The 72,089-nt window shown below is 37.6% G+C and overlaps 3 protein-coding genes and 1 long non-coding RNA gene across 8 annotated transcripts in view; 2 read left to right on the forward strand and 2 right to left on the reverse strand.

The window, feature by feature from the left end:
• Nucleotides 1-3,048: 3,048 nt before the first annotated feature.
• Nucleotides 3,049-9,933, forward strand: LOC109051615 (V-type proton ATPase subunit d 1-like). 3 transcript variants are annotated; one of them, XM_042727851.1, is made up of 9 exons: nt 3,049-3,270; nt 4,756-4,927; nt 6,986-7,164; nt 7,356-7,435; nt 7,955-8,032; nt 8,177-8,353; nt 8,507-8,584; nt 8,708-8,871; nt 9,006-9,933. In XM_042727851.1, the coding sequence occupies exons 1-8, from the start codon at nt 3,144-3,146 to the stop codon at nt 8,867-8,869; spliced, it is 1,053 nt and encodes a 350-aa protein (XP_042583785.1). In that variant the 5' UTR covers nt 3,049-3,143; the 3' UTR covers nt 8,870-8,871; nt 9,006-9,933. The 3 variants fall into 3 exon arrangements, with proteins under 3 accessions (XP_042583785.1, XP_042583786.1, XP_042583787.1); XM_042727852.1 differs by having other exon boundaries at nt 9,037-9,933; XM_042727853.1 differs by having other exon boundaries at nt 9,174-9,933.
• An 11,281-nt stretch (nt 9,934-21,214) lies between these two features.
• On the reverse strand, nt 21,215-34,782 carry LOC109051628 (hydroxysteroid (11-beta) dehydrogenase 2). Its single transcript, XM_042727854.1, has 5 exons — nt 34,262-34,782; nt 27,292-27,504; nt 24,443-24,628; nt 23,179-23,316; nt 21,215-22,418 (listed from the first exon to the last, which is right to left on the reverse strand). Exons 1-5 carry the CDS (start codon nt 34,533-34,535, stop codon nt 21,985-21,987), a joined length of 1,245 nt encoding a protein of 414 aa, XP_042583788.1. The 5' UTR covers nt 34,536-34,782; the 3' UTR covers nt 21,215-21,984.
• Nucleotides 34,783-37,913: 3,131 nt separating this feature from the next.
• Nucleotides 37,914-43,745, reverse strand: LOC109076856. The gene is made up of 2 exons (XR_006155185.1): nt 39,197-43,745; nt 37,914-38,880 (listed from the first exon to the last, which is right to left on the reverse strand). It is a non-coding gene; the product is annotated as an uncharacterized LOC109076856 (long non-coding RNA).
• Nucleotides 43,746-70,968: 27,223 nt separating this feature from the next.
• The window catches only part of LOC109066846 (palmitoyltransferase ZDHHC1), a 19,260-nt gene continuing 18,139 nt past the window's right edge, over nt 70,969-72,089 (forward strand). For 2 of the 3 annotated variants that reach the window (XM_042727856.1, XM_042727857.1), the window contains exon 1: nt 70,969-71,541. The gene's annotated coding sequence lies outside the window, so the exon portion shown is untranslated. The remainder of the gene's footprint in view (nt 71,542-72,089) is intronic. The other variant, XM_019083860.2, reaches the window with a different exon arrangement.

Below are 72,089 nucleotides of genomic sequence, written 5' to 3' on the forward strand. Positions count from 1 at the left end.
TGATTTTATAGGTAATTTACTACACATTGTCATAGGCCTATACATACTGTGGATTATTAAGGCTAAAGTTTACTAAACACTCTTGCTAAATGGGATAAGCGATGTGTATGTTCTTCTAAGAAGTAATGATTTGTTATACACCGATTCAGACACTGACGGGCAGACCAGGGGGCAAGGAAGTCGACCGGAAGTTGAAGTCGGCCGCGTGCCGCCATCTTGTAGCAGAACTTCACTTGCGTTAGCATCCCATTGACTCCCATTCATTTTTGCGTCACTTTGACAGCGAATAACTTTACATCTGAGGCGTTTAAAGACTCCATTTGTCCATTATTTATTTCTAAAGATACACGACAATGTATAAAGGGCTCCATTACCTTCTATGTTACATTATGGCCCCGTAGAAACAGTTTTTGTAAAAATAGGCTAACGATTGCGTCATAACCACTCGACTCTCTGTCGCACAGTAGAGAAATTACCGTACAGACAGGAGGAGAAGCTCGCAGGCAATCGGGGAGACGTCAAGAGATATGGCGTGCTGGCGTTACATTTTAAAATACTATACAAAATAATTAAACAGAATACTTACTCCTGCTCACTCACGCCAAAGAACTCCCCGCTCAAACTCTCCGTCTCTGCAAGATTAACGATGGCAGTTTGCACGCACAGCTACTAGAAGGTTTACATCTGTCAGACAGGTTGCTGACGTCATCAAGCTTAGTTTGAGTCTGCGCGTCAGAAACGGAAGTTCTAAAAATCGCTAAAAAAAACGGGCTTCACTTGTCTCAATTGAGTTCCAAATTCACAACTATCAAAATTACAACAAATACATACAATGAAGACCGATTGCTTTAACCATTCATTACAATGAATCGGCTCAAAGGAGTCTTTAGGTCGCGAATCGGACTTTAGCGGATGTGTTGTGTGGGAATCCTGGCTGTTAGGACATCGGGAAAGATTTGTCAACACACACACACGCACGCACACAAAACACTTCATAACTGGATAGATTTTTTTTTTTTTTTTTTTTTTTTTTGCGTTTATTTAAAGTTATGTCAGCTGCATGTGCGGAATGCTCGTCACAAGTTGTGAGAGAAGATAAGGCAACTTTTTTTTTTGACTGCAATTCACAACCAGCGGTAATTCAGCAAAAATATTCTCCGAATGCACCACGTGAAACATGGATTCGGTCTTCCGACCTTTAGGATCAGTTGATTTTGATGCGAGGGAGCGAGCAAAGACAGAACTGAGTGAAGACTGAGAGTGCGCGCGCGGGGGAGGAGCGCTGTGCTCGTTCTCTCCGTCACTCCGTCTGTAGCCTGCTTCACTCACAAAACACAATTACACATCAAATAAGGCTTTGGCGGGACAAAAAAATCGTTTTGGCGGCCGCCAAAAATTTTTCAATGTAGGAAAAACCCTGGTATACTCCTGCTTCAGAAGCTGGTCAGAGTGCACCATACACACCGCCTTTCAAAGGCCATTGGCCTTTAATTTATGAAGAAAAAAACATAATAGTTTAATCCAGAATGCGGCAGCAAGATTAATTTTTAATGAGCCGAAAAGAATACACGTCAAACCTCTATTTATCAATTCACACTGGCTACCAATAGCTGCTCGCATAAAATTCAAGGCATTGATGTTTGCCTACAAAACCACCACTGGCTCTGCACCCCTTTACCTAAATTCATTACTTCAGACTTATGTGCCCTCTAGAAGCTTGGGTTCTGCAAGTGAACATCGCTTGATTGTGCTATCCCATAGAAGCACAAAGTCACTTCTACGGACTTTTAAATTAAATGTTCCCTCCTGGTGGAATGACCTGCCCAACTCAATCCGAGCAGCTGAGTCCTTAGCCATCTTTAAGAATCGGCTTAAAACACATCTCTTCCATCTTTATTTGACCCTCTAACTTTTTCACTCACTATTTTAATTCTATTTAAAAAAATAAAAAATAACTACCTTTTATTATTATTAGTACTCAATCCATTATCTCTAAAATCACTATACAATTATAAAAAAAGACCTCTAACACTAGCTTGCTCTATTCTTTTTCTATTCTATCTGTTTTCTTTTTATTTATTATATTATTAAAAAACGCCCTTGCTACGTATACTGTGTTTAGGCTAACTGAGACTTGTTATAGCACTTATATATCATTGCTCTTTTGTTGTTTTTGATTGCTTCCATTGTCCTCATTTGTAAGTCGCTTTGGATAAAAGCGTCTGCTAAATGACTAAATGTAAATGTAAATGTAAATGTAATAGTTGGTTTGTAAGGATGGTGTATAGGCTACTTGAAAAAAAAAAGAAAAAAAAAATTTTTTTGCCAAAGGAAAACATTCACATTTAAACATTCAATTAAACCAGCCAACAAACAATAAATGTGAAATCTTTAGTTTGAGGTTCTGCTCAGCCCAGACAAAGCTCTTGGGTTCTTCGTGATTGTGTAAGGCTGTGCTGAGATCAGTGTTTAAGGTTTGATAGTCAGATGCTCAATCACATGAGTTTGTGTGTGTGTGTGTGTGTGTGTGTGTATCCGGGTATCTGCAACTTCCCTCATTCAGCTATGGGAAGTCCGACTCATTTCTCCAAATCGATTCTTTTGAACAGTTCATTTGAAAGATTCTGTCTTCAAGATGATTCTCATCTGTTCTTTTACGTCATCGCTGCTCTTAAACGTTCCAGTAATGATTATTTCTGTTACCAAATGAAATTAATAGGCTAATTGTTTATCATTATGTGTTATTGTATTGCAGTGTACCAGTTTAGCAGCTAGGATTCAGCTCAGAATAAAGTCATCTTGAAATAAAATGTGTATTTACAATAAGCAAAACTGAAATGCATACATTTTCGGGTAAAAAATATACGTGATTTTGTTAAAACGAACATGCTTCGTATGTGTATTAATTCAACTGCCATACAATCAAGCTGTAAACAATCCAGGATTCCTTTTTGTAGCTATTCTGGCTCATTGAATCATTCAGACCAGTTCAGTGAACCTGTTTAAACAATTCACTGAAAAAATCCGACTCAGAAGAACGATTCTTCACGAATCGGACAGCACTATCACTCAAGACTGCACTGGCCTAACGTTACATCTCTCTCCCTCTTAAGCTAGTACACCAGTAGTGTTATTTTCTCACAATGCCTTTCTCTGAATTATATTTTAATGTGGATAATGGTTATCTGGAGGGGCTGGTGAGAGGTTTTAAGGCTGGTATTTTATCTCAGGCGGATTATTTGAATCTCGTTCAGTGTGAAACTCTGGAAGGTGAGTCGAGTGCGAGTTGGCTGCTAAGTTAGCTGTCCGATTTCATTTGCGATATTTCTACATACCGTTGCGTGTTGTTATTGCCATTTATCGTCGTTTAAAGATGCAAAACCGAATTTTATAATTGCTGTGGTAACTCAATCATCAAACATCCAAAACACATACCACATAACATCAAATATCATTTATCTTTATCCATCATATAAATTCCCTTTAGCAGGTGAAGAACATTAATAACACTCCCCACGCCCTTATATATTCTTCATTTTCCTCAGACCTAATATTAAGTTAACAAATGAAGCCCTGTAATCATTATATTATGTTACTTCTCACTACTACTACTAGTATTTAAATGCACATGCTAACTGTGATGCTATCCAGCAACACATTCAGTGTATCAGCTATTTTCTGACCTGTTTATTTACGCGTTGATTTTATGTGATTGTACGCGAATGTTTAGAGCGCGGCTCTATTTTAATTATGCACAGTGTACATAGTACAGTATTATTATTATAAGGCCCCTGATTAATCTAACTTACTGACTGACGAGTTACCAGTGCATCACCGGTCTCTTTCAATGTCGTTTTTAAAAATGGTCAGTCGTGTAAGAGATCGTTTTATGCAAATGTTCGAGATGAATAGTAAATGTTTACGTTTTTATAGAATTGGAATATACAGGTTTCATTTAAAAAAAAAAAAAGGTAGTTGATGGTGCTGGTCATGTGATGTATCGTGACGTCACTTCTGTAGGATGGGCAGATTCTTCTTCGACCTGCGCTCATATACTGGTGTATGGAGATTTATGACTTTGTGTAATTTTCCTCTTTTGGCAAGTTAGCTCTAATTATTTAAATCACACATTTGCTTTAATTAGAAAAAAAAAAACAATTATGCCCAAACTTTGATTGGACAGAGTTGGCCTTCTACCTTATGTGTATACTGTAAAAAAATTAGGACGAAACTTTGTTTCATTTATTATAATTTATTAGTAACCATGCTGTTTATTTTACTGTTAATTCCTCTTTGCATAGATTTGAAGTCTTGGCACTCATAAAGAATAAGAAAACAACAAATTTATTGAGGATTATGATCTTTCTTACTGATTGAGATGTCCTTTGTTTATTTGTTCAACCTGTGCTGCATTATATTCTAATATTTCACACATTGCAATGAAATTAGTCCTTTCAAAATAACCAGATTTTTTGCATTATTTTAAATGGAAACAATATATATTTTTTTTTAGAAATATATTATATTTTAGCTAATTTTGTCTCCCCCTTTAAGAATCAATGACTCACTTGGAATTTTTGTCTCTGTTTTAGGGAACTGGAAATTGTGTAAAAACAGTTCCGAGATGAACATAGAAATCAGTGCCAGAATGCAACCTTTTAACACTGAAGAATGAGGTTTTGGGTTTACAGATAAAATCAGTGATTTTTTTAGTCATTAAAGAGTTTTCTTGTGTTTTTTCTTCTTTTTCCTCAGACCTGAAGCTTCACTTGCAGAGCACTGACTATGGAAGCTTCCTGGCCAATGAAGCCTCTCCCCTCACTGTCTCCGTCATTGATGACAAGCTGAAAGAGAAGATGGTGGTGGAGTTCCGCCATATGAGGAACCAGTCTTACGAGCCTTTGGCCAGCTTCATGGATTTCATCACGTGAGTGCAGTTAAACATCAAAGTATATAAACAAACCACACTGCATGAGGCGTCACATATAATATTGAGCTCCTGTAATTTACAAATGTATTGTGTTTAGTGAATATCAATAGCCAAGAATATTTTTGTTTGCTTTTGTTGCCGTTTTTTGACTTAATTGTGATCGACTTTAAACGTGATGCATTGAAGGAACTATTAATTTCGACACCCCTTCCCTAGGGGTGTCGAAATTAATCATTTCTTCAATGCATCACGATGCAGACGAGGACGATTCAGTATCGGTTCAGTAATAGACCATAACCAATTATAAAGTACTGATGCTTTTCTGACGTCATTTGTCGTGGTAGCATAGGTGCGTGCGCTTGAAGCACCACTTCGAGCGATTAGAGAGCAGACGGATCCTTATGCTTTTGTGGTTGATGTCATACACTCATCTTGTGCAACGCTGCTTCAAATCGAACGTGCCTAATGGCAGAGGGAGGTGAGTGCGAGTAATTAAAAATGCTCCAACTACTTTAAAAGCCGACATCTGGACACATTTCGGCTTTTATGAACAACCTGGTAAGCATGAGTGGAGAAGACACACGCTATGTGTAAATCATGTCACGCACAATGAAATATGCAGGGGGGAGGGATGGGCAAATGAAGCCTAGTGAAGCACTGAGGCTTTCCACTGACTGTTTTGGGAAAAGATTCAAAGCTTTGAGTGTCTCAAATACAGCACCATCTGGTGGTTCATAAAAAATATATCAGCCAAAAGCCTGTGAAAGACACTCAGTAGAAGAGGCATCTACCACATATTCCACAGATCGATTCAAGTTACGTGCACAAATAAAAGCCTAACAGTGTTTGTGTTTGTTGAATTTCTGTCTCTGATAAATTCATTTACCCCTTAAACTGTGCAATTTAATACCAGTATGAATATCAATATGATGTAACAGAAGAATAATGTACACATATGAATTGCATATGACAGATATAGAATTTTACTGAAATAATTTGTATTCTTCATATATCTGACTGCTTGTATTTATTGACAAAATTGTATAAATGTGAAGTAAAATTGAAAATTGAGGATACAGTGCATCGTCAGTGAATAGAGATGCTTCATGATATCGAATTGAACCAAATTGATGACATGAAAATCTTTTCTGAACCGTGAGACCAGTGTAGGTTCACCCCCCTAATAAAGGTATACACATCATTTATCACTTACCCCCATGTTGTTCCAAACCCGGAAAAGCTCCGTTCGTCTTTGGAACACATTTGAAGATATTTTGGATGAAAACTGTGACTGTCCCATAGACTGCCAAGTAAAATACACTGTCAAGGTCCAGAAAAGTATAAAAAGCATCGTCAGAATAGTGCATCTCCCATCAGTGGACTGTAATGTTATGAAGAGACGAGAATATTTTTTTTTGTAGGCGAATAAAACAAAAATAACTCCAAAATGACTCTACGCTGATGTAGAGTGACACAGAGGATACAGACTGTTGAATAAAGTCGTTATTTTTTTTATTCACGTACAAAAAGTATTCTCGTCGCTTCATAAAGTTACAGTTGAACCACTGATGGCAGAAGGACTATTCCAGGGATTGCCAACCCTGCTCCTGGAGAGCTACTGTCCTGCAGACTTCAGTTCCAACCCTGCTCCAACACACCTGTCTGTAAATATCAAGTAGCCCTGAACACCTTGATTAGCTGCTTCAGGTGTGTTTGATTGGGGTTGGAGCTGAAATCTGTTGGACGGTAGCTCTCCAGGAGCAGGGTTGGAGACCACTGCACTAAGTATGAAAAGCCTCCTGGTTTTCATCCAACCTTAACAGTGTAACTTACTTGGCAGTCAATAGGACAAGCCTCCTGGTTTTCATCCAAAATATATTAAATTGTGTTCCGAAGAAGAACAAAGCTTTTACGAGTTTGGAACGACATGGGGGTAAGTGATTAATGACAAAATTTTCATTTTGGGGCGAAGTATCCCTTTAATCACTTTGTTTTAAAATACTTCACATCTCAGCACCCATCATAAAGCACTTTTCCATCTTACCGCTTTTTCAGATACAGCTATATGATTGACAATGTCATCCTGTTGATCACTGGAACTCTCCATCAGCGGGCCATTTCAGAGCTGGTGCCCAAGTGCCATCCGCTTGGCAGCTTTGAACAGATGGAGGCCGTTAACATCGCCCAAACTCCAGCAGAGCTCTACAATGCCATCCTGGTGGATACACCACTTGGTAAGACAGTCTGATATGAAAAATTCACATGAGTCACATTCACTTCATGTTTCGTAGTCAAAGGAGGTCAGTGAGTTGTGAATCTTGTCAGTATTTTTAAGGGCATTCAGAGATTTTGTGAAACATGTTCTGAATAATACCAAGGTGCTTATTTCTACAGCACAGTTAATGACTGTTTCTGTTTGTTTCAGCTGCTTTTTTTCAGGACTGCATCTCTGAGCAGGATTTGGATGAGATGAACATTGAAATCATTCGTAATACTCTTTACAAGGTCAGCCTTGTGATGGAATATACTAGGATGTAAATCTTAAACATTCATTAGGAATTTTCATATGATATGAGAAGTACGCATAAGCACAGAAACCTGCTGGTTTGTCTTTGTGCGGGTCACAATCTAATTTTAACACACTCTGCGCGCGCGCGTGTGTGTGTGTGTGTGTGGGGGGGGGGGGTGTTCAGGGGCTAGTTGTCCCACGTTTTACTCCTCTGTATATTTTTCAGTGTATGTTTATTTTTGAAAGTCAGTTTCTGTATAGGCACATACCAAGATGTTATTTGCATTAAATATGAACAGTCAATACAAATGTTGAGGTAAGATGAACATGAGAAATAATAATGATAACAACAAAATCGCAATAAGGTATGTAGGATTACAAAATGCTAGGCATGTTACCAGGGCAGTGTCAGTATTACAACAGTTATTATTATAATATTAGTTTTTATATAAACAATTATATCTAAAGACCTTTAACTAAGAAATCTGTGGTTGATCTCCTCTCTGTGTCTGCAGGCTTATCTAGAAGCTTTCTACAAGTTCTGCTCTTCACTGGGTGGCACAACCGCAGATACCATGTGCCCAATTCTGGAGGTGAATAAACACCTTTAAAATCAAGTATAGGGACCTTGAGTCGGAAATAGGATTTTTAAAATATTTTTTTTAATTGTTATTATAAATGCAGTTGACATGTTTCAGTGTTTTAAGAACTAAAGCAAAGATTTGTTTTTGTATCAGTTTGAGGCAGACAGAAGAGCTTTTATCATTACCATTAACTCCTTTGGTACGGAGCTCTCCAAAGAAGACAGAGCTAAACTCTTCCCTCACTGTGGCAAGCTCTACCCAGAGGGTCTTGCACAGCTAGCCCGTGCAGATGATTACGAGCAGGTCAAAGCTGTGGCTGAATACTACCCTGTAAGTATATGTGTAGACCAAAATTAGTTTAAACTAACATTTCATCATGGCAACGTGATTTATTAAATAACAAAAGTTCACATAGTGTGTGTCTCTGGTAGTTTTGGCCGCCAAAATGATTTGAGGATTAAAATTGAGTTCATGTTGCTTCAGGAATACAAGCTTCTCTTTGAAGGTGCTGGCAGCAACCCAGGAGACAAAACCCTTGAGGATCGCTTTTTTGAACATGAGGTGAGCAAAGGTTTTTGTTCAGTTTGAAAGAGAGTGACTGTTACTGCACTGAAAATCATAATCCAATGATGTTTTTGATGTTAGCAAATGCCTCCGTTTGAAATGTGGGTTATGTGTTTGCAGGTGAAACTCAATAAGCTGGCCTTCCTGAATCAGTTTCATTTCAGTGTGTTCTATGCCTACGTCAAGTTGAAGGAACAAGAGTGCCGGAACATTGTGTGGATTGCTGAGTGTATTGCTCAAAGGCATCGCGCTAAGATTGACAACTACATCCCCATATTCTAATGGTACATCATATTAGTCTTGAATAATGATCCACATGGCATGTTATGTTAAGGTTTGAAAATGAAGATTCTGTCTCCTCCCTGTTTCTTGCACTATGCCACTCTTACCTTTAATTGTGTTTTTTTGTCTTTATTAGAGTAAAAGGATCATTCGCTTTTGTTTGACAGACAAAACAATGCCATTGCATTCCCCTCCACCCTTGGGATTTTTTTAAAGAAAAGTTTTAGAAAAGTAATAAATGTTGTTTTTTTTGTTTTTTTTTTTCTTCATGATGTCATGACTGTGAAACCATGTCACCTGGCAGTCAGTCACAGCACATTGCAAATGAAGGATGCAGGAAATTACAGGAAAACAGGAGAGTTTAAGTGAAATACACAACCCAAGACATCTAATTGTCATACTCTTTCTGTGGTATCCTAAGAAAACATACATTCCATTATTATTATTATTATTATTATTATTATTATTAATATATTGCATACTTTTTCAATTAATGTACATTTTCAGATTAAAATCTCCCATGATCTCCCAGTATCCGCATCTGATGAGTAATAGAGAATCACTGGTAATTTAGAGTGTGAGCCTTATTTTGAAACACAAGCAGACAGAAAAGAAAAACAAGGAATTTCTGTGTAAATCATATTGCGTAAATTGTTGTATTCATTTGAACTGCGCGGTTACATAAGAATGGATTTATTATTGATTTACAGAGTAATTGTTTTGCTTGTGTTTCTCAAATAAGGAACAACGGGATTATCCTTAAAGGAGAATTGCTGGGAATTAACATGGAAAAAATGTTCTTTTGTGTGTATAGATTCTTCACTGTGTCTGTTTGTTAAAATGAGAATCATGTGCTTGCCATTTGTAAATTAGTGCTAAAATTTGTGCTGACATAATTTATGGAGAAGATCATATTTTATGATTGACAGCTGAATCAGTGAGGTCAAATGGATCTAATATTAAGAAAGACCTTGCTCTTGGCTGAATCTATTGTACTATTGTAACCATATTGTTTGTGTTTTAAGTGATCTAAATGAAATCTATAAATATATATATATAACGTATTTCTGTGTTTGTATTTTTTAATTGTCTTTCAAAGAAAAAAAGGACAAAAACAGCCACTATTTCAAGCTATAGAGCTACAATAGTATTAATAGTAGTTGCATTATTAGATTAGATTAGATTAAATTCAACTTCATTGTCATTGCACATGTAAGGTACAAGCCAGGCAACGAAATGCAGTTAGCATCTAACCAGAAGTGCAATAAGCAGTAAGTACAAGATATACAGTGTCTACAATATGTTACAAATTTACAATAAATATACAGATAGGTGTACTTTGAACATACTATACAGATGGATTATATAATAAGTGTATGTACACTATAAGCAGAAACTATGAAAATATAAACATTTATAATTTTCACTAGTGCAATGGACAGTAAAAAAGTGCATAGAAAAATATTCCAGTGTGCAAATGGATCGTTCAGTATTCTGGATGAACAGACAGTAGTGCAAGTAATAACAATCCACCACCAGATGGTGCAAATAGCCCAGTCATCTTTTATCATTGTATGCAGTTTGCCTTGAACTTGAATTTTTGGCTACATCACCAGCTTCAGAATTTTAATTTGCATTTTACTATAGAGAGACATTCAGCTGAACAAAAAGGATTTACTATACCTTCTGACAAAGACGTAAGGTATTCATTGTAATCATAATTAGTCTAGGGCATTTTGCTATTGTACTGAGATGTAAGCATGTGATGTTGTAGTTGACAGGAAGATTAGAGTCTGCCAAAACCTGCGGTAGGCCTCCGAGGCTAATGAGGCCGTGCTTGCATTAACTCAGTGTTGCTCCCTGTGCTCTGCCAAAAGCTAATCTATACCTAAACACATTAATGCCGTGCCAGCCACTTACTGACAGAGCTTTGTCAGTCTTTTGTAAATACCTGTCTTGGTTTGAACATGTAGTTGAATGGCTGGTTATCTGTATTTTAAACAGTGGATAAGAAATGGTCTTAGGGCTTAGTAATGTTCTAAACACCCACGCGGTACATTTTGTATTTCTGTTTGGATGAACAACACTTACGTTTTTTTGGGGGAAGGCTTTGGATCACTCCCTGATGAACCCATCCTCAGTTTTTTTATGTGCTAAAACATTAAGATTCAGGCCTCATTAAAAACGCTTAATTACTGCACACAATCACAGCCTTTTAGTTCCGCAGTGCTCTGGACCTTTTGCAGTTCAGAAGACAGAAAATAGCTAGGACTCTATCCACCTTTCTGAATGCCAATTATCTTAGCATCCATCTCACTGCAGCCAAAAGAAGAGCACAATGAGGTTAAACTTAGTTCATCCTCTTACTGCCGCACAGGTCATGGTAGTACTCCTGGTAAATGCATAAATCTTTCAGACGCCCCCAAACATTTCTTTTTTTTTTTTTTCAGTTTGAAGATATGCAGTGTGGTTGTTTTGACCAATGTTGGTGCTGAAATATTACTGTTGACTCCATCATATTACTATAGCACTACATGTGGTATTCCTCTTCTTCATTGCTTCACCCAACAGCAATCAAAAAACATTTGCTTTAGCCAAATCTGATGCAGTTCAATGTATATATAAAAGAAGTCCTAAAACGAGGGCCTTTTCTGGTTTCTTTTGTAAATGCGTGTGAATCCAGAGTCATTTGGATTAGGTGATACACAATGTGACTGTTGTATTGTTACACAAGTATGCATAATAGGAACACCATGTAACTTTACTCAGCCTTATGTCATTGCACACCTGTATGGCATTCTTTCTTTTGAAGAACACAAAAGACGTGCCAAAACTGTTTGGTTGCCAAACATTCTTGAAAAATCTTCTTTTGTGTTCCATAGAAGAAAGTCACACAGATTTGGAATGACACGGGTGTGAACAGGGTTCCAACGGGTCATGGAATTTCTGGAATTTCATGGAATTTTAAAAGGTCTATTCCAGACATTGAAAGTCAGGGATTATCAAAATGTATTATAGCTCATGGAAATTTCGCTTTTTAAGTCCGCGAAAGTCAGGGAATTTGACATTTGGCTTAGAGTGGAATCCCTGTGTGAATAAATACTGACAGAATTTTCATTTTGTGCTCAACTATCCCTTTAAGTTCATGCAGTGTTAAAAGTAAACAGTATAGTAAACAGTGTAAGACCTACATCTTATGTCTTCTGTCACTGAGCCTTAAAGAGCATGTTAACTATTCTCTAATTGGATTCTGAATCCCTGCAACCGAGCAGGGTGATGCCCTCTCCACCCTTCTGGGCACGTCCCCATAATTAGTGGTGAGAGGCCGATGTTAAGATGACTCAGAGAGATGCCTTTGGCTATTTTTTGCTGATAGTAGGAAATAGTTTTAGTATTTCCGTGGTAGTCGCCATGTGTTACCAATGCCCAGAAGGACAAGCATTTGGTAAGCTCTAATTAAATACAGAAATAAAGATGTTATTTAAAGAGTATGGGAGGCAACTGTGATACAGGACACTGTCAAATCTACACTGTCACCTGCTGTAACTGGCAAAACGCTCAAGTACTGCATTTATCTTTGTGAACCTGGTGGAGAAAGGAAGATTAATAGAAAAATGGGTGCAGATACACATGTAAAGTTACAAGTCTACAAACTTTTGTGTTTCTTTGCACCAGCAGGAAATGGTTGCACAGGCTGCACTGGGATTTGATAGGCCTTTTTTCAAGTGCACTGGGCAGCTTCATCTCTTTTTCTTTGACAAGAAGATCTCTGTTGGAAACCAGATGAGCAAAAATAGCCTACTAATGATGTTTTTTGTGGGCCCTTGTCAAGTAGTGAATGAGAGAAGTTGTCGAGGACTGATGTATGCGGATTTGTACCCGGTGACCTCCACTTACAAACAGAGTGAAACAAAAGCGACGTATAAGCATCCTGAAACGCCACAATCTTTGTGTCTGGATGGGCAGGAACTGCTTTACAGTCGCTGCACATGAACTGACATCACATTCCCATGCTTATACAAAGCTGCCAAAGCTTGCATCAAATAACGCCATTCTTCGAAAGTGAACCTGAAGAATAGCATCATTTAGATCTGGTTTAATTGCTCCAAAAATGTAAATCAAGGTTGTGACCTCATTTCTAGGAAGCCAGTGGGAGAATGTATAGTGAGACACCATTACAATTGGGCTATGGTTGCCAGTCCGTTATTTATTTGTATGGATGAAATTAATGGTATTGAGGCCCAGTTGCCCCATTTCATTCTATGAAAGACGGCTGTTTTGGATAGGCATCCATGTCCTGTGGTGTCATAAGCCCCTCTGTACCTCTCAACTTAGCTTCGCCATCTGACAAATGCCCTGGTGGTCCAGCCCCAATGTTCTAGTGGCAAGTGCTGGGAATAAATACGCTATACAATGTCTACAATGTGACTGTGTCCCACAGTCCAGGAAGAAAACAAACAAACAGAGGTAACACAATGGCCTTTGAAGTGCATGACGTGAACCGGAATGTGGTGACATGTTAGATAGCATTTTCATTGAGACGTTAACTCACTGAAGAAGCATTATAGATGGCCTCATTTTTGAGAAAGGAAACTCTTCATTTTGTGCATGGACACTTCAGGTTTTTTTTTTTTTTTCATTTATTTGAAATTTTCAAAAGCTAATTTTTAGAGAAAATTTTGCATTATATTATGTAATTATATTTTGAATAATTATTAATAATTGACAATTAAAATAAAATTTAATAATAACAAAATTAATGGCAATTACCTATATCAAATATTACTATTCGGTCAATATTGTCCTATTTTCTGTCAAGAATTTTAGAAAATTGTTTAAATAGTGAGCTTTACTGTGTGTGTGTGCGCGCGCATATATATATAGATTATACATTAGCTTATACTTGGATGATGGCGGCGCGTCCACACGCAGCGGCTTCTCTCTCTCTCGTCAGAATGGTGTTTTGTGTTTTTTTGTCTTGTGAGTTGCAGTGTTTTAATACGTCTTCATCGCGTCTACCTGTATTTAGGCGCGCACACAGCTGTGAGTTTCTGCTCGATGTCGGCAGAACCACTTTTTAGAGTTAAACTCTGCGCACACTTAAGAGCTGCATGATCTCGGTCTGCTCCGGAGGCCTTCACAATCATCGACCCCCGCTGCTGCATCTCGCCCACAGCGGAGGCGCCACAAGCAGCGTGAGAGGAAGCAGAAGACTTCTAACATCTCACTTAAATAGACTATACCAACATCTAACTAAAACAACCAAAAAATCCACACCATCGTATTGGCTAACGTACGCTCTTTGGACAATAAACTGGATTACATCCGATTACTACGTTCAACTCAGAGGACTATAAGAGACTGTTGTGTTTTTGTGTTCACGGAAACATAGCTTAGCAACAGCGTTCCAGACTGCGCTATTCAGCTCGATCAGCTGACATGCTATCGAGCGGACAGAATCCTCGTCGCGGGAGGTAAATCACGCGGCAGCGGGCTTTGTGTTTACATCAGTGATGCGTGGTGCTGCGATGCTGTTGTGGTTTGCAAACACTGCTCACCCCTGGTGGAGTTTATGATTATTAAGTGCCGGCCGTTCTATCTGCTGAAGGAATATGGTGCTCGTTGCTGTTTACATTCCTCCCAGCTCCAACAACAACAGGAACGATGCACTAAATGAACTGTACCAGCACATCAGTGAGCAGAAGACAGCACACCCTGATGCTTTTTTCATCATAGCTGGGGATTTCAACCATGAAGACTTAAAGAGTGTGTTCCCAAAAATACATCAAACACATTAAATTTCCAACACGAGGTAAAAACATTTTGGATTTTGTTTACACCACCCAGAAAGGCACTTACAAAGCCCTCCCCCTCCCCCTCCCCCACCTCAGTTCCTGGGTGTGCACATCACAGAGGACCTCTCCTGGACCGACAACACTGCAGCACTGGCCAAGGAAAGCACAGCAGCGTCTCTACTTCCTCTGCAAACTGAGAAGAGCCAGAGCCCCGGCCCCCATTATGTGCACCTTTTACAGAGGCACCATCGAGAACATCCTGACTAGCTGCATCACTGTGTGGTACCTGCAACGCGTCCTGCCGGAAGACTCTTCAACGCATAGTGAGAGCAGCTGAGAAGATCATTGGTGTCTCTCTCCCCTCCCTCCAGGACATTTATGGAACCCGTCTCACCCGTAAAGCCCTCTGCATCGCAGGTGATCCCACACACCCATCCAGTGTTGGTCATCTTACTTTAAAAAAGTAATTAGTTACAGTTACAAATTACTTTTCCCAAAAAGTAATTGAGTTAGTAACTCAGTTACCACATTGTAAAAGTAATTAGTTACTCAGCAAAGTAACTGTGACGTTATTTTTTTTGTTCTATAACGCTATTATGTTCTATAACATCTTTAATATCAAAGATGTTTATATTAACTGATTGAAGAATAAAAACACTATATACAGTATTTAAGAGCATTTGGTATTTATTTGAACTCAATAGATTGCAGCATGCCATATGATATGCATAGATATAAAAACAAATAAAAAATAAATATTGAAAATAAAATTCAAGTGCAAAATTAAGACACAAATGTAAACTTGGGTAAAAAGAAACAAAGGAAAACCTGGCCATTAGTGCAAATCGCTGTAAATGTATATTAGGCCTACTGCACAATAAACAGAACACTATCCAACTCTTAAATATTTAGTACAGTAACAAAATTAAATATTGAAAATAAATAATGTTCACACACTTTGCATTCAAGTGCAAAACTAAGACACACAACATTCACATTCTTGCCTTTAATTTCAATTAACGAGAAGTAGTGCCGGTACTTCCAGTTCGAGAACGCTACCTTTGAATTTCCCCGGCTCTTCGCCATTGTCGCTGACGCTGTCTTGTGTTTAGAGGTAGTCAGAGCATGCAGTGAGACAGCGTGAGCAGGGCACCACCCACCCAGCCAATCATCAACGCATTTGCAACAGTGTCATCATCCCCACCCCTGCTCTCTCCAGGCAGCTGATGTGTAGCCAAAGCATGACACCTCGCGCTTTATTCAACCAAATTGTAGTAACGCGACACTTTACATTCTCAGTAAAGATAACGGCGTTGGAACGATGGGAAAAGTAATTAATTAGATTACTCCGTTACTGAAAAATAAACTCCGTTAGTAACGCCGTTATACTTAAACGCCGTTACTCCCAACACTGCACCCATCACACAGCTTCTTCAGTCTGCTGCCATCAGGGAGGAGACTGCGGAGTCTCCAGGCCAGGACCAGCAGACTGAAGGACAGCTTCATCCATCAGGCTATCAGGAAGCTGAACATTCTTGAAAATAGCTACTTTTGTGTTCCACAGAAGAAAGTCATACAGATTTGGAATGACATGAGGGTGAATAAATACTACAGTGTATTTGTATTTAAGTTTTTTTTTCTTCTTTTTTTCTTCAGTGTTCTGGACTTTGCTTCATTTTCCTATGATTAAAGAGATAGTTCACCCAAAAATGAAAATTCTGTCATTAAATCCTCATGTCGTTCCAAACACGCAAGATATCCGTTCATCTTCGGAATATAAATGAAGATATTTTTGATGGAATCTGAGAGCTCTCCGACCCTCCATAGACAGCAAGTGTCCTTATACGATCAAGCTCCAGAAACGTAGCAAGGAGATCGGTAAAATAATCCATGTGACATCAGGGGTTCAACCTAGGGCTGTGCGATATGGACAAAAAAAACCTATCACGATTTTTTGATCAATTTTGCGATTTCGATTTTTAATCACGATTTTGACACACACAGACATGCTTTACAGTCATAAATGCATTCAGTATAAATTTGAAACATATTTCCAAAAGAAAACCAATTAGAGCTTTATCAAAAAGTTCTAACATGCCTCTAGAACAGACATATGTCAAAATAATCACTAAGTAAAGATGCCAAACAAAATGTCTAGACATATGGCAATAGAATAAAATAAAATAAAACCCGTGTCCAGGACCCCCCTTTTTTTTTATTATTTATTTTTTTATTTTTATTTTTTTTGCCATGCATTGGTCATAGAGCTCATTGTAGCTGTGCCTCAGGTGCTGAAATATATTTATTGCCCAAGGTTCACACGTACTCCGTCAGCAGTGCGTATACAGTATGTGTATGCGGTTCAGAAGCAGCAGCGAGAGCGCATTATTGTAACGCGAAAGCACATTAAAATAATGCGCGAGCGCGAATCTCTCCGCTCGCACGCATATTTCTTTTGCTTTGCCACAAAACCAGACACGCATGCTCAGATACACGCTGCTCTCGTCCGGAGAGAATGCGCGCACTTAAAACATGTCTCCTCTCACTCACTCACTCACTCACAACTCTCTCTATGCTCATGCGCTAGATATTCATTCTTTTCGCACCTCTCGATTTCTAACCTTTTCTTTTCACATCTTTTACCGCGTGCAGTGTGAAGCTCTGATCCATTAACATGGGCTCTGAAAAAATACGCATCACAAACAGAGTGTATGAACCTGACGTTAGGCATTTGCCCAGTCTCTTATGTTCTCGCGCTCCACTTAGGTGCGCTGCATTCTGATTGGATCGGATAGCATACTGCGGGAGGTCTGGACCGCGGAAAATTGTGCTATTAAGCGATTTAGAAATCGCGCACGCTCAAATCGTGATTTTATTATGATTTCGATTTCGAGCCCTAGTTCAACTGCAATTTTATGAAGCTACGAGAATAATTTTTGTGCACAAAAGAAAAAAAAAACGACTTTATTCAACAATTCATCTCCTCTGAGTCTCTAGAGCCATTTTGGAGAGTATCCACTGAATGCAAAACAGTGTATGTTCAAGTGTTTTAGCTGCACCACACGGATATGTTGTTTTCATTCAAATCAAAGCACAAACAGTGTAGAAAACGTATCCGCGTGGTGCAGAAGACACAGAACAACATACGCTGTTTACATTCGGTGGTTACTTTCCAAAATGGTGCCAGGGAGATGTGGAGGAGACAAATTGTTGAATACTTTACCGATTTCCTTGCTAAGTTTCTGGACGTTGATCATGTAAGGACAATTGCTGACTATGGGAGGATCAGAGAGTTGTCAGAATGCATCAAGAATATCTTAATTTGTGTTCCGAAGATGAACGGAGGCCTTACGGGTTTGAAACGACAATATTTTTAAAAAAAAATGACACAATTTTAAATATATTTAAAATGAACCAACTAATGTGGCAGAAAACAAACAGCTGAGAGGAGATACTATAGCAACAGACACATGAGGCTGTTCCTTGAAGTCCGTTATGGTTTTGGATCTACTTCTTTAGCCTAGTGAGTCTGGCCAGCACAAACATTACCATTTTCCATCACTCCAAGTATGCTTAGTGTTAGGAACTTAGTGTGTTGATGTTGGCAAGCGTCCTGTGCTGGATTTTAACATCTGCAGCACTGAGACTGTGTGCAGCACTCCTATCTCCTGAGGGGAATTGGCAAATGATACCATGGCCTTCAAACCTGTGGCACACCTGCAAAGGTTTTGAAATGCTAAGCTTTTAAGCAACTGAAATTTGTAACAAGCAACATTTTTTTAATTGAATTTTTAATGTATTTTTATTTTTTATTTTTTTAATCATCAGTTCTACATACAAGTACTGCTGAGAACATGAAGTGTTACAATGGAAAATCCTGTTAACAGTCCATGTACAGTATGGTGAATGAGAGCAGCTGTGAGGTAACACTGAATGGGTCTACAGTGTTTATTTATGTTAGCGGTGTGTTATTGTTCCCTTTTTGAGTGGCACAAACTCCTGCCCTGTGTCCTGAAAACCTGACCCCGCACCCAAGAGTAGACTTGTGTGTGAAACATTTGTGAATTTCTTTTCCCCTTTTTGAGTAATTTTTCTTTTCGGATTTGGCTGAACTCTTGCCTCAGGACACAGCTAGCATTATTAATCTTCACTCTTTCTCAGAATTTTCTTTGCTTTTCTTTCCTCTGGGCCAGATTTCTCAACTCTAGGACATTGGGTCCAGTATCTTGTTTAATTTAGGCCTTTTTGCTATGTTAACTAACAGTGGCAGTAAATGAAAGCAGGAAATGATGGGATAGTTTATTCAGACTTGAGCTTCTATTGCCTATATGAGCACCACATCTCAACGTGTCAGACCGTAGTCACTGCAGATGGTTTTTGTAACAAATACGTCTTGGAAGTAGTGCTTCATAATTGATAAAATAATAGAAAATGTCATTAACAGTTCACATTAACATTTCAGGATTTTTCTTTCTGATTTCATTAGAAATGGTCACTGCAGAAATTTCACATAATCACAGTAAGTAATTACCTACTTTGTGTAAAAGAAACAAAAGAAAGTGTGATTCCCCTTTAATAGAGTTGTTACCTTTTTGAGTTTTGTGTCCTAAACAACATCCCCACCCTGACCTTCAGATAGAGGTTTAGTTGTGAGTTTCTTTTCCCCTAATTTTTTTTTTAAGTAATTTTCCCATTCAGGATTGGCTGAACTTTTGCCTCAGGACACCACCAGCATTATTAATCTCAACTCTTTCTCAGTATATTCTGAAGGGAACAGGATTTGGCAAATGGTGTAAACTTGTCGCAGACTTGAACTTGCATCACCAATGTGAGCACCTAATCTCATCGTGTGAAAGCAGTAACTGACCATGGCTCGGAGACCAAGAAGACGATTTTATTTTTTTGTTGTGTTGATGTATTGCCTTGAATCAGGAAGTTGGCGTTGAACACATTGTCCCTAATAGCCTTTAGTTTCACATCACGGTCTGGTAAAATTGCTTGTATCAAGGATAAAACAATGAAGACACTTTCAAAATGAACAAATCCCAGCTGCTTACTTCACAATCATTCAATGGTTGGGAAAGAAAAAGCCGACGTATGAAAGTTTGCACAATCTATGAAACTGAAAAAAGACACAATGAACAGCAGAAATGTTTTACATATTTTTTTTTTTTTAAATGATTAATGCTTTTCCGAAATTGCTGCCGCTGGGAGCCAGACTGAGCGTACTTTTCTCTGTTTATTACACAATGGAACACTTATATTTAGTGTTTACTTGCAGGGACCATTTGCACTGTTTAGGAACAAAGTTCTCATCAGTTATGAACCAAGCGCCGCTTTGTTAATCACAGGACCCAATGTGATGCGGTGTGTGACAATGTGTCCCATTTATTCCTTATTATGTTTCAGCTATCAAAAAAAGCCTATACACTGCTCTTTCCAAAAACAATATATGCAGTTAATGAGATAAGCATGATTACCAATTAATCTCCCGGGATTCTGAGCTTGCTCCAAAGGCTAAGCTTCTCAACTGTGGGTGTTTTGAGCCAGTTCCCCTGCTCTATGAATGTCCTGATTCCATGAAATTTGAGCAGACTTAGTTCTTGGTATAACTTTTACCAGGAACTGAGCATTTTGTGCTCTGGTCAAAAAATGTTGAAATTAATTTTATTGAAATGTGTGTAGTAAATGGTCAGGAAACACAGATTATGTCTGTGCAAGGTCTCAAAGATTGAGACTGAAGCCATTGTAGATCTGCTTTCATTCAGCTGAATCCTTTGTTCAGTGTCCAGGCTCTCTCAAGTAGAGACTGTGATTCATAACTTGGTCAGTTAGAGTGGCTCTTATCCCATTTCCACCCTTCCCTCCTCTTTGTTGTTTGTTACTATTCCAGTAGATATCAAAATTATTTTATAACAGGCCTTATGCATGTTACTTAACTGTTTTGAAAATATGAACCCTGACAATGGTAAGGTCACATTCCCCCAAATGGCTGCAGCCATTACTCCAGTCTTCAGTGTTACATGATCCTTCAGAAATCATGTTGATTTTGTGATCAAGAAAAAAATTCTTATTACTATCAATGCTGAAAACAGCTTCATATTTGTGGAAACCATTATTATTATTCTTAACAAAAATAATAATCTTCTATGAATGTTTTTATTGTGGGTTTACCTTTGCTGAATAGTATTCAGCTTCTTTAAAAGTTCTAATTATGTTATTAAATATTAAAATGATTTTATCTAGTTAGTATATTAAATAAATTGAAATGTACATTTTGGAAAATTTCTACAGAAAAACTATTGCAACGGAAGATCAATTTTTTTTAAGCTCTGCTAAATCTGGCTTGTAAGACTCTGGCTTCATTACACAAACTGAAATTTGCAATTAGCATAGCTACATACAATTGCTAATTAACACAGCAGTAGTGGATGGCTGGATTTCAGTACAGCGATTAGAGAAGGTCATTTAGCTTTCACAAAGATTTTTGACCAGCTAAAGGGAGCCATTGTTCATGTTCTCTGACAGGAAATACAAAAACACACAGGTCGATTATTTAAAAAGTCAACTTTAATATACTCTAACATTTTTTTTTCTTGTTCTTTTTTCCATATTTGTATAAAATTCACAGTTTAAGTGATTTAAGAACAAAATGGCATAAATACACCAAAAAATGTGACATGGAAAAAAAAGAAATATAACAAATGCAAAACTAAGGAGTACAGTACACTTAAAAAAGGACTTCTGACTTTAGGAACCACTTCAGCCCATTGGTCACTTAGAGAACAAACCAACCAACAAACAAAAATCAACCCACAATATTTACTTGATGTTGCACTCTGACCACATTTGACCCTGGTTTGATCATAATAACATTATAATCAGCCTCTCAGTGCAGTATCGGAACACAGCTTCAGATGTTTGGCTGTTAATGATCATCCATGTCTTAACGAAATTGAAATTTCACAGCAAACTCAATTAAGGTGTCTCCATGGTGAACGCCCAGAATTTATGCCTTCTGAGAAATGCATAAGCCGTATGTTATCTGTTTGGATTTTGCCTCACCTGAGAATGTGTATTAATTATAATATGGCCTGTGGGCATGACCTCTTTTTTATTATGCTCTTGAGTGTCAACTGCCTTTTAAGCACTGGGTTTACCATAGATGATTTGGTGCAATTCAGTGATCCCCTCAAAATATTATGCAATTTATACAACAAAATGAAGACGAGAAAAATAAAGTATATGCAATGGAAACATATCTCTAGAAGTAGATCACATTAGTGGTGCTAAAGGATGTTTTTACACTCTTTACCAGAACTAATCAATAATCTTTGTGAAGGTGTTGTTGTTGTTATTACTGTTATTCATGTTCTCCTTTATGCTGTTGTTATTGTCGTTGAGGCCCAGGCCTTGTTGTTTCCTAAGGGCACGAGGCATCACTTTCTTCTGTACAAAGTGTTTCTGGAGGAACCTGTCACTGATGCTCAAAGGCAAGTAGCTACAGATGAAGTACATCAGCATTAAACCTGGCCCGGCATAGTATCGCACCTGGGGTTGAGGAGAGAGGAGTGCATCCACAATGGTGTTGATGACAGGGCTCAGATCCTCATTGGCTGTTTTTGCGTAACTCTGGAACAGTTCCTTGGTCTCCAGCAGGTATTCTTCTCCATATTCTTCTAGAAGGCTTGGAGGCAAGTTCTGGATCAGGTTCTGGTACTGTTTTTCCCAGTACTCTGTGTTACTGCTCTGCCCTGCAAGACAAGGAAATGGCAGAAAGTGTGATGCAACATGAACTGACAAAAGGAGGGGACATGGAGAAATCGGTCCAGGACAGATTGGAATGGAGACATAAACAGAGGTCTGGGGACACTTTATTCAGTTATTTATATTGTAATTCCAGACCTGCATTTGGCCGGACAATCTGTTCAGTCAGTGTGTAAAGAAGGACTCAAATGTCAGCTCAAAACCTGACTGATCCCTGAGGCTCAGATGTAAATAAACAACTTAAATGAGAACTCAACTGACGTGGCAGTATTCTCTTTAAGAATATCTGATGCTCCCGTTTACTAGGAAACAGCAGTGCTATCTTTGTTTAATTTGCTTGTATAGCTTGTGTGCTTAATTAAGCATCCGATAATAAAACTTCAAGTATATTTGTACTTGTTTTTCTTCTTTTGACAATAATAAATACCCAAATAACTACAAGAACATAAATATAATTGCAAAGAATATATAATTATGCATATTTTTTTTCATATTTTTAATAATGTAGTGTAGAAGGGAAATAATTAAACGGTTCACTTCTTGCCTGTACTTTAATTTACAATATGTTATAAACTAAAATCTATAAACCAGTTCATTGAACTAGACGTTAAAAAGGGTCAATTGCAGTTTATACACCAAATTGTCCATATAAGTGACCTTAAACAGTATGTTTTTTATGATAACGGAAACTCTAGACAATATTTTGGTATATGTAACTCGGTTTCACACTGTTAAAATGTTAATCACCTGTCTTAAAGGCAGAGGGTAAGATGGTGGAGACTTTGACACCCCATGGCTCCAGCTCATGACGAAGTGTGTTGGTAAATAGATTCAGAGCAGCTTTTGAAGCCCCATACGACACCAAACAAGGGAAGGGATGCTCACCTGCAGGAAACAGAGATATCTTAATCACGATTTACAGCACTGCACATCCTTGAACATTTTAATGAGCTTGCTGATACGATAAAGACTGTAAAAAACTATGCAAGAAGAGCTACCACATTACTGTTTCAAATCTGTCACGTGGCCTGAGAACCGGTAAAGACACAGTGATGAGCTTTATGGGACACGTACCAGAAGTATGACTGTGCTGTTTTTTGACAGAGGGAGGAGTGTCATTTGTGGTAGGGGTAATAAAGATCTGGACTGTAGCCAGGACAATCATCAGTTTAACAATGAAAACCAAGCAGCCCTGTGGAGGTTAACTTCAGATTGAGAAGATTGAGAACCACATAAATTGTGTGGTTTTGCCTCAAGGCTTTGTGGAATAAAAGGGCTTGTGTTCAAATCACTGGGAGGATGTACGGGATGTTTTAAGACAACAGGCCTCCTATAAGCCCTCTGAGAGAACGACTGTTCATTTGTAGTGTGACAGTAGCATCTGCTGCTCATGACAGCTGAAACATTTTGTTTTCTTCTACAGGGAGACTGCACTGATGGAGACATCTTTATTTAAAAGGGCAGTGCGCCATCGTTTACAGGCTGTTACTCATAGTATCATACTGTTTTGGCACAACGGCAGTAAACAAAGGGAGATAAAATCAGGGGAGCCAAGCAAAGCTAAAAGCACACTGATTTCCCCTACTGACTGTATTCCAGCATGAGCCTGAGCAGAGAGTTGCTCTCAGTCGAAATATTTAGTGGACACTTGAGAAAAAAGGAAAACAGGTGGATTACAGTTTGGACTCCCATTAGTGTTTGGATAGGTGCGATGAAGCCAGATGGAAGGCATAAAATAAACATCTGATGGACAGAGCTCCATTTATAAGCGCTGGCAGCTTTATGTGGATGGCAGAGAGAGAAAGAAAGAGACTTCTAATTAGATTTAGCACTGAAACAAGAACCTGGAAACACTCATAAAAGTGTCATTATACGTACAGTTTAACTGACTCTTTCTTTTCTTTCTCTTTTATTAGTGGTGAAATCTGAGAAGATAACATCTGTATAAGTGCACTAGCAGGATGGTTAGTGCTCACATGATTGTACATGTGTGTGTGTACGTGCACCGTACCTGAAGGACTGGAGATTGTCACAATCCGGCCTTTAGCCTGTCTGAGAAGTGGAAGGAAGGCCTTAGTGACGGTGAGTGTTCCAAAGAAGTTAATCTCCATGCATCCTCTGTAGTTGGACATCAGTGAGAGCTCAACATCCCCAATGTTCACACACCATCCAGCGTTATTAACAAGCCCCCACAAATCTAGAGGAAAGAAAACATGCACAAGTATAATACAGGTTACTTTATGTTTTATGCTGTAATTACGACAAAGATGCTTCTTTTAACAAAAACTTGGAGTATTGAAATATTAAAATAATGAATTTTGGAAGTTTCAAGAACTTGATTTTGTTCTTTTAGCATTTTAAAGTCGTTTTTTTATTTTTTATTATGGCGTCTACAGGGTCAGATTTATAGTTAGGCAAATTAATACTATAGAAAAACTTATGTAAAACTTTTGTTTATGTAGACAGACATCAAACAAACAAGGTAACATTAATTTGCAAGAGCTGTGTCGCAACACATATCAAGAGCTCCCTTATCGGTTATGCTTTCCGTACTGGAGAAAAAAAGACATATTCTTAGATTTTTTATTAGTACATGAACATTATCTTGCACATTTTATCTCTCCAACAGATTCTAATTTGAAAGAAGTTTATAATGCATGTTCGCTATTCCCAATTCAGAAGACCGCACACACTGCCTGTGTCTCTGAATGCTTCTCATACCCGCTCCTCTCTGCCGCGTCTCACGGAGGAGCCATTTAACGTTACACTTGCCGCACGCATGCAGCCTGTCTCCCAATACACTCTCACACTCCTCCGCACCACACGTCCCCAAGACCCCACCAGCGCATCTGGAAACATGGACGAGGCTTGACGCACGTGCGCAACCTGTGTCAACTCGCGCCTGGCTCCGCGTTTAAAACATCCCCTACATCCTCCTGCTTTGCTAATTTCACTTGGGTGAAATGAAACATTCAGCACATTTTCCACTTGTTCTTAAAATCCCAAATACTTAAAAATGAATAAATCAGCCTATACACCCTATGTAATACTTTAATAATTGACCCACATGCAAAAAGTAATACAGTTCTTTATTTACACAAAATAAACTAATCTTTCCTGTGAAATTCAATAATTAAGTAAATTCTGTAAAAGTAGTAATAACATTTTAATATTCACTGCTAAAAAAAAAACAAAAAAAAAAAAACAATAGAACCCCTCCCAAAACACAATAGAAAATTTAATGGATTTAAGGGTTATAATGGGAATTATAATAGCTTTAATGTAAACTATAATGATGTTTAATGTAATTTATAATGGTGCCTACTGGTATTTGATGGATTCTATTGGTGGATGTAATCTAGCAGATGGGAAACAATAGAACAACAGTAATTCCTATTGGAATAATGCCCAAAACACACTACAAAAAGGAATTTTGTAATTGTTTTAATGGAAACCATGAGAATTTCTGTGATGGTTTCTATAGTTTTTTTTCTTCAGCATAAGTTACTGTGCTGCACACTATTGACAATATTAAGCTGAAGCTTGACTTTGCAAAATTAAAATTGCAAATCAAATCGCAATCGCAATATCTGTCAAAAAAATTGCAATAAGATTTTTTTTTCCCCAAATCGCACAGCCCTATTCCAAATACAGCACATGTGCCTTTGTCGCACATTTTCAAGCCTGTCTAATGGATTGACCAAGACCATATGGAAAATCACAGAGATACAGACTGGCTTAGTACTGAGGGTTTTATCTGCTGTTATTGCACAGAACTGTTTGTGAAGACAGCACACGATTTATATCTCTCTAGTTATGCTAAAACTCTGTCTGAACTTATTACCTGGTTAAATAAGAATGATATTCTTCACCCAGGCTCTCAGCCCTTGTTTGGTCAATAGATTAGGGAAATTATTAGCAGAATAAGGAAACCAATGCCTCAACCAAGAAAGAAACGAAACAGGGAGAGGAGAGAACAACAAATGCCTGAAATAGTCTGTTAAAAACATAGCTACTGCACATAGAGATTGAGTCGGGGGGTTGGGGTTTATATTCATGGTTCCATGAAGAACCTTTAACATCCATGGAACTGTTCCATTGCACAAATGGCTTTTTGTACAGGAAAAAGGTTCTTCACAAAGAAGAAAAAAATAGAAGTGTTCTCTGAAAGGTTCTTTGGGGAACCCAAAATGGTTCTTTTGTGGCATGACTGTGAAAACCTTCTTTTAGAGAGTGTATGGGGGAAAAAACTAAATCTACAGAAACTCTTTGTGATAGGAGCATTCAGATATGTCCTCAGTTTTCCCTAAGCTTAGCATCTAAATTGAGGAGAATAAAGAATAAAATACTGAACTGCTGACTTTGAGCATGGAAAAACACCACCTGGCGCTGTGGTGTGTATGTTTGAAAATAAAACAGACCCTTGATGTACTGCCAAATTATGCACCACCCTTCCACCCCATCCCCTTCTCTTCCCAACACTTTCTCTGAGATTAAACATCCACGTTGGTCACGTACAAAAAAAATAAAAATCACACACACTACAAACACATATATACCAGACTATGCTCAATCTCTTGTAAAATAAACAACACTGCTGAAAAATGTCTATGGAGCACAAATGAATTGATTTATTTGACCTACTTTAAAGGTAATTCAATGGGGTGCTTTGTTGATAGCCAGAAATGTTAATGGAAACCACAAGCTAGTTAAAGTTTATTCAGGGTAACCAAACGTTGCTGGCAGTTTTCAGAATATACAAACATTCATACAAGGGTATTTTTGGTTCATTGTGTTCAAGCATGTTGAAATGTGATTGTGTGTGCGTATTTCTGGCATAGTTCAAAAGTAAATCCTCACCTCTCATACCAAGTTTGGCCTTGGTGTCGAGCAGGGCTTGCTGTACCTGCTGAGGCTGGGTGATGTCTACCTGCAGGAGGGTAAGGCTTGATGAACAGACTCTGCGCAAGTGCTTGGCTCCCTCTCCATCCAGGTTCAATACGGTCGCAAACACTTCAAACCCCATGGCATCTAACCGCTTTGCTGTAGCATTACCAAACCCTGAATCACAACCTACAGAGACAGTGGAGGGAAACATGAGAATGTTATGCCAACATATTACAATCAAAACACTCAGAAGTTTTCTAAATACTCACATTTTGGCAAAATCTGACAGTAATTACACTTAAATGGCATCTTATGCAACACCACATCAATATTATCATGACCCTAATAGCTGTTTTGGATTCGTTTTTGAACACTTAAGCCAGTTTTAGGACTTTCTTTTATGGAACAGGATTGAAAACTTGGAGGAAGCATCATCAACATTGGTAAAACGTATTGCAATCTCACTGCTATGACCTCTGAACGCCTATAATGTTCAGTAAAACCAGAGCAGCACAACATGAATCAAAAGCACAGTTATATAAGGTCTTCACCCCATTTCAAGTTGATAGCATAACTCATCAATCTCGCAAACACAACTCTGTTATCTCTTTACTAGATTACACACCTTAAAGAGATATTGGCGTTAGCGTCCTTCGATTTGAGGACAATGTCCTTACTGTCCCAATGAACCTTGTGGTTTGGGAGCTGTATTACTAAAATGATAAAAATGCAAATCAGGACTCAGTGTGTTAAAAACAAATGCAACCATTGGTTACAAATTTTTTACAGAAGGGGTGGCAAGGAACAACACATTAATAAGAAAATGTAACATCCGATCTTTATGAGGGTCATTTGAGTACAGTTAATGCATAAACCCACAGGAACTTTACCCCCAACATGCAGAAGAATGCTTAAAAAAAAGTAGAACAACAGCAGACTTTCTATTCTTTCCCTACCCCTGATGTGCAAGTTGTTCTTGGAATTGAACGACAGTACACTACAGATTCTGGAAACAAAAGTGACATGAATAGATACACAAACATGAATACTTCTCTCAATGTGAGGTCTACAACATAATTGAACCGCTGGCCTTTAGAAATGAAAGTTTTTTGTGAGTGCCAGTTTTTATAATCTTTGTCCTTTTAAAAATTATTGTTAGGAATTTTGTTTCCGTACAAACTAAACTTTCACATTATGTGTTTCTTGTTTGGCAGAGAATTCAAAGTTGTCAACCTAAAAAAAAACAAAAAAAACAACAACAACAACATAATAAAACAATATAAAATAATAAAACAACAATAAAACAAACAAACAAAAAAAAAGTTGTATGGACCGTCCAGAGGTCAGTGGCCTCACTTTTCACCTCTAATTTGTGAATGTGTGGCAAACAATTATACACCAGTTATGATAACAGCAGTTACTCAGTGTACAGGGAGAACAAACACAAACACAATCACACCTCTGTATTTAAGAGCAAATGTTCTCAAGGTCCTCTGAGTACACCCACATATCTGTCAGTACACTAGCTGTGCCCTCGCTTTCTCAGTGTGTTATCCAAAACAGATAGACAAAGTATTTTTCAATAAACACATAGAGCCTGCAGAAGGATGGGGCTTGAGATGGGGGAGCCAAGAAAAGTAATCAAGAATAACAGACTTTAATTGATTAAGAATGTTCCAGGTAATTCTGGTGATTCTAATTCTGGTAATTCTAATTCTCAGGTAATGCTAGGAACTATGTGGAAAAATTAGCACTTCCTATTTAAAATGAATGAGTGAAAGCCAAAAAGATGATCACACAGGGAAATCTGCATATTAGTTCTGATGTTTTTTCAAGTCTCATCCAGTGCGCCAAATTTCATACAAACAGCACCATACTGTGAATATTCATCCCCCTGAAAAATGCCTGTACTGTGATTTTGATTCCAACGAAGGTACTAGATTTGCACAAGTAAACAAACAAAGTGCACTCTCTTCGAATTTTTGAATTTATAATCTGCTAAATGAAATATGAGGAATGAATTCAAATGTATTTGGTGGTGGAGCAGAGCTTGAGGTCTGACTACATCTCGTTCATCTGTGCCAAATTAATTTTCTCTGAACTCTGGCCTCATGATGTTACACTTAAACCTTCCTTATCTGTTTAACCTCTTCATCTGGCTTGACCAACTAGGCATGGCGAGAATGCCAAAGGTGTCACTCCCCTACCTTTTCCTCCAAATATTTACTGTGTGTTGTTATGTAACATTGATATGGGTATTATTAGACATCTTGGGTCTAGCATATCTCATCCCACACTCAACTGGTCTGAATTCTGGTGTTGCTCCAGGGACATTGGGTAAGGAAGAGGCCTGCCAGAGCCCTAATGAACCACTTCTGAAACCCACCAATTACTCACCCTCATGTTGTTCCAAACCTGTAAGACCTCCATTCATCTTCGCAACACAAATTAAAATATTTTTGATGAATTCAGAGAGCTCTCTGACCCTCCCATAGACAACAAGGATCCTAACATGATCAAGGCTCAGAAACATAGCAAGGACATTGTTAAAATAATCTATGTGACATCAGGGGTTCAACTGTAACCAGTGGTGGCTCATGGGTTTTAAAATAGAAACAAAAAACAACTATTATATTAAACAAAACAACTCAACCGCATAACCCTGCTCACCATTGATTGCCAATTTGTATAAAAACACATACATAAACAATGCTGTTTACATTCAGATCAAAGCGTAAACAATGTAAACAACGTATCCGTGTATGGTGCTACTGACACAGAACAGCATACGTTGTTTACATGTATGATACTCTCCAAAATGGAGACAAATCGTTAAATAAAGTCGTTATTTTTGTTTTCTTTGCGCACAAAACTTATTCTCGTAGCTGATCCTTGCTGTCTATGGGAGGGTCGGAGAGCTCTCTGAATTTTTTTTATTTTTGGGTGAATTATACATTTAAAATGCCTGATAGCCTTTGCATTAGATGCAAAATATCAAACCAATTGGCATCTGCAAACAAATAAATTTACACTTTTAGAACTTTTCTTTTATGTACAACTTTTCTATTTTTCAAATCAATTACTCAAGATCATGTTTACAGGATATATAAAGTCAGCTCTCTGGAAACAAGAAAGATTTAGCAACCAGAAAGAATCCAAATGCTTAAAAAAAAGAAGAAAAAAAGAATAACCAATATAATAATAATAATAATAATAATAATATCAAATAATTAAAATTTAATATTATTTCAAATATAATATTTTAATATTTATTATATTTTTAAAGTGAAGTGAAAGTGACATTCAGCCAAGTATGGTGACCCATACTCAGAATTCGTGCTCTGCATTTAACCCATCCGAAGTGCACACACACAGAGCAGTGAACACACACACTGTGAACACACCCGGAGCAGTGGGCAGCCATTTTATGCTGCGGCGCCCGGGGAGCAGTTGGGGGTTCGATGCCTTGCTCAAGGGCACCTAAGTCGTGGTATTGAAGGTGGAGAGAGAACTGTACATGCACTCCCCCCACCCACAATTCCTGTCGGCCCGAGACTCGAACTCACAACCCTTCGATTGGGCGTCCGACTCTCTAACCATTAGGCCACGACTTCCCACGACTTTAAGTGTCTAAATACGATTTTGTAACACATTATATACAAAATATAAGAAAATAATAATAACTACAAATTATGAAAAATATATGAATATATGACATTTATACATTCCAAGTAGCTTAAGTCTTTAAATAAATAATTTATTCATCTAAATAATATTTGGGACCAAGCCATATACATCTTTCACCTCACTTGTGAGCTCACATGCAAGACCTGAGTGGCTCGCATTCAGGTCTCTGAATGATGTGGGATTAATCGTGCTTCCTCCTGCTGTCTTCAGCATGTAAACACAATGGAGTGTGCCTCATGCTAAGTGATCAGATTTCCCCCTGCCCTTCATCTCACATACAGACTAATGTCAATTAGTACTTAGTAGCTCATTTACAGATCCGGACTGACGTCATACTTTTCATAGAAATGCTGGGTTCTTACGAATCTCCACAATTTGAGTGGGGATAGTCAAAAGAAGCGAACATTAGTGCAGACGGATGAAGAGATGAGAGCGTGTGTTTATTTAACACTAGAAGTTCACACCTTCATGCTGCTAGAACCTGGTGCTAATCACAGCTTAGTTCAGTCATCATGATTTACTGGCAATGTGAAACTGAAAGAATGCAAGATGTGAACTCACAGTCTTAAGTTTTAGCTAGCTATGCAGTATCTACAGAGTATAATCAAAGTTAAAAGAAAGAGTTTCTTATAAGAACATACATTTATGTACAGAGAATGTAAATGTTCCCTTTACTGGGCAATTTATGGAAATCTTCCTTAACAACAAAAATGTTTTTTCTCAAAGAAAGCCGGCTTCATTATGTAGAAAGGAAACATTCTTTGAGAAACAGACACCTTTGATTAATTAGGAGTCAGGATTACAGAAGTTTACATGTTGGGAGTTCTGGCATAGTGAACAACACACTTTAATGTTATATTCCCAAAGCTGGTGATTAACATGTACAAGGTGTACTGGCCTTGTAGTCTATAGGCGTTTTTCCAGCTTGACTCTCTCTCCAAACTAACGACTTTAGCTTGTGTAGTCAGCCAATTCTGTAACCTTAACCCCCTGCCTCACAGCAATTCAAGCCCTGAGTGTGCCTTTCTGCTGGTTTTGTAAGAGGTTTAAAGGTTTTCCACTTTTCCACGTTTGGTTTTTGGCATAAGAGCTCTGAAAAGGGTAATTTAAGAAAACATAATGTCCATCTGAAATATTACTTAAAAGTATGATACCATGTCATTACATGCTGGCTGGTAGTACAAAAACAAATACAAAAAAATGAAGAAGAAAAAAATCAAGTGTGCCCTGTGCCAACCTCAGAAGCTCATGCTGGTTCTGTGTACGTGTATTAAAACAAGTAATGAAAGGAGTTGATTGGGTTAGTGGTTACCATGCCAATAGACGGCAGACAGCTTTGGGGATTTAAGGAACTCATATGAGTTATTTCTGAGAAACTCACAATCATCAAAGGGACATAAGCAGCACTGGAGTAACCGGCTGAACTTAACCCCTTGCCCTGCTAAGTGAACCAACGGAAGACCTGTTTATTTATCATGCCAACTTGAGGAAATAAAAAAACTTGACAAGGTCAAAAATTAACTGACATTAAAAATTTAATTACATAAAATCATTAACAGAAAATCTTTCCTGTTTGGGAACTCCACCTGAACATTTTCATTCTGAAAGCCCAGTATACAGTATGCAGGCACATTATTATACACATACATATAGTATTGTGGTTTGCCTCTGTTGCGGAAAAGGCTGAATAATTAGCTATAATTCGCAATCAAGCAATTGTTTAAGTGTTTAGGGCTTCTTTGGGCTTTAGTGGATCAAGAAATCATACTGAACTAAAACATATGTGCTAAAAATGAAATACATAGCTACTGAAGGAGCTTATGATCCAGATTAAACAGGAGTTCTAAAACCGCTTAGTCAAATAAATCAACACATAATTGCCTTTATTCCTCAAGGTCTAAACTAGCAATTCCACAGTGTTGGTGAGATTGTTTTTAAGAGCTGCTGGTTGCAGATCTCATACATACAATCGTTTGCTTTACTATAGTGAGAACTTCCCATTGACTTTTATTGTTTTGATAATGTGATATTTTATTGTTTGATATTTGATATATTTTTCTATCCCCAACAATACAATACAATACAAACATTTGTAGGGTTTGAATTTAACATTATTTGCATGTTTAATAAGCCTCAAAGAGGGGAAAAAAAGGAAAAAAATCTTGATGACTGGACAAAATGTGCAATGTACTTAGTGTGAAAAAGGGAAAGGTCACCCATAAATGAAAATTCTGTCATATAAAAAAAAATCAGTCATCATTTACAGTACTCACTCTCATGTCGTTCCAACCCTGTATGGCATGAGGGTGAGTACTGTAAATGATGACCGATTTTTTTTGAAGTCTCAAAGAGCACATAAAGAAGCAGTTTACAAAGCTGCAAGTGGAGAAATACAGCTGTAATTTGTAAATGAGTTGTAAGTACACCACTAGGTACAACACGCCAGCTCTTTGATTTGATTTATGGCTTACACTGCAATTTTGTTGCATAAGATCATTTAATTTAGAATCAGATTAGCTCAGCCAATTAAGAAAAAGGCAAATCATCTTAGAGTACTCTGTAGTTCAGTGGCAGGACACAATAGAGGTTAACACACAACACATCAGATTGACAAGTCAATCAGAATGCACATCTTACAAATACCACACAAACTTGGCTTAGTTTGAATAGAAAGACACATGACCAATATCATTTATGTCATACCACGTGTTTTCCTCATTGCCATAAAATATGGGTCAATACTGATAGTGAGCAGAACATTACATTCAGCTTGATATGGTCTATGGATAGAGAAGCACAGGATATTCATAAGACACAGTATGCTTTGGGAGCAGAAGTAACTCTGATCATTAGAATAATTAATATGGGACTTCCCATACAAAATCACAGCATGTCCTGACAAGAACACTGTACACATTTGTCGTTCAGTTGGTTACAATGGAGACGGAACACATTCTCCTTTAACCTCTTAAAGTTACTGAATCACTAGACACAAAAACAACAGCAATCATAATATAATTGTGGCAATTTTGCACAACAGAATCCACCCAGCATGACCTACATTTCCCATCTGTTTGTACAATCTCTGCTTATCAATTCACGTGCATTTCAGGTCAACACATAATGATCCTCTGAGTCAGCCACAAATGAAAAAAACACTGAGCACTAATTATAAATGCAGACTAAACTATTACACATGCCCATTCATTTAATGCTCTAATTATGTTTTTGTTATGCTTTTTCTGTTTGGTCTTACCTGTGATGAAGACAGCTTTGCCTTCAACTGGCAGGAAGGGTTTGGGGGTGGCCCACGTAAAGTACAGCCAGCAGGACACACAGAGGACCAATCTTGCCAGCACAGCGGGTATGCACAGTGCACACAGTCTCTCCACCAGCAGAGTGGCACCCAGCCACACCACTACTGAGGGCATGGCACCGATATGGGATGCCAGAAACTTCTTCACCGCTCCACCAACAAGGATGGACATTACTCCGATGTAAATCCAGAAAGACACTGCACAGTCTTCCATTGTACTACAGGTGGAAATGCTTTATACTCTCTCACTGCCTCTTCTCTTATACTGACTCTGGCACCTTTCCCTGTTTTCCCTCTCCCTTTCTCTTTATCACTGTCTCTTTCTCAAGTGGGATCACACTTACAAATGAGCAACCATGTGCCTACTCGTTTCCCTACAACCTCGAGCTCAGGCAGGCTACACACAGATCTCACACATTCCAACTTAGAGTAGGAGAGTAGGAGAGCTAGTGAACAGATCCGTCTGACTGCGTGTGTGTATATATAGTGTACTCTGCAGGAGAGGGGAGGGACTATGCTCAAGCAGATGTAATCAAAGCCCAATGGCCAAGGCTTTGCAACATTTCTCGTACCCCCCACGCTCAGCCCCCCCCCCCACCCAGACATACATACATTTGTCTCCTTTCCAACAAGGCATGTGCTCTTCATGTCTTTTTCACCTTTTTGCTCCTTTTGTTTGGCTTCATCAATCACTTGTGATAACTTTCTTTTGTTAGGAATCAGAATTGTGAGTTGAAATATATATATATGACAAAGACATCATTTTTTAAACTACACTGAAAAAGGACCTTACAGAATTTTAGACTGTTATTTTCCTTAAAACTGCTTTGAAACAACGTGCGCTGCAAAAATGAAAACTGACTTGACTTGAAGTTCAGGTCTCAGTGACACACTGCGACTGGTTGTACTACACATGTTGTACGTGGGTTTCTTCGTGCACACGTGTGTTGGGCTTTGCATCATGCGACTGTCTTTCCTCTGTGATTAAACCATGAAATTCCCCTTTGATGTGTTTTGGCATCAGCGTTCATGTGTTACATACACAAAAACATTAAGAGCTGTAGAACAAACACATCAACAGTACCATAAATCCTAAGAGCAAGAATCTGACCTTTACATTAAGAAAAGGAGAAGCATTAAAGGGTAAGAAGGAATGAGGGAAAGAGGGAAGAAGGGGGAATAAGGGGGGTATGTGAGGCACCTACGTTCATTGACCTAATTTCCTCATCAGGTGTGTTATTTAATCCTGAACTGATGAGATTCTACAGAACCTCATGTCATCTTTAGCTTAGTTCTGTCTTTTACACGTCATACACCTTTCTTGTGCCCACAGGCTTGTTGTTTATCTTAATTTACCTCTCCTTCTCAGAGTTTCCTTCCATCCATGGAGCAATTCAAATTGAGTTTGTCTAATTACAGTACACAATAAGAAATTATAGAGTTCGTCCTTCATCAAGCTCAGACGATACAAAATCCAAACCCCATTATTCACCTTTTAGTCCTGCCCACACAGAAGTTAAGGTGTTTCCTGCACACACTTGCTTTGATGGTGTGCTGCACACAATTCAGTTCTCAGTTTCTTGGCCTTGAAGTGAATGACCTCTGGAGGTCCCAGAACATGTTGCCAGTCATCGATATATCATCACTGCTCAATCCTGTACCACACAAGCTCCACACCATTGCCACATGATGATCACATCACATGCCACTCATTCTTATGTAAGCCTTTGGCACAAAGACTAACTTTTATCATTTTGATGGGTTCAGTGTTTTTTCACCAGAGTTCATTTTAGAAAATGATTATAGATACAGAATGCCTAATAAGGTAGTATTATGTTAGGTTATGGTTACACATTGCATGTGAGTAGTCCTGCACTTCAGATGAGAAAAAAAAAGTGTTAATATTAAGACATAAAGGTGGAAATAGATCTAAACATGCACCTGCATTATTAAATGCAGTGTTAATATGATTTTGCATATCTACAAGGTCACAGCAGTGATATTCCTACTCAAGTCCATCACTGTTTGTCCATTGGGGGCGATAGAGAGCTGTAAAACTATCACCGCAAATCACAGCACAAGGACAAATCTGGAGGAAATGTTGTGACCTGAGCACACTGAACAAATTGAAAGAACTGCAAGAAAATGGTTTAATAATAATGAAAGTATCAATAGCTACACAACAAATAAAATATATTATTTTATTTATTATTATTATTTTGATATTGCACTGCTATGCAATAAGAAAAGCCTATAGTTCTTGGAGGAATGAAGTAGGTGCAATTCTACTTTGTACTCTGAGAGTCAGCACTCTCTAAATGACATTTCATGGAAGGAGTTTGACTTTATCAAGCTGTTAATGTACAAATTTGCATTTGTTTAGGAGTTTGAGAGGGTGCATTATCAACCAGGAATGTGAAAACATCACGAGGGAGCAGTGATTAGGATGCACCTGGCTTCATACTCCTTGACCGTTATACTAACATGCATTGAACCCAATGACTCCTGCAATACAGCTGCCTATAGATTTATAGACCACCCAGCTCCCTTTTTCAATAGGTCAAATCAGGTAAGGAAATTACATTTTTCTAACAATTTGTGAGGTCTTTAAGCAATGAAAATGGCTGTGGCTTGGTCTTATAACATCTTCTGGCTGAACAGTTGGCCCCATATCAAAGTTAAACAGCAACACTTTTTAGCTGGAACACATAGCAATACACAGAACAGCAAGATCAAGATGGTTCCACTGTGTCAATCTACAATCCTGAGGTCAACTCGAGTGGAAAGTAAGAGGATCAGAGGATGCCTTTAAAACTCCTCATTGTTCTTAGACTTATACTGGCCAGAGAAGACCTTATGTGCATGAACAAATCAACACCATCTCACAAAGAGTTTTAGATCCTGCAGTATTTCATAATCTCGTTCCATCATCACTATAATAAAATATTATAACAGAGGCAGAAATGAACCCAGAGAGAAAAGCTTTGCTTGACACAGGTTCTCTGTCACAGAGGTTTAAAGGTATTATGTCCGGCATGGATTCCAGATAAAATCCTTCCTTATAGTAATAGAGTATAACTGAAGCTACCCAAGGGGCAGGGGTCAATGGTCCACTCTCAGTGGCATTTAAGTGGGGTCAAGTTTAAAACCATTACTCAGACTTGATATGCCAGACCTCCGGGATGGGTCCGGGACACTTTGAACAGCCCTGAATGAACAAGCATGAAGGTCATTTGCCTACAAGGTTTTAATGTCTACTCCCTCTGTAAAACCAGCTTTTTATAATCAAGGCACTGATTTCAGATCATTGGTGTCATATTTTGAAACCCTCGAAACAAAAGTCAAAATGATTTTCTTTTGGTAGAGTTTTGAAAAATGTGCACTTTGATCGTTGTGGTGAGTTTTGCATCTTTAGAGTTTGTACATTGCAGTACTGATATTTCTGCCAAAGTGATTGAGGAAAAACTAATATTTGAATTATTTTAATTTGCATATTGCTTTTCTCCAACATTATGAAGATCTATGCACCATAACATGTATCCAAGATTAGTTTTATCAGCACCTAAGCACACAGAAGGAAGAAAGAAAAGCGGAAAGGGACAAACCATTTTATTGAAAAACATATTTACATATTGCAGAAATGACAAAACAGCCATTATGCAAATCTTCTTTCTTCTTGAAGGACCTGAATGGGAAAGAAGAACCCACAGGCAAGATATTCCTAACTTAAACCACTCCTCTCAACCACAATCTGCCAGATAATATTGCTGCGGGTTGATAATGTTGCTAAAGTTCTGCAGGTGAGCTTTACACACACAATATTAAAACAACCAGCCATTTATTTCTTCCAAGTGCTTTGAAAAATAAGTGTACCTATTCATATGTAACACAATAACTGAGTCAGAAGGAAAACATTATGTTGACTTCAATAAGCCTTGTCTTGTTTTACAGTAACATTGGTAACACTATCATTCAGGTTGAGAATGTCTAGGACATACACCTGAATGACTGCATCTTACATAACCCCATAAGGATTACGACACTTTATTGGCAAAGCAAGTGTTGACTTTAGGACATTTTGGCAGCATTTAATTTTATGTCACAGATCATAGTTTTAGATATACAGTAGTTCTCCTCAAATTATATACATGAAACTGCATCAAAGTGCTTATAATTGACCGTTAGCTAAAACAAACTACAGTTATTACCTGAAACGGACACCTGTACATTTAAACCCAGTCAGCTACTACTGAATATTGTAATATTCTCAGTAAAAGTGAATGATTTTTGTTTGCCTGTAGATATAAACTTTTTGTTAATAAACTACTGTGCAATGTGTTCAAGAGCAGACACTAACAGGACAGTGGGTGAGATCAGGTGCTTGGGTGACCTTGAAACTGAATATATTGTAATCATCTTATTTTGCTGTTGTATCTTTCTGATGAAAAGAGCTTTGTTTTACTTTATAACACTGTTCACAAATTAGAGGGGCTACCAGGATAAAGCATAGCATTCGGTTGGTGATGCGACGTCAACATGATGGACCTTATGATGCAACCCTTCACGTGTAAAACAAAAAGAGTTTATTAGGCTACTAATTTGACTGGAGTCTCATGTGAGTGTACATTACACTAAACATGCAAAGTTCCAGAATAGAAAAAGAAGCATCAAAGAATGATGAGACTGGCTATTAAAATGCTTATTGGAAAACAACAACAAATCAAACAGATCAAGCATGAAATGTAGAGGACTGTGATGTAGCAGTCTTTCTAGTTGTTGAAAGAGATTTCATTTTATTTAGCAAAAGTAGTTGTTTACCTATGCCCTTGGTTGTAGGAGCTTAGCTACTGAGAAACACGGAAAGAAAAGACTCACCTCCTTCATATAGATAATCCTCTTCAGTGTCTTAGGCTAAGGACAAAGACTTGATTCAGCTCCCTGCTCATCTCAAACACAGAGAAAGAAAGGAAGAGAGAGAGAGAGAAAGAGAGAGAGATGTGTGGAAAAAACTGCTTTCCTGGGACAGCATGTTCTTGGGATCTGTCAGACATATACTGCAGAGTAAATAATGGACATCTGCCAAACACAGCACAACTTGTACAATCTGCAACCCCCCTTCCCACGCACACACAAACTCACACAAGCATAATGATACACAAAGACAAATGAGTTTCTACAAATAAACACAAAATCACACTAAAATGTGATATCATCTGCGACTGAAATGCATTCTGCACTGAATGTTCCATAATGAAGCTGCAACAAACAATCTTTTTTTTTTTTTTTGCGTTCCTCATTACTTTTTATCTCTGCCCCATTTCCTTTATCTTCCTTCCATCGACCCTGATTTGGGTTCTTCTCTCACTTTAAAACTCTGCTCATAGTTATGTGTGCTTCATATCTTTCAAATCTATATCTCTCAGTTTGTCCCATGCTGTTTTCTACATTTCCCCCCCTCAATGTTTAGTCAGTTAGAACATGATGTGCATCATGTACAGTAAACATGAGAGAGATCTGCACGATATGAGTGTGTGTTTAGGCATACAGTATGCAAACAAGCAGGCCTCCAAGCATGTCTCCCAGGATATGAATCTGGTGAAGTGTAAATGTACATCCCGGTAATTGGCCTAAGTAAAAGTTAAGCACATCATGTGCAAAAATATGAAAACAATCTAAAAAGGGATCAATCCCAAGGCACAGGCTTACACACATAAACAAATCCAGGAAAACGGCTGTTCTAGGTTACAACCGGATGATTTGACACAGAAAACATTACAGAATTTGTCATAAATATGAAAGCTGCAAGTGATTTTTCTTATAAATATACCAGATACCATGTAAACACATTTTAAATTTTTAGATTCCAGAAGATTGTTATAATAAAATCTTTAAAGATGCAACTGGCTTTATCTAATCTAATTGGTCCCTAAATCTGTAAAACTCTAGTTTATGTCACACACTGTGCACTGCTGTACTATTTGTTATATCTTTATTCTTCTGTACAATACAGTGCAAATCCTGGAGTCTTGGTTATTAACTATATTTTAAAATAATCTTTAAAATAACCTTTGTTCCATTAATAATGGATGATTACAAATAAAGAGATAATAATAACAGGGGTTCCCAACCTCTTGAGTCAGCTAAACCACTTTGACCTATTTACTTGAAGTATTCGCAGTAACATTTTAGCCACTGATTATTCAATTTAATTATTAATAAATATTATGAATTTCATAACATTTCTGAATGCAGTAATTAAATTAAACAATATTTTTTTTTCAAGGTATGAATTTGCCTTTTGAGATTTTCATTTAAAAAATAAAACATTTTAAAATACAGAATATAAACAAATTATAAACAGAAGGATAGAAGGCATGCAGTCACTTGACCATTTCAGTTTGTGTTTTTGGAGTAACATAGCTAGTCAGTGAGAACAGGGTGGTAAGTCATAATCCATTTGAACAAAAACAGTGCCCAAATTAAATCCGCCAAACATAGAAATACTCATGGATTTCTGGAAAACACAAACACCTGCTACGGGATGTTTGTACTCTGAAAGTTTTTCTCATGCTCTTTTCTGCTGAAACGGATTTTAGTTCAAGAACAATCTGTTACATTAGTGTTTTTACGTGACTGAAATGAAATCATAAACAAGAAACAAATCTTTTAAGCTCTGGATCTTCAGAGCTTTGGGTAGCACAAGACCTGATCCATTCAATTATGCCTTATCGGGGTTGTACTGGAACAAAATAAGAACATAGACTATGTTTACATGTGCACAGATAATATGATAATTTCCAATAATCAGAGTAAGGTTTTAATGCAGTTCGATGTTTATGTGACACAAGCTAAACCTCTTCTCTCTTGTTTACATGCAATTTTTCTGACACTCAAAAAAAAAGGGTACAAAAGCTGTCATTGACATGTTTTTAAAAAATTAAAAATATGTACACTTAGTTACTAATATGAAAATGTAGGGTACTATTATGCAAACTATTTGTGGTTAATATGGTACAAAGCTTTACCTTTTGTAAGGGTACTGCCTCAGTGACAGTTTTTGTACCTTTATTTCTGAGAGAGTGTGTGTGTATTGAGCTTATTTTTATCTCTGTTATCAGTGTTTTTCCTAAAATGTCTCCATTTTGATGTTTTCAACCATCAATATACTGCATTATATTTATGCATGACACACCATTTGGGTACATCACAAGCACGTGCACTTTGGCACGTGGAAAACATGCAAAGGTTTACCTGCCCGTTTACTGTGATTAAAATGGGCAAGACCCACATATTTTACTATTATAATTGTTACGATTATAAGTGCAATCATATAAATTTGATCAAAGTATTGTGTTTACTTTTATATCTTATAATTGCATTATGAGGGTTAGTGTAAAAAGTCATAGGTAAATGTGCCCAGTAGAACTCAACACAGCGTGCTTATTCTAAATGCACTATTTGGTTTTACATAAATCAGCTGAATTTTACTAATGCATCTTGCCAGTACTTTATACTATAATAACAGCATTTCTTTCTCTTACACGTCCTGTTGATGGGGATTGAGAATAAGACTGTTTTTGCACATGCTGTCTGCCTCCATTATGTCTCTGGCAGGAATACGAGTCAGGGGATTCAAATGAGTTCACAATGCTTAAAGCATTACTTTTCACACCATGTGCTGGTTTTCTTGGCTGTGAAATTGAGCACTGGGATTGTTTCCCTTAAGTGTTTATAAGAATCCTCTCGCTGATACCCCCACCGCCCCCTTCCTTGGCTGAGTGGGATTTCTGCAATCTGTGCAGCTTTCACAGATACCCACACACATACAGATAATTGCTTTCTGTGCATTTCAGAAAGAGTGAAGTAGAAAAATTACACCACTTGCATTTTTAACGTCTTATTTAAAAGCTACATCCTGGATTGTTTTCCTCTGCAACACGTCAATAAGTCATAACTTTAAATAATTTATACAAATCTTATAAAAACATCTTCCTGGTTAAACAGGAACCAGGTCAGTGTAACTGTCTACATATGCCTCCTCCTTCCTCTTGAAATCTCCTGATCCCAGGAAACCCTAATGCACATCCAATGTGCACTGACACTCACATGCCTGTAGTCAGTCACATGGTACATGTGCTTGAACTTCAAACAATGTACTCACTTTTCAATCCTGTACCATCTGTGCTTCAGCTTGCAAGAGTCAAAATCACATTTGTCCAAAAACTTGATCTGCCTTCAAACACATGCTCTAAGTCAATTCATCTGGGCTGCTGCTAGACTACAATAGGCAAAATGAACCGTTTGCAATTCTGAGAGTCAAGCTTGGGCAATTAATACACACACAATGATGTGGACAAGCAGGGCCAACACTTACCATAAATCCTTCTGACATCATTTTTCTATAGGACAAAAAGAACCAGGATGGAGGACAAGTCAGGTCAGCAATAGCTCTCTTTGAATGTTACAGGATGTGTACAGACCAGGCTGTGACATGCCCGCTTACCTACAGACTCCATGTACTCAAAGATTTCAAAGTCCTTGGCTTCTCAACACAACGTTCACTGCACGCCACAATCTAGGTCAAAACGCTCTCTCATTCTCACCACATCAGTTGACAACCTTCAGCTGCTCGTGAACAATGTAAACAAAACTTCAGTAACAAAATTATTATACAAGCCAAAGAAAGCTTTGTTTTGGATTAATTCAGCCCAGGGCTCAGACTGATTTTTGCCATGCATCTGATGTCTCTGGATAATGATCACTATTTTCATCCAAAATTAGGGCAACATCCCCTGGAGAACCATGGACAAGGTCTCCTTTTCCAGGAAAAGCTTCCTGGAAGATTTTCAGTTACTGATGAAGCATTGGCTGTTTATATAGTTGGTTCAGGCAGTGGTTTGTTTTTTCTTCTGGTGACCATATTGTGTTGGGGTGTTTTGTATTACACTGAATGGGGCCATGTTCCATGTGAGTTCCAGGGTCACTGTGCTCTTTAAATGAGCGTAACACAGCAGGGCTTGAGCCAGCTCCTGGTGGAACAATCAGAGTCAGAAGTCAGAAGTCAGAAAGAGCTTTATTGCCAAGCATGTTTGCACATACAGTAGGAATTTGTTTTAGTGTATCAAGCTTCCAGTAAACAGAGACAACAAAACACAGATAATAAAAATAATATTTGAATAAAATACTCATACGTAAATATAAATAAACCACAAAAAAGTGTATGTAGATAGAATAGGAATAGAATAAAAAAAAATAGAAAAAAAAAGTTGTAGGGATGTACTAGGATGTAGGGTGATAAATAAGTACAGTATAAGGTTATTGCACATACTTTTATTGCACAATGGGAGAACATTTAACTGTTCATGAGGTAGATTGCCTGGGGAAAGAAACTGTTCTTGTGCCTGACTTTCCTGGTATTCAGTGCTCTGTAGCGTCGACCAGATGGCAAAAGTTCAAAAAGGAGATTGGCTTGAATGTGAGGGATCCAGAGCCCTTTTCCTCACTCTGGATGTATACAGTTCTTGGAGGGTGGGCAGGGGAGCACCAATAATCCTTTCAGCAGTCTGAACCGTTCTCTATAGTCTTCTGATGTCTGATTTTGGAGCTGAACCAAACCAGACAGAGAGTGCGAAGTTTTTTTTTTTTTTTGAAACATTATTGGAATATACAGCACACATAAATACAAAACAAATATTACAGATCCTTTACCTTTAAATTTTATTATAGAAATATTTTGCATTATAGCACTTAACATTATTGTTGTAGAAACATGGAAGCATCGGTTTATCTGAGTAATAACGTGGTGCTCAGCACAACTAAGTCAAGGGATCTTTTGTTATATCAGCAGCTGTTTGAAAACTCCCACACAGAGTGACTCAGTTCCATTTAGTGTGTCATGTCCTAGTAACCAGTGTTTTCAGATTCACTGACCCTTAATGCATATTTTGAGCGCTGCATTCTTTTAGGATATTGTACTAAGGAGGCGCATTAGTGAGGAAACACAAAGTGTACTGACTCACTTTTTTCGCTCCTTCGCACACAACTTTAAGTCAGTGATTGTATATACAAAGCCTGCAAAGTTGTTAATGATGGAAAGTAGGTTAAAGATAATGGACGTCTTAAAGGGGCAGTTCCACCAAAAATGATATGTCATCATCTTGTCAAGCTACTTATGGCTTACTTTTTTCAGTGGAATATAACAGTTTTCACACTGCCATATAGTACTACTATGAATACTGATGGCAGTGAAAAAAAGACAAAAATATTTTGACTTCATATAGAGCGATTATCATACATATAATGAGTAAATTATGTTGCAATGGACAGTTCTGTACACTCCCAAGGGTGTGGTAAAAGATATCTCCCCAAAACACAGATTAAATGGCTACAGAAGAAACATAAGCATGGCTAATACGATATTGCTTTTATTTTCCCACACTGATTTATTTAAATCTGAGTAATGACTATAATAAATAAACCATGTGGAGAACAAAATATTAATATGGAGGAGGCAAGAGAATTTCTGGATGGATATAAATTTTAGGACAAGTGAGGTAAAGTTAGGGCATACACATTGTTTCCCCCCTTTTCTTTTAAACTCTCCATGTCAGTAAGATACATAAAATAATCTTTAAAAAAGTAAAAGTGATAAATGGTATATGTATGCATGTATGTATGATTATTATTACGTATGTAGTTGAATCATTAACTATTATTATTATTATTATTATATTATTATGTGATATGGGGTTATGGAGTAATGGGAAACTGACTTCTTCTGTCACACATACCAACAAATTGGTTCTGAATAAAATGACTGTAGAACATTTACCCAGTCATGCACACAGACCTTTCCCAAAATGACTGGATCACTAAATCATAAAGTACAACAGCTGCAGGAAATCTTTGTAGTTCTCTAGTATAAAACTGCCTTATAATTCAAAGACAACAGTGAACAAATTAGCTGTCAATAGGTCACTTTGGCAACTGGATTTTTATTATTATTTGTGAACAATAATCAATCATGTTTGACTGCAGACAGTGCTTTCACTTTTTTTATATGCCAAATTGGCACCAGGTTAACTGTTATAGAACAACTGTCAAGATGTGATTCCAAATACTATATTTTGGCATGTAATGGGGACCTATACACTTTATTTTGAGCGCTTATTAATTTCTTTCCAGTGAAGACAGAAATGCTGTCACAGTATAGCATATTCAGTTAGCAATCTGCTGATATAGTACTGCTCACAATTAACAAGAAAAGTAATTTCGCAATAAAAAAAAATCAAAAACCCAGATGTTTATTGCCAGATCTTTCTCAGAATATTACAACAGGACAGCTACAGTACCTTATTCCATCACAATTGGTTTTTCATAAAACTAGATTATAATTGTGGTATAATAATGTGTTCAAAAAGAAAATGTTTCAAATGATCTGAAGTATTATGAACTCAAGGCCTGTTTTCAGATCCAAACTGGATTAGGCGCATCACAGCACCACTATAGTGTTATTTCAGTGTATGCACATGGTTGGTTTGCATTGCAGGCAATTGCTCTGGCCACATCCACAGTCCTCATGACTCCCTGCAATAGGACTATGGCATGTTCACGCAGGTCAGTAGGGACCCTGGGCATCTTTTTCCAGAGTCAGTAGAAAAGTTTCTTTACTGTCCTAAATTATTATAATTGTGACATTCATTGCCTGCTGCCTCTGAACTGTAAGTGTCTTAAGGAATACTTTGTGCAATAATTTGTTTACGGTTCATTGAAAAGTGCATGGAAAACATTTACAAAAAAAGATCTTTAAAGCTTATTTGCATTTGACAAAATTATCTTTAGCATCCTGAAAAAGGGACATTTATTTATTTATTTTTAGTAGCCCCCTCATTACACTCTCGTTCATTATACATGTCAGATACGAATGGAAATATTCATTTTCCATGCCATATACAAGGGCATAGTTTGACATTAATCTTATTTTTTAGTGGTCTGACCTACTGAATTTCTAGGAATTTATTTGACCTATTCAAAGGTTTATGTTTGGCTTCTCTGTGATTTCAGTCACATGCATAATAGCATTAGTTAGATGTGGATTACATGATAAATGGCCCACACACACACTCCCAGAAATTTCTGATAATTAATCCACAGTAAATCAGATAATGCACAAAAACAAAAACAAATTCATTAGTAAACAAGTTGCTTTTGTTCTGAATTCCAAAGTGCTTTCTGGCCTTTCATGACTAACGGTTGATTTCCAATCATTATGATTAAGTTTTCTTTCTTAAGCCTACTAAATATTCACCCAGAGCCTCTGACACAGTCAAGCCCCTTTCAATCACAATGTTCAATGGATCTTTCATAAACCTTTAAAGTAGAATATCAGATTTAAGAACACAAATAATATATTTGAGTTTTTATATATTCTTGTTATTTTTATAACCTTTAAGTTCCTCTTATTTTTTTCTCTCTCAAAACTGAGAAAGCCTAATTGTGCAAAAAATCCTAAAATTAATTTTAGAAAGAAAAAAATCTAATGGAAATAAAAGGGATTAAACTATAACAACCACCTAACCTATTGTATTTATTCCTATAAATCAAAAGAAACAGACAGGAAAGGGGAGATGAATCATTTTTGTGATTTCTTCATTTTTAGATTTTTCTGCGTTTTAAATAAACTATTACAATTAAGAAGTCAAAGGCTCTGGTGTGCTGTGAAATGTGTAAACTCTGGAAAACAGTTAAAATTACAGCAACATGATAAAGTGAGATTTTTTTTAAGGAAAATCTCACAGTAAAATAAGCATTCAGCAGCATTCTGTTTTCCATGGTCATTCAAGAAAAAATAAATATGATGTTTAAATCTAAATATATATTTTTTTTTTTTTTTTTTTTTTGATATATATATATATATATATATATATATATATATATATATATATATATATATATATATATATATATATATATATATATTTATTTATTATTTATTTTTTTTTTTTGCAGTACTGCATCCCCAAAAGTAAACATGCAGATTACCCACTGTGTCAGAGTTCATTCATGTGCTTGTCTTGCATTACTGCTTTCCCTAGGGTATTAAATGGTATTAAGACACATTCATAACAATCTAACTTTGTGACCCAATTAATGCTTGACCTACCAGTAAGATCAACATTATTTCATGTAAACCTTCCAGTGAACACTGGCCTGCATTAAAACCAAAAGCTTTTAATGCAGCAATTACAGACAAACCCGCAGGCTCCTCAATCAGCAGTAACTTGCAATACTTGTGAAAATACAGATTAATCTCCTCTTAAAATCTTGTGCACCACATGTAAATATTTTTGTCCAAGTCAAGGCCTGCCAGTTCTGATTAAATTAGATAAGAGCTATTTTTTGACTCTTTCTCAGTTTAACGGGAAACCAGACCATGCACCCTTATCTCAAACAAATCTGGAAAAGTCCTTTTAGTTTTCAAGTGTCTGATATTTCCATTCTTGGCACAGACAATCTGGTATCCCCTTATAACCTTCACAAGTCCTGCCAAGACAGAGAGATTAAAGGGGGTGTGAGGGGAAGGTGCGGCATACATGTGAAAACAGCTGTGGATGACTGATTTGGTTTTTGTACTTTTTATGCAGGACACTAAAACCCGCTTAACCCCAAAACAACAGTACTTGATGAACAGTATTATCAATAGTGTATGAAGAATAGGATTTTTCTTATATGCACTGGGATAGTTTTGAAGTGAATATATAATTATATTTGATGATTCACCCATGACTTTTTCTAGCCTTAACACATGTCTACACACAGATTAGGTGCAATTCACTTCTTCTGTGTATGCATTTAACACTGTATTGTACTGTAGAGTAATAGTGACAGTAAGGTATCCATTTATATTGCACTGAGATCAGTATGATGATGAAGTCATGATAATGATGTATGGAAGGTTTAAATGATAATGAGTTATGCTTTTTTATAATAATTAATTCATATTTGTACTTGACTTTAATTTACAGAGTTTAGGCAAATGTTGTACATTTAAGCTGACAGGTGTTGTAAAATTCTACCAAAGTTTGAAAGTGCAAAAAGAAGTTACAGCAAACAGTGTTACAATGAGGTATGGTCTCAAAACCTGAGGGGGGATTCGTGATTTGTTGTTTAACATTAAATTTGAAAAAGTCACTTCACATATCATTGCAATCACACACACTTTAGCTGAAGCTTGTAAGACACATGGTGTAATTAGATCCAGATATTAGCCTATTCCCCAAGACCCTAACATCTGTCTAATATTAACCTTCATTTAAATCCAAAACCAATCTTTTGGACACCATGCTAAATAAATACATAAATCTCAATAAAGCAGTGGCAGATTATAGGCAGATGTGCATCAAGTAAAGTGTTATTACAGAAATCCTCAGGACTCAGGTCAAGTTTGTCTGTATATAGCACACAACGTGTGTGTAGATGAGTATGTGCACAATACAAGCACATGTTCATGCATGTGATCTACATGTGATCATTTAAACACACACATAGACATACAATGTTGAGTCAAAGTACTTGCTGTTCCTTGCTCAGCGTTTCCCATTATCAGCTGAGTGTTTGGTTGCATTGTCCTCCCTTGCTTCCTTAATGTCTTGTTCTAAATGAAGCTGAAACTGGACTGGTGTGGTTTTATATGTCATTATGAAACACCAGGTTGTTACTGGCTTTAAATTACACTGACAGAACAAGCTTTAAATGCTGAAACAGCACCGCATGGAACTGCATGTTTCTAAACATGTGGATGGAACTGCCAGTTAAGCAGGTACATAATTACTGTTTGTTTGTTTGTTTGTTTGTTGCTGTTATAACACTAAAAGCCTGTTCGCTGCAGCAGTCACAGATGGCCATTTTGAATTAAGGTGATCCTACGCATAGAACCAGATACCTATGCCACTTTTAAGTTTACAAGAAACAGTTGCGCAAACCTCAGCATGATCTGGCTTGGCTGGATTCCTAATCAAACATACCTGTTCAAAGTTGTTCATTACAAGATCCTTTTTAAGGGCATAAAAACAACAATCGCTACATTAACATGAAGCCTGGTAATGTTAATGTGCTTCTTGCCAGCACACAGTTTTGTGTTTATGAGTGAGGAGGAGGCCATCTGTGATCTAGGAATCTGGAAACTGGCATAATGCAACAAACAAGGTCAGGAAACATAGATGAAAGAACCCAAGTACGGTTTTATTGCAAAAAAAACAAAACAAAAAAAAAAACACGGTGATTCTCCTGGTGACTGTAGACCCACCACGGAGATCATCGAGTTTTGCTCGGCAAATAAGGCTCTGGAAGGTGAGGGTAAAATGATACAACTATCCAGACCTATTACACCTTTTTCTTCCTCCAGTTTACAGTCAATACTATCACTCTTCAAATTAGTTACACACACAAAAGTCGCAAGTTTACATCTCACAATTCAGACTTTATATGTTAGAAAAAACATTGTAATTACCTTATTTATTTATTTTTATCCAGTGGCAGAAACAAGCTTTTATTCTAATAAGTCTTTTATGCAGATGCAGGAAAAAAAATTTAATTAAATTAAATTTTAATTAAAATTAAATCTATTGAATTCAATGATTCTGAATCAGGGAGGAAATCGCCATGATAAACTAATTTATGTTTATGATCTGGTATGATCTCTTGACGAAAAACTTAATGTAGTCTTGTGAATGAGAGAGATTTCAGCTTGTTAAGAAGCCACATACTGTATACATCACTATACATGTTACCACTCTTTCCACAGAGAAAAATTTATACAGTATCTTCAGTCATCCTTAGCAACAATGGCCTCGTGCTTGCCCATTAAACTCAGTGAGTCTCTAACCATTTTTTTTTTTTTTTTTTTTTTTTGCTACTGTGATAAATACTTCTGTTGTTGGCCAATGTAGTTACAGATTAAAATCACCCCCTGAGCGCTTTTGTTTTAGAAACTAACTGTTAACAAATTTTTGTAAATTAATGCCAAGGTAATATAACACAAAGCATATTGTTATACGTGTATTTTTTTTTCAATGACAACATCAAAATTTGTTGCTATGTACTATGTACATAACTGAGGAAGCAAATTGTGCATTAAAGGGATAGTTCAGCCAAAAATTTAAATTCTGTCATTAATTATTCACCCTCATGTTGTTCCAAACCCGTAAGACCTTCGTTCATCTTCGGAACACAAATTGAGATATTTCTGATGAATTCCGAGAGCTCTCTGACCCTCCCACAAATTATGTCAAGTCCTGTCAGCTCTGTGCTTAGTCAAAAACCCCAAAGGAACTACCTTCAGGTCTACTCAAGCCATTACCCATTCCCCAATGACCATGGTCTCATCAATCTATCGACTTTGTCACTGACCTACCATCATCTAATAATAACACTACGATCCTGGTTATCATTGACCGTTTCTCCAAATCCTGCTGTCTCATTCCACTACCCAAACTGCCCAGTGCCATGGAAACCGCTCAAACCCTCTTATAACACGTCTTTCGGATATATGGACTACCAGAAGACATTGTCAGTGACCGAGGCACCCAATTCACTGTCTGGAGGGCATTCTGCAATCAACTGGATATCAACGTCAGTTTAACTTCAGGATATCACCCATAAGCCAACGGACAAGTCGAACAACTCAACCAGGAGATAGGAAGATACCTCTGAAGCTACTGCAGCCGGGAACAGCACAGATGGTCTGAGTTCTTGCCATGGGCAGAATATGCAGTGTCAGGGAGTTTTGTGCATATTCTGCCCGTGGCAAAATTGGAGATGTGGTGTTCTGCCGGGGGTTAAGTCTTTTGCACTCTTGATATATTCAAGATTCTTGTGGTCTGTTCGATGCGTTTCAGATGGCGGGTCATAGAGGAGCAACAATAATGTACATTATGTGGAAAATAATGTGTTTTTTGAACTGCATAAACACATTGCATTACACAGAATACACAAAATAATGTTCTTTTTTGCAACGTCATATGACCTCTTTAATATACTATTTGCATTTATCATTTATCATTAACCACTTAACACTTGGTCTGCTCACAATATATTATTTACCATGCCTCTGTGAATTTCTACCACCTAATAAACACAAACGAACACTGTTATTTTGTAATGGTTTTGAAGAGGGAAAAAATCAAATCAAAGGAAAAAAAGAGATTGAGAGAACATTAAGAGCATGTCTGGTCTGGGTCAGCCTGACTCGGGGACACATAATATAAAAGACCAGGTTTGTGTTTTGCTTTGTAGTACATAATCTTGTGTGAAAATCCCTATGTTCATTTTCATATAGAAGCACACAGAGCCCTCACAGTAGAGTTATAAGCACAAGGCTTTTGTTGTAAGAAAGCTTTTGCTGTATGACTCTGAGCTCACTCTTCCCAAAACCTACGATGCAGATATGGTATATTACTCTTTTTCAAAGGTTTGTAAAGAATATGGCATCTGCAGGTACAAGCAAACAGCTGTGAATGGTTTGCTATGAAACACAGAATTCGTAAATTCACCAATAATATTACAGAGTCTCATTGATTTTGCATGTGCAGAAACGTTTCGAGTGTTCTTAACTTATGGTCGAAATACAAGGTTTACATCATCCTGACATGAACATTTAAAACATCAAAAGAATAATTCACAGTGCAATATTCCTCAACTCCTTAGGGGCATATCAGTTTCACCCGTATGCTTTCGCTCTCAGGTTATGCATCAACAACATTCTGTTCTATTCAAACATCCTCTCTAATGTCAGATATACTCTAAGGTAAATTCCAAGACTTACCAAATGGCAGGAATGGGTCCTGTATTCCCAAAAGCAGTTTTTATGTGTGTGTGTGTGTGTGTGTGTGTGTGTGTGTGTGTGTGTGTGTGTGTGTGTGTGTGTGTGTGTGTGTGTGTGTCCTCAATTTCCCCAGCCCAGATTCTCAGGCTAAAACAAATATAAACCACAGCTGGTTTGTCACACAGCTGAGAATTCTGAGAGACTGAGTAAGGCCAGTGAGGGCCACAATTCAAATTCAACGGTATCCCTATGAAGTACAGTCACCACAGAGAGAAAAAGAGACTAGTTGTCTAAATTACTATTAAAAAACTGAAATGCAAATAGGTTGCTTGTTGTTTCTGAGGATTCTGGTTAGAGAAAAAAAATTAAAAAAATAATAATAACAGGAACTGATAAAATAATTGCACTCAAACACTGTGAACTCGTGCAAATATTTTGTGGGCCTATTAGAATTTTTCTTAAACACAAGCAATTGCTGTCTTTCTCGAAAGATGTTAAGATTGGATTATAATGTGATTTATGTTTCTTGGTAAGTGTGTTTGCATGCACTTTAAAGTGATAGATCACTCAAAAATGAACATTCTGTCCTAATTTACTCACCCTCGTGTTGTTCAAAACCTGTGTGTTAACCTATGCAGAACACAACACAATATGTGGTTTTTTTTTTGCCATGCAATAAGGGTCAATAGTCACCAGAACTGTTTGGTACCAACATTCTTCAAAATGTCTTCTTTTGTGTTCCCCAAGAAAGGTTTACAGATTTGGATGGAATGACTTGAGAGTGAATAAATCATGACAAAATTTAAATATGGGGGTAAACTATCACTTTGAAAGCTTGATCTCAGTCAGATTAAAGCAATAATTTTTTGTGTCTTTGAAAAAACACGCTGTAGCTTGAGATGAACATGTACATATAACTGTACATGCAGTGTCATATACCTGCTTGTCCATCCAAATCCGCCATACCTCACAGCATTTACCACTTTACGTAAGCCATTAAACACGTGTGTTCTTCACACACTTCATTCTGAGACTTCCAGGAACTTTTGTCCCTAAGCTTCTTTGCGCTCTTTGTTTGCCCCTCTAGGCACCTCTTAATTCATTTCCACCCTGGCCTCGACATGAATTGTCCTGAATCTCATTTCACAAAGTACCGTACAAGTCTCTCTCTGATTATCTGTTATTGAAGCTGAGCTGGAAACATGTCAGGAGAGGAGAGATAAAAAGAGACAATGGTATAAAGAATTAGAGTGAAAGAAAAAGACAGAAGAAAACAATACAAAAAATGGAACAGAGAGAGCACAGCATGGTGGTGGAGGAGGGCTGATCATTGCGGTTATGTTGCTGTAATGTTGGTGGCACTCGTGACAGCAGGCTCAGAATGTGCCCAGCAGGACACGAAGGCAGTCGCGCACTGATAAACACCCAAGAACACTCACAAAACCACCATTGTTCCTGTGCCTGCCTGAACTTTGTCAACTTGACCCCTTTTTCCTGGACATTTAATGATCAAAATTTACAAAGATTGGTCTGGACTTGAATATTTTAATATTATTATTATTAGTATTTATTTATTTATTTAGTTGACACAGGAGATTAAAAACTCCTGTCTCATGTTTTAATATAAATAAAATAAATAAATGAACAAAAATGTTGAGTGCAGACCAATCTTTGCAAATTTTGAACAGACATACAGTAGGTATTGGCACCTAACACATGCACATCAGAGTAAAGATATTGGACAACACAGAAAAAGAGTATGCTAGATCTCAGTTTAATTTGCAAGGAAAATTCTCAATCTAAGTTATGGTCCCTGAGAGGGAGAAATAAAAGCCTGACTTGATGTTTTAAGGCACTGTCTGTCATGCAGTGCTGACTTGCTGTGGTGCATTTTGCACGTTCATCATGTAGTCCTGATTTGCTGTGACTTAGATTACAAAGCAAACATGCTGTACAGAGCTCCTGACTGAATGCTTATTTGATTATTGGTTAAACTGCCAAAAACATTGATTCCAAACAAAACACTGTGCCCACACGATGTCCACATTTCTCCAATTTTACCCTAGCTTGCCCTACTTTTCTGTACAGAACAATTTTTTTCCCAGGATTCAGAAATGTTGTCAAAACAGGCCTGCTGTCCTGCTTGATATCCTGCTGTCAACATCCAGGCAAGATTTCATAATTCTCTCCAAATTCTCTCCATGCTCTCATCTTGTCTCTGAGATGACTCTCTGTGGAAGTCTGCCGTTATATCAGATTAAGGTAAATATAGTAGGCTGTTCAACAAGATATGACATTACTATATAATTGAGGATCAGCATTTTGAAGAACTTCATATAATTGTCCAGTTAGGGTTTGATAAAACATGCTGTACTGTTATGTAACATCTCTGTGGTACAAGGCTATGTGCCAGTCTTCTTCCCAAGAGGCTTTAAGTGAACAATGTGGTTAAAAAATAGTGCGGCAAAATAATTTAGTAAGCACTGATTCAATCCAGACAGGGACTGGAACTGGGCCACACCCCCCCCCCATTTCTTGGAAGATTCCCTCAAAGTTCAAAGACTAATGCTTCTACATCTGGACTCCACTTATTCAGTAAAAAGAAGAAGCAGAAGACTTCCACTAGACTGTTAATTTATATGAAGTAAGGACAATTACAGCTAAGTACAGAGAATCATGCTGATTCTTACTGAGTTTCCAAAACCTGAGGACACCTACACATGTGCAACAGAAAAGTCTATAACCAGAGAATTTTTTTGTATATTTGAGCAATATCAATAGACCACGAGTGCCATTGTTCTGGAATCCAAATATATGTTATCCATCTATAAGCATAAGGCTTTATGCTGCCTTCAAGTGCACCTAAGAAACCCAAACCTGTCTGGTCTGGCATTTGTTATGTCACACAGTGTAGTCGGAAACATAACACAGTAGCCTAAACTAAATAAAAGAATTATATTGTCAGGAATAAATATGAATTCAAAATTATTAATATGATTAATTTCTATCACTTATTTAGGCTATCAAAATGGAAAGGTCTGTTACATAAAGCAAATCGTAAAAGTCAAAAAGTCAATCAACTATTCTATACATCACTGAATGTAAAATTAAAATAACCTGCAAAATCACTGATTCTAATTCACATCAGACTTAAAGTTTCAAATCAGTAACAAAATCGGACCAGAACTACAGTATCCCATTAATATTATTTATTATGCTCAAATAGCATAAAAAAAAAAAGATTTATAGATTTTCATTGATTTTCATTTTTAGTTCCATAAACTGTACAAAAATTCGTGATTGCCTCAGTATTATATATATATATATATATATATATATATATATATATATATTATACCCTCATATATTATACCCTATATATTATACCCTCAGCCCCCCAAGAATCGCCCCTGGTCTCAGGTGTCCCCTGAATGTGTCTGTGAAGTTTCAGCTTAAAATACCCCATAGATCATTTATTATATAATTTTGAAAATGCCTATTTTGAGTGGAAGCAGAAACACGCTGTATTCGTGCATGTCTCTTTACATGCAAATGAGCTGCATCTCCCTGCCCCCTTTTCCAGAATAGGGCTGTGCCTTTACAGCCCATACCTAAGACATTCTAAAACATCTGTTTGATTTTGATTCATGTATATGGCGTTGAAATTGTGCATTTTAAACCATATCAGTTTAAACTTCTTTTATATGGTTTTCTGAGTGCACACATCCGAAGCACGTGCACAGTGAGTACTAAACTACATTATTTTTCATGTCTTATTGCTCCATACTGCAATACCAATGTACGTAATATGTGGTGAAGAGTTAGCAAATGAAAGTTTGAAACCAGCAAAGTTGGAAAGACATTCAAGTACAAACCATTAGGTTTTTTTTTTCAGAGGAAATTCAGTCATCAGCTCAGGTACTCAGCACGAGCATAACAATCAGTCAAAAATAATAATAAATAATAATATTAATGATAAAAGCTAAAAACAATTCCTCTTAGCGACAATACGGTGTCATGCCAAATTTGGGATATTGCCCAGAATTTGGAGAACAGCTGATAGCAAGACTGAAGTCAGCAAAGGATTTTGCTATTCAGCTGAACGAGAGCACTGACATTGCATCAAGCACTATGCTACTGGTTTATGTTCAGTATGGTAAATTTGTTGTTTGAAGATCTTCTGTGCTGCCTAGCATTGCCGTCCAGCACATCAGGAGCACATATTTTTTAATAATTAAGTGCTTTAATGGCAAAATGCAGTCTAGAATGGGCCAGTTGCAAAGGCATCACCAGTAACTGGGCGGCCAACATCACTAGCAAAAATAGCGGAGTTGTCAGAAGGATTTAGGATGCAGCAGGACAGAACATTGTTTGGAATCATTGTTTAATTCATCGTGAAGCTTTGGCATCAAAAGAAATCCCTCCGGAGCTTGAAGGGGTGATAAGAGACGTTGTTAAAGTTGTGAACTACATTTAAGGTAGTGCTCTTAACAGCCGACTTTCGAGGCCCTGTGTACTGAAATAGGAGCAGAGCACACACATTTACTCTTTCATACAGAGGTGAGATGGCTGTCAAAGGGCAGGGTGGTTAGCCAAGTGTAAAAAATCCTCAAGCTACTATATGTCCCAGACAATGATGAAACATATATAAGTAAATGGTGTGTCCAAGAAAACGGTTGCTGACCTGATGCACCTCATGCAGTCACATCTGGATGCACTGATGGGAAATTTCTGTCGCTACTTTGCCCCGGAGAAGTTCGATGAATTAAAGGGGTGGTTGACTGTTTTTTTTCTAGGCTTGATTGTGTTTACAGTCTAAAATCTAAAATCTTCACATAAAAAAAAAAAAAAAAAAAACCGCATTATTTTTTACATAATTTTATTCCACACCGATCTGTTCCTTCTCTGACAAGCACCTTGATTATTTCCCTATTATGAAGTCCCTCCCTCAGAAATACGCGATGGGCTGAGATTGGCCAGCTGGCTCAGTGTGTTTTGATTCACTAAACCGCCTCAGAATGTGCTTCGGTTGCATTGTAAACAATGACGTCCTCTATATTGCTTATCAGTTTGAGCCTGATTGATAGAGAGAGATAGAGAGAGATGTAGAGCAGGGCGACACTAGTAACAGGATTGAGAACCGCTGCTTTAGAACATTGATTTTGAAACTTGTGAATCCATTAGAATCTTTAGAAGACAGAAACGCGATTCATATATGAACAGATTTTTACATGCTCCCCTAGTTTTCTCTTCCTCTTCTCTAAAGCAGCACAACATGGCCTCGCCTCCTTTGTTGCATGTTCCTGGGGGCAGGGTTTATCTAGGTTCGTGACATAACGGACCTGGGAAGAAGCTCGTTGTAGTTCCTTACCAGCCGTTTTTGTTGGCATTAAACTGACAGAATTTTAAAGGACGATATCTCCGTTTGGATTGAACTTTCAGTGCTGCAAATTTGCAGATATTGTTTATACTCAAACAGCAACATTACTCACCAACAAACGTTAAAAAAAGTGAAATCGCAATCAATCACCCCTTTAAAAGACGTGCGGTGGATGAATCCATTCGACTTTGAAATTTCAGATTTAACTGCTGGACTGAATTTAACTCCTTCTGAAGTAATGCTGCAGCTTACCTGTGACGGCACGTTGAAAACTCATCACAAAACAGAAAAATTATCTTTATTCTGGATGAACCTCTCCAACGAGTATCTGATGCTGAGCATAGCAAGTATTTCATTGCTACTGCCTTTTACAACTACCTATATGTGTAAATCTGGATTCTCAGATTCAACCAAAATGAAGACGAAATAATAAAACAAGTTAAATGCTTCTTCAAATTTGTAAAATGCAGTTGTATATATAGGTCAAAAAAAAAAAAAAGTGGTACTTAAAAAAGTTTGAAACCACTGTATTAAGTGACAGTATATACAGTACCTATACTGCTGTCTACACTGTAAATATAGGGTGACCTTATTTTAGTTTTCAAAAAAGAGGACAGTGGGGGAACAGTTTAAAATCAGCCCAATTCCGTGGAAAAAAAAATTGGAGATGCATCGAAAGTGATTTATTCCGCATATTGATAGTGGCTTCCTGATGTGAGAAAATTAGATTCAATATTAGAATGCGGGAGCAGGCGGTAAAGGTCAGAAATTGGGAGCCGGATTAAGCAAACAGTCCCACACAGAGCTTTAATAATTCCGGCCAGACGCATTTTTTTAGGTCCAAAAAGAGGGCATGTCTGGGGAAAAGAGGATGTATGGTCACCCTAGTTAATATGACCCAAACAATAAAATAAAAACAGAAAATCACTGCACTGAGTCTGGACTAAATAACATCTGTAGCTTTAATAAGAAGACATTTCTTTCTTCAATGCTGCTTTTAAATGCTAGTGTGAAGATAAACATGGTGGACTGTGTGCGGCTCAAAAGCAGTAAAACCCATTACAAACTAGGCATTTGTTGCATCCAGTGGGGACATAATTACTGATTATAATGACTTTAACTGTGTTTTTACGCATTGCTTTGTGTATCATGCCACGTAAACGAAACCATGTCTGCATTTGTGATTGGAGAAACAACAAACAGGCGCTACTCTACACTGCTCAAAACTCTCGTTTGAATCATCAGTGGCAAAGTCTTTAAATATAAAACGTGTACTTACAGGCTGTGAGTCAGAAGCGCCAGACTGTCGTTGCAAAGTTGGAACTGCCCCAATTTATAGAACAGCCTTTGATCAAAGACCCATTGTAGGCTACTCTGCAGGTTCAGGTTAGAGAACAGCGCAGCTGGTGGATTCAATGAAGGACACATGTGACGACCCCCGGCTGGACTCTGCTTCGTCCACGGTGAAAGCCGATCCGGTGATCCACAGCGCGAAGTTCATGTATTTCCTCAGCGACCAGCACGGATCAGCTCTAGGCATGACGAAGCGGATATCATCCTCTTTTGGAAGGCTGAACAAAGTAGTTTTGCTTTCAGAATTAAACACAGCATCTCCACAACATGGCGGCAACAACAATACTACAGCGAGAATCAAAGGTTACACCTTCTTTCTTTGCGTGAACATTTGGGTGGTATTATGCACATTTTCCCATACAATGACGTAGACATGTGGGGGCGTGTTTAAACGAGGTGTTTTGGGAGGGCGTGGACAAGTCTTTATAAAAGACAACTTTTTATAAAGAATATCTCTTTGGATTTTATAAAGAATATCTCTTTGGATTTGAGACTTACGTCTTTGCAACTTTACAGATCCTCTTTATGCATCAAGAGCTTGATGAGCCCTTTAAAGTGTTTATAGTGTATATAATGAGTTTGTAGGGATTATTATACCACAATTCTTTAACATAGCTACAGCCATGGGTGTGAGTGAACACACAATTTGTACAAAACAAAGTCCCTGTCCCAAATGGCACCCTAAACCCTCACGGTCTTCCTCACTTTCATGACGTAATGCCGCTTTGACTGCCAGGTAGAAATCGGCTGCGTAGCTCGCAGGCTTGCGAGCTCAGCAGAAGTGTGCATCGAGGGTGCATAGCGGCCTCAAAGGTGGCCCTCGTGAGCACCCTTCTGAACGCTACAATGATGAATGGGACACCCTACGATTTCGTGGACTTAGCAGAAATGCGCATGCATCGGCCATTGTAAGTCCTCAAGATCGAAAGTACACAGAAATGACACAGAAATGCATTGCTGCTCTTAAAACTAGAGAACCCTTATATCATAGCCTCTTTTGGTTTTATGGTGGGTAAAACTAACTCACTGTTGTATAAAACTGTTTAGAGCAGAGGTCTTTAACTCTGGACTTTGAGATCCACTTTCCTTCAGAGATTAGCTTCAACCTGGATTAAACGCACCTACCTGCCACTTTGTAGTAATCCTGAAGACCTTGATTAGTTTGGGTGTGTTTGATTAGGGTTGGAGCTAAACTCTGCAAGAAAGTGAATCTCGAAATCCAAAGTTGTGGACCCCTGGTTAAGAGATTTCCCAAAAATCAGTAATAACTTAGGCCTATATACAGAACATAGAGTGACAGTACAGTCTGTTTTCATAAATTCTTGAATATTGTCAAGTGTTATAAAAAAATAACACTCTTTTTCACTCAAATTTAATGAAACATTAAAATACATTGTACACTAGGGAACAGTGTAACATAACATCTGAATATATATTTTTTTTACATTCTGCACTGCAGCACACATGGGCAATGTGTGAATCATATTTCCCTAGACATTCTTCTACAGTATTGTCATAAAAATGTGACAGACAAATCAGAGACTGAAATTCCGTGACTGTCTCTGTTTTGCTTGTGCAGAGACAAGCAGCCAAATACGTATTCTGTCTGGATTATGCTTGATGGTTTCCTTCCTTCCGTGTCACATTTTTCCAGTGCATACATATTGCAGAGTGCCTGAGATCATCTAACCCATTTCGGAATGCAACTGTAACATGGATGGCAGATTTTTACGTAATTATCACAAGACTCTCAAGGACACTGATCTGGGGTCTGTATTGCTTTTCACAGTGTGTAGGAAATTTCAGTAACTCCACCAGCACCTGCCTCTGTAAATCAAAAAGATGTGTTTCATTTTGGTTGTGCTGGTTTTCGGCCATGACTTTGAAGATGTTCTTGAACATTTTTAGGCCAGTGCTAATGCAAAGATCGGATGATTTATGTTTAATTTCTTTTCTTAACCCTCACATTTTGTGTTTCATTTTGGTTGTGCTGGTTTTTGGCCATGACTTTGAAGATGTTCTTGAACATTTCGAGGCCAATGCTAATACAGTTTTATCAGAGATCGGATGATTTATGTTTGATTTATTTTCTTAACCCTCACATTTTGTGTCCTTGCCATTTTTAATGATGAAGGTTGAAATTAATCACATTAATCAAAACAAGTGCTTTAACTTTGCACCTTTGCAAAGATTCAAACTGATAAAGAACGATAGCAAGAAAAAGAGGAGCAAATATTTTCCATGGCTACGAATAAGACGCACCTCCATTCACCAATCATTTTTCTGCTCTGCTCACATTAGCTGAAACTGTGAGACCACTGCTGGCAGCTTGCGCTAGGGCTCATTTCCCTGTCACACTGCCATAAAATGTGGTTCCAAGTATTGTGTGTGTCCTCCGTTTCGAAGAATACAGCAACAAAGCTGGATACTGTAGCTCTAACATGATGACTGCCCAGACTCATGGTTCTGGAAGCTGCAACCACTTAGACATTTCTCAATCCCTGCAGTTTCCCTCAGGAGACATGCTCTTCTAACCTTTTATTCTCTGATTTTACCCAGCCATAGACTGTGTTTTACCCCTAAATGTATTTCTTATTAATAACCTCTTTTTTTGCCATACAACATAAAATACAGTTACTATACACGTGTCAAAATTATGACTGAAATCAGATGTCTTAGATTTAGCATTTTCACTTCATTTTTTTATTGCCACTATATAGAATCCTTAAATATAATTTACTGTATATTTAGGCCTACTGTATTATTTGGAAAATATTTACTTTTTTAGCTAACATTTACAGTAAACAGTGTTTTCCACAAAAAATATTTGTTCTACGTAAAATTACAATATTGGAAAAACTTTTTGATTGCAGAAAATTACGACATACAGTAGTGATGGCAAAATGCTGTCCCTGCTGAAAGAACCAGTATATTCTGGTTAGGCACGTTTTGAAGCATTGCAGCTGGTTTAAGCTGGTCATGATCTGGTTTAAACTGGTCCTGAACTGGTTATGAGCTGGTCCTGAGCAGGAGCTAGTTGCCTAGGACCAGCACATGACCAGCATATGCTGTTCTTTCTTTCTTTCTTTCTTTCTTTCTTTCTTTCTTTCTTTCTTTCTTTCTTTCTTTCTTTCTTTCTTTCTTTCTTTCTTTCTTTGTTTTCTTTTCTTTTCAGCAGGGGTCTTGCTTAATGAAAAATGAAAAAAAAATAAGCAAAAGGAGTGTGGATCTTTCTATTTGTTCTTGTTTTTTTTGTAATTATTATTTAAAACATGAAGAATATGCAGGCTTATTTTAAATGTTTTGTATTTTTAAAATTTTTAAATTTACATTTTGACCATCATGGTCATTAAGTTCCCCTCACTGGGCAGAGGAGATGGAGATGGTATCTGTTGTCTTTCCGTTGCTCTGTAGAGCTGCAGCATATGTCTTCTTCTGTGGCAGTGAGCTGATAAAATCCTCCGCTTTCTGAGGAGAGTTGAACATCATCTGCTCATCGTTGTGTCATAATTTAATTGCCACCGGATACATGAGAAAAGGCTGCAGACCCAGTGCCATCATCTTCTTCAAGATTGGGCTGAAGCTCTTTCTTTTAACCGTTGTGACTGGACTAAAATCAGGAAAAATTGTCCTGTATGTATTTCACTTGGTACGCATGCCGTGCACCCTTTAGGATCACTGATCTGTCTTGCCATCTTAGTGCACGAAAGATCAGAGTATGTGGCTGATCTGATTTACTTTTTCTTCCGTCATAAATGCAATCAATCTCGATGTTGTGGCCTTTCAGTGCAGGAATCCACTTGGAAAGATTAGCTCTGAGAAAGCTGGCTGCATCGGAGCCCTACGCCCCCTCTGGTAACCCCACCAGTTGCAAGTTGTTTCTCCTGCTTCTGTCCTCATTGTCCGTCACTTTATCAGTAAGTTGTTTCTCAAGTTTGTGACTGTCCTCCTATCCTCACGTGCAGCTGCCTGAATGGAATCTACACGATCGCGTGTCTGTTTCATCATGCTTGCTAACTTTTCAAGTTCTGCTCTTAGCTCTTTTACAGAATTGTTGGTCGCTTGTATGTCTATATGTAGGTCACACAATGCTGGGGTCAGTACAGAGTCTATCGCATCTCTTACTGTTGAGACCACAACCGAATCCAAAGTACTCTGTTGTTCTTTAAGTGCTAGTTTGATACCATTAGCCATGAAGGTCCTCTCGGGAGATGGTGGAATCTTTTAATTTTTTCTTTATTGGTGATTGCTCAATTTCTCTTTTCCAATTGTCCTCGACCGTTGAAGTACTCATGATGGGTTAGATAGAGAGTGGTTCGAAATTTAGTATCAGGATTATAGAATATTTTAGAGTGAGAGCAGAGTGAAGGACTATGCATGCATCGGCATCAAAGGGTCACATGATCTCCCCAGAAATTACAGTTTTTGAAGAAAAATAAAGTGTAATGACCATGTATAACCAGCAGAGACCCATAGAGATCCATTCATTTTTTCTGGAAGTGGCTAACTGCTAATCTAACAACTTTTCTGATATATATTTTGTAAATATATACTGAAACATTATAAAATACATTGAAAACAGTATTTTTCTCAAAGGTTAGAATTTGTTTTTGTTGTTTGAGGTATTTTGAAGTGCCCACTTTTGCAATAATGCCACATAAATTTGAAGAAATCTACTAGTTGTTACTAAAACTTTTTTTTTTCATAAAATATAACGTCACATATTTTTTTCAATCTAAAAAGTAATTCAAAACAATTTTATTTTACTTAAATGTAAATACCCCCCAAAAAAACAAACAAACAAAAATACAAACAAGAACAACTGCAATAAGCAGATATGAATGGTGTGTGTGTGTGTGTGTGTGTGTGTGTGTGTGTGTGTGTGTGTGTGTGTGAGAGAGAGAGAGAGAGAGAGAGAGAGAGAGAGAGAGAGAGAGAGAGAGAGTGCGCGTACGTGCATGAGTGAGTATGCTCGTTCCAAATTGCATTTGTGCTCTAGTATCAGGCCTTCATTTTTGTTTGGACATTTTCAGATTTATGCAGGATTTATTGATTTTATTTGCCAGTTTCTATAAAAATGCTCTCACACACGTGTGTGCGTGTGCATGTGAGTGAGCATGTCTTTTCTACATTGCATTTGTGCTGTAGTAGGCCTTCATTTCAATGTGAAAATTTTCAGATTTATGCCAGATTTATTTATTTATTTATTTTATTTTATTTGACAAATGAAAATAAATATATATATAGATTTTTTCACATTTCCCATTCATTTCAATGTGGGGTCATACTGACCCCAAATACCAGATTAGTAAAAAAAAAAAAAAAATTGACACCTTCAGAACAACCAAATCAGCCCCAGTTTTTTATGTGAATAAAGATAGAAAATGTAGAAAAGTCACAAAATCTTATTCCACTGAGACGAAGGGAACCATTTTTTTTTTAACCAAGTAAAAGTTGATTGGGGTCATATTGACCCCAAGGATGACTGGGGGTTTTAAATATGTTCAGAGAAACTGGACTGTGAAAATACATATCAAATCACAGATTAAATCAATCAATAAATTCAATAAAAAACACTTTTTTCTTTGTAGGTCATTATCGGACACTTGTTGGCATCAGAGAAAAACTGCCACTTCTACTCCCAGTATGTTAACTAATGTTGTAGTCCTGGGTGGGCAGGCACACACAATACTAAAAATGCCTGAGGGGGGAGCAAGGAGCTTTCTGCAAACATTAAAAGGCCATGACTGTTCTTTTTTGTGATGCTATTGTTTCTTTGCTCTAGATTCCTTTTTTCTGGTGCGCCACCTCCCTCTGAGTCCACTTTCCTAAACACAGCAAGGGCTAAATCTCCCTTTGTGGAAGAGAGGAAGAGTGTGCTACACCAGCAGCAATCCCAGGAGTCTCCTGTTGAGGACCTGGCAACAGAAGTAAAGGATCCCCCAACTGTCCTCATGTACCCCCAAAAACAACCACTATACCCAAACCCTGCTGCCATAATCATTGTTTCTAGCATGCAAGGTACAGAGGGAGCTGGGAAGTGGCATGAGATGGAATGGAGAAGCACAATTGTCCTTTCTATATGGAACTTTTGTTACAGCGAGGGTAAAGGGGGGTCAGTGAGGTATGCCCCGACATTAATTATCAAGAGAAAGTAATAAGAATTGCTTGTCAAAGCACAGACAGAGAAGATTCCAAGTTCAAATTCCCAGAGAGCATGCCTCTGACCTTTTCTATTCATTTCTTCCACCCTACAAAGCTCTGTAAGCTCAGTTTTCAAATCGAGTTCAGTGCAGAAGATGCCAAGAGCTCCCAGTCTCACTATATGGCCACCAATGTGGAAATTAGAGCAAATGCTCCAACAAAAAGACCAGAAAAAGAGAGATGAATCAAACTGGGGGAAAAGAAAATGAGGGTGTGACTCATTCTGTGTGAAAATAAGGACCAAATGTACTGTAGACATCAAATGATTGCAGAATAGGTTCCAGTTCAGCTCAGATTTCTGTAAGAAATAGGCAAGAATGGACTCATGAATGGGCTGTCCGCCATGATTCCTACTCATTCTGACAACATAGCACTTGAACATGACAAACTCATCATTACAACTCCAGAAGTGGGAAATTTCCAATAGCATGTGAAGGCTTAGTCACCCTCAAACTCCTTATAAGTACCACGCGCTAACCGACTGCGCCACTGGAGCGGCTTAAGAAACATATCTGTATAATGGAACATCAAAACATCTATAGTATGACTATTAAATCTCCTAAATATATTTAAAACTAACTAACAAACAGTAATATTGGGTACTTCAATATTGCTTTAGACAAAGAGACCAAAAGGTCTGTGTTTTCAAATTTACGTTTCAAACATTCCATCTTATGACAGTGTTTATATAGACATGACATCAACACTAGATGAAATAAAGACAACTTTGAGATAAGACTTGTAAGGAATGCTTTTACAATAGCAATTAGGTCGGCTACTGCTTAATCTTTTAAAAATAATCACTACCACATAAAACATAAATGTGTTGCTGTCCTTAAAGGACAGTTTAAATTCCAAAACACAATTGTTTTTTTTTTTTTTTTTTTTTGCATGCCCTAAAACAGCACTGCAAAGTGAAAGAAATGCAATTACAAAAATGAACCTGCAAACTGAAAAAGACCATGTGTCTTGAGCAGTGAGGCAGACTAAATGTTTTAAAAGACAGTCCTCAAGCCACTCTGTCAATGAGCTCAGTAAATTCGCATGGTGTAGAGTTACATGCCAAATACAGTTCGTCAGAGTTCAGGGGTCCCCTTTTCTTTTGATTAACAAGACCATAAATGTGTCTGACATTCAGTTTCTGAGAAACTTAATATGTACTCATGCAGAGCACTTCACATTTTGTTCTGCTTCCTAATTTATCAGGCAAGGGCTGCAGTGTGCCAAGGCCAGAGCACGAGGTTCATATGTGTGTGTGTGTGTGTTGTGTGTGTTTGTGTGTGGTGTGTGTGTGTGTGTGTGTGTGTGTGTGTGTGTGTGTGTGTGTCAGAGAGAGAGAGAGAGTGAGAGAGAGAGAGAGTGTTTATGTTACTGCCAGATTCTCCCTCCAGTCTTCGCTCATCCTTGGCCTGGGCCTCTCAAAGACAGCAAAATCTCAGCCTAAGCCAAGAAATGTATGTGCCAGGGAATAATGAACACATGCATTACCTTGATTGAAACTATAGAAGGTCAGTGACACAAGGCATTCAAATTGTAAACTTTATAGTTATCATTCTTTTTGTGAATGGGCATTAAGGCTTGTTAGTTTTACTACAGGAGTTTAAGGGATCTCTTTGCTGAAGAACTACTGACAGAAGTCAAAGCTGAGATATTTAAGTTTTATATGTGGCAAAGTGTGTGAGAGGGTCATTCCCGACCCATACAAACTCTCTGGCTCCTGCTTCATTCTCTGTTACCATTCACACCACTGCCGAGAGAGAGAGAGAGAGAGAGAGAGAGAGAGAGAGAGAGAGAGAGAGAGAGAGAGAGAGGATGAGAGAGAGAGAGAGATAGATAGAGAGAGAGAGAGAGAGAGAGAGAGAGCGGAGAGAGAGAGAGAGAGAGAGAGAGAGAGAGAGAGAGAGGAGCGAGAGAGAGAGAGAGAGAGAGAGAGAGAGAGAGAGAGAGAGAGAGAGAGAGAGAGAGAGAGAGAGAGTATTTTGCTCTATAATCAACTCTCGGATTTCATCTTTCTTAAAGCAGCACAATGTCATCAGCAAATCTCAGATTGGCTTCCTCCCTAAACATCGAACCACTGACCATATTCACACACTACACACGCTAATAAATCAACATGTACACCAAAAGAAAGATGGAAAAAATATTTGCATGCTTTATAGATTTTAAGAAGGCTTTTGACTCCATTTGGCATAATGGTTTGTTTTATAAAATCATTCAAAGTGGCATAGGGGGTAAAATATATGACTTAATTAAAAACATGTATAACCAAAATAAATGTGCAGTAAAAATTGGACAGCAAAGGACAGACTATTTTCCTCAACAGCGAGGAGTGAGACAGGGCTGCTGCCTCAGCCCCGACTTTATTTAACATGTATATCAATGAACTGGCAGATCTACTGGACCAATCAAACAGCCCAGGGCTACAATTATTCGACACAGAAGTCAAATATTTACTGTATGCAGACGACTTGCTAATTCTATCTAAAACACCAGAAGGTCTCCAGAACAACCTTGACATTTTAACTAAATACTGCCAGGATTGGGCCTTAGACATCAACATCCCAAAAACTAAGATTATGATATTTCAGAAAAAACCCAGAAATCTAGAACATAAACATTTATTTACTTTAAACAACACCGCACTTCAACATGCTTTACAATATACTTATCTTGGTCTGGTTTTTAACTCCCACTGGAAATTTCAAACTGGCAATTAAAACATTACTTATAAAAGCCCGCAGGGCACTGCACGCTATACGAATTAAATTATTCAAAATAAACATCCCCATCAGAATTTGGACAAAGATCTTCGATAGTGTCATTCTGCCCATTGCCCTGTACGGAAGCGAGATCTGGGGCCCAGCGAGTAACTCCAGCCATAAAGACTGGCACAAACACCCTTTAGAAGCTCTGCATGTCGAGTTCTGCAGAAGCATCCTGCATGTGCACAGAAACACTCCTAATAACGCCTGCAGAGCAGAGTTAGGCCGTCTCCCCCTAAATCTAATCATTAAAAAAAGAGTTTTAAAGTTTTGGATCCACTTAAACTCTAGTTCGGAAGATTCTCTTCATTTTAAAGCACTAAAAACACAAAAAAAGAGTGCTCATAAAAGTCATCTTTGTGTAATGGTGTCAGACCTGACTAACAAAGCACTCGATATCACCAATCCTGAAAAAACATAGAATCAAGGAAATTATGAATGAAGAGAAGGAGACATACATACAGTATTGGAAAGAACAAACCAAAGACCAAAGTCGTCTCCAGTGTTATCTGAAACTCAACAGAGAGTACAGTATGGCTGACTATCTGCTCTCAGTCAGGAATATAACACACAGACATTTACTGACCAAGTACAGACTGAGTGACCACCAGCTGGCCATAGAGAGAGTACGACATAGAAAGACCTGGTTACCTAAAGAAGAGCGAGTCTGTAACGAATGTAGATCAGGATCAGTTGAGACGGAGGAGCACTTCCTCCTCCACTGTGACAAATACACATCCTTAAGAGACTCACTGTACAGTCTAATACAGCAGAACATTCCTGAGTTCCAGTCACTCCGTGAACAAGAAAAATAAAATTACAAATGCCACAAACTAAGAGGCAAACACTTAACAAGCACATTATATTTACAAATGCCACAAACTAAGAGGTAAAGAGTGAACACATCTACATTAGTAATACCATCAGTGTTTATTTGAATATGTGTGTGTGTGTGTATGTATGTATATGTATATGTATATATTGATGTATTTTACATGTATTTTTGTTTAATGGATATATATTATATGTGTTTTTGTTTTGTTTGTTTATTCTGCTATGTACAATGCTTTGGCAATATGTACCTAAGTATGTCATGCTAATAAAGCAATATGAATTGAATTGAATTGAATTGAGAGAGCTCATTGTTCAGCAGATCCTGCTGGGGAAGTTCAAATTATCATGGAGCGTGCTTCTTGCAGCATTCAAATATTACTTACCACATTCATAGAATATCATGCCTGTTCTGTAGACGTGCTCAAAACGGCGTCCCCTCCAGTCTCACCTCATTTGACTCCCTCTGGGGGACTACGGGGGTTGGAACAGGTGCATCACTAAATAATGCAGAAAACCCATATTTGTATTGGATACAAACTCATCCAAAAAAAAAAAAAAAGTTCCTTGAGGAACTAAATTGCTTAGCCAAAATGTTCCAGAACTCCAGATGTGCTCATTCCCTGACAGGAGCCATCCCACCACAGGACAAGCTGGACATCACTGGCATAGTGTCACATTCCTCACACCCTCCCTCTTAAAGCAGAGAACAGACAGCACTTGAGTTTATTCCTGAGTTAAGGGGCCCGCTTAGATACAGTCTTTGCACACCGTATGGTATTTCACTCAAATGAGAAGTAAGACTTTTGAAGGCTGGGGGTCTGCAGCGGGCCAGTTATGAATGATGAGTTTGTAATGCATTGTTTTCACTTGCCCACTGGATAAGCGTTTTGTGCCACATGAGATTATGAGCAGTCTTCACCAGGCCTTGTCACTTCAAGCACACTCTGGAGTGCAGACAAATAATGCTGAATGAAAACACATGCCATCCACCAGAGTTTACTTGAAAAATTCCATTCTAAGTCTAATTACTAATTACTAGATGGCTTGATTTAATTTTTTTAATAGTTGATTTACAGTACATAGATAGATATACAGACAATCTATCTATGTACTGTAAATCAACTATTTAAAAAAATTAAATCAAGCCATCTAGTAATTAAAATAGTCAAGTTCTATACTGGAAAGCCAATCGGCATGCAGCAGTTGCAAAACATGCTATGCTGTTTGGTGGCTATGGCACAAAACCACTTCTTTGCTTCAGTTCACACATTTGAACAACAACATTTTTTATCAGCACAAACTATGCATACAAATGATCATGTGTTCTCGATCTGATCTGGGGCCATATTATAGAGAATCTTACACAAGATTCATATCCGTTTAGTAACCATAGTGATTTCAGTTAGGATCTCGTTTAGTACAAAAGACTCCCTCCTCTTTTGGAAGGAGTTGCTCTTATGCCCCATAGGAATGTGTGTGTGTGTTTTTTCTAAATAATGGTTATATAACAACCAAAACAAATGAGTTAGGGCCCAAGCCAAATGCTTAGAGTAAGATGTTCACATAACAGATAAATGCACTGAAGCCTTAAAAATGCCTTTTAAATACGTGACTCAATACAAACAAACTTCTGTTCCTTGTACTAGACCTCATTCCTCAATCAATAGACATTTTATGTTTAGACATTGGCATTATAAAACATAACTGTTGTGAAATGGCATTTTTAATGGTTTTTATTTTTCTTCTTCTTCCTTTTTTAATACAATTTTGATTGAAAAGTTTGATATGGATGTCTGGACCATGTGAGTACCACGTTATACTACAATGACCATAGCACACACATTGCATCGACATAATTACAGAATTAACAGAAATAATCATTGCAGTGGGTAAGCTTCTCCAGAAAATAATAATAATATTCTAACTGACCACAAAATTAAAATTTTTCTGTTGTTCCAAAACTATTCTTTTGAGGAAACAAAAGTGAACTAATGTATTTTGTTTTATTATTTGTCATGATACTGCTGCCATCTCCTGGAAAACTGCCTGCAGTGCACCACTGAAGAGCTTGTGATGTAAAAGAGAAACCCTGCAATCAACCCTTACTACCACAAAAAAAAAATTATTTGACGGAATAACTATTCATACTACTACTAATAAGAATTATATAAGAATGTGATTATATCAGAATTTATGTTATGAATTAAAAAAAAAACTTCCATTTGTAATTAACTTAAAAAGTATTTTACATGTAAACATGTTTTTCTTTGCGCTAAGGACTTTTAATTTGAAATAAACCATGTCGAGTAACGGTTTTCCCGGATGTGGGTGCGTCGGTCAGCTATTTAATACACAAATTGTCACTACGTTACATGCCGAAAATATTGGATTGAGTGCCTCTGCTGTATTATAAAATCTTCATTTGTTGATATTTGTGAATGAATAAAACGCTTTGAATAGTGATCGAGATGCGTGCGGTTGCTGTAAGATGTGATTTGTTTGCAGAATAATTAGTTAACGGTCCAGTCGGTCGTGCTCAACGGACACAACAAGCGCTTAACGTTTGGTCCGTTTCAAGCCTCGTATTTCTTTGGTGCTCTATTGCAAGTTAATTACAACAGCTAGAGGAGATTGATTTACCCACGGGATGAGAGATTTAGGTCACTGAGACGCCTTCTCCGCTACAGTAAATGAGTGAAGATAGAGCTAGCCGTCACTCAGAGCTGTTGTGCTGGTGCTGTGGATGAGGCTCAAAGATGTATCAGGTTGGTGGTAGTTTTCGTGTTAAGAAAAAGCAGTGCAGGTAATGTTGGCTGATTCAGATGTGGCGGAGCAGGCCAGAGTCCTGACATCAGTAACTGAGCAGGTGAGTTTTATGGTTTGCCATACATTTACTGTTATAGTGGATCAGTGACCAATAAAGATATCTAGATATTAATAAAGGTATTTATTGTTTAATGTTTTCTACAATATTTTTTTGATGTCTCTAAAAATGGTAAGTAGGGTAGCCATAACATTTTAAGCAATCAGTAATATATATGCTTTTTAAATGAGAAATAAATCTAATTGTCTATTTGTTATAAAAACAAAGCGTTTTCAAGCAATTCTGGGTGACATCATTAAAAATACAATAATTCAGAACTCTGTTTTAAGCATTGTTTTGACATTATTTAATGTGTAGAAAGTTCTGCTGTCATTCATTAATTATGTCATCTCATTCCAAAGCTGTATGGCTTTCTTTCTTCTTTCCTTCTTTATTTTGAAGGATGTTTTGAAAACTTCTACATTTCTCAAAATATCTTTTATGTACAACAGAAGAAACAAAGTCTTACAGCTTTGGACAACTCGAGGGTGATTAAACGATGACAGAATTACTATTTTGGGGTAATTATTCCTTTAAAGCAGTAAGGTTGA

This window comes from Cyprinus carpio, chromosome B7, assembly GCF_018340385.1.
Source record: "Cyprinus carpio isolate SPL01 chromosome B7, ASM1834038v1, whole genome shotgun sequence".
Lineage (NCBI taxonomy): Eukaryota > Metazoa > Chordata > Actinopteri > Cypriniformes > Cyprinidae > Cyprinus > Cyprinus carpio.

Coding starts and splice junctions, on each gene's coding strand:
- LOC109051615 (XM_042727851.1), top strand. CDS start 3,144: ATGCCTTTCTCTGAATTATATTTTAATGTGGATAATGGTTATCTGGAG. Junction 3,271..4,755: donor TCAGTGTGAAACTCTGGAAG/GTGAGTCGAGTG, acceptor CTTTTTCCTCAG/ACCTGAAGCTTCACTTGCAG. Junction 8,585..8,707: donor ATCGCTTTTTTGAACATGAG/GTGAGCAAAGGT, acceptor ATGTGTTTGCAG/GTGAAACTCAATAAGCTGGC.
- LOC109051628 (XM_042727854.1), bottom strand. CDS start 34,535: ATGGAAGACTGTGCAGTGTCTTTCTGGATTTACATCGGAGTAATGTCC. Junction 23,317..24,442: donor GACAATCTCCAGTCCTTCAG/GTACGGTGCACG, acceptor TGTTTCCTGCAG/GTGAGCATCCCTTCCCTTGT. Junction 22,419..23,178: donor ACCCTCTGCCTTTAAGACAG/GTGATTAACATT, acceptor CTTGTCTTGCAG/GGCAGAGCAGTAACACAGAG.